Genomic DNA, 72,089 nt, shown 5'->3' on the forward strand with positions numbered 1-72,089 from the left:
TGTCTTATTTCTTGTGTAGTATACATTGGAATATGACACAGGAGATCAGGATCTGTACAGAGGGATATTTATAGACTGACATTCGATATCGATGAATTGTAGGTGTTATGCTTCTGAATTTCTTTCATGCAGTCCGCGTGTAGTTTACATGGTCGTGAATTTTTTCTTGCAAGATAGTGTAACATTACAGATTAAGGATCGACCTGCGACAGCAATCGCACAACTTGCGTACGGGCCGCTAGACGCCGTCGCGAGCGCTAAGAGTGCATTGCGATAGCAGGCGCGCGTGTTGCGTACGGGCCGCGAGGTGCCGCCACGAGCGCAACCGTATATAAGTGCCGACGGAGTTCGGCCAGCTCTCATTTTGTTGGCATCTCATTTTTGCCTAGTCTGTTATTTGCTTAGTTGCTTAGCTCTTATTCGTTTATGGCTCATGTTATTGTGCTCTCGTTCAGCCATTCTGATTGTTTTGATTTACTTCCAATTGAGAAGTGCTCATTTTGGCATTTCACTTTTGCATATTTCTGATTTTGTTAAAAATATGCTCCTTAGCATTTTCCAGTTAAATTTATTAACATAGTCTCATGTACTGTTCGTTCATTTCAGCCTGTTCATATTTTGATGTTCTTTAAATACTGTAATAATTATCGGAAGCATTTCTTACCTTGAACATGTGTAAAGCATTCTCGATGTAGAATTTGTCCTGTGACACAGGTGTAAGGTTTTGAATATAAACTATATACGAAACTGTGCTTTAAAAGGAGTTTATTTTTTCAGTTTGTACTACATCAGACGACAAGTTTGTGATATGAGGAAGAAATTTGAGGGGCGAACCCACGGAAATAGTATTCAGTGATCCCCTTTAAAAATAAAAATTTCTGTGACACTGAAAGACGTGACACTGCAGGCACCGAAAATTTTTATACGTCACACCGAAGGCACTGGAGGGATTTCGCTTAAGCCTATTTCTAAAGTAAGTTCACAATTTATTCATCAAAATAGAAGTTATATGTATATCTCTATTTTTCTGGTAAAAACTGGCATTCTGCTAATCTGTCTGTTTTCTTTTTCATGTAAACGAGTGTATGAACAATTATAATTTTAAATGGATTCTTCAAAATCGACGGTTGAGCTGGTTAAACGAGGTATTTGGTGAGCAACATACTTTATTTTGTCTTAGTGGTTTATCTACCTGTAGAACACCCAAGTGTAGTGAATAGTTTCCAACCGATACTTAGTGAACAATTTTCCTTTCCTACAGTACGTAGTGTAGCGGGTAGTGCTGTAGATAAGTGGAACCACGGCCAAGTGTAATCAAAATAGGCCGCCGCGTAAGCGTGAGGGGCATGTGACCCTGGATATTTATCCGTATTTCGTGTGACGACTAGCCTAAGATTTGAAATTCACGTGTGTAATCATGGATTTAAAGGAAGTAGGCGAAGCACAATTGGAGACTAGTGAGACTGAGGAATTAGAAGTTGCTGAAATTCTTCCCAGTATACAAAAGCAGTTACAAATCATGACGAGTACCATCTCCACTATATTCTTTCAAGTAGGTGAGATGAATAAAAAACAGGAAGCCGTGTTGATACGAGTAGATGACATACATACACGAGTAGATGACATACATACGCGGGTAGATGACATACATAAAAATCAGGAAGCTGTGTTGATACGAGTAGCTGACATACATAAAAATCAGGAATCAGTGTCGGCACAAGTAGGCGAAATGTCTCGTAAGATAGGGCAAATTTCTCAAAATCAAACACAAATGGCTCAAGAAATAATAAATCTCAGACGCAAACACGAGGATGCGGTCAGAGACTTAAATTCGGATGTAAAACAGTTAAAAGGAAATCAAGGCGCTCTCGAGGTCATAGTAAATCAATTGTCTAAGACACTCGATGAATTGTCATTAAAGCATACGGAAATATCTGTAGAAATAGATTCTCGGGTAAAGTAAGCCATAAATCCCATTTCAAAAGAAGAAGAAAGACAATCGATAGATCCAACTGCTCAGATTTCTGAAGTGAAAATGAAAATTACTCAGGAATTATCTCAATGGCGAACGGGAGTAAATGAGCAATTAAACAAATTTAGTAATGAGCTTACTGATATTAAAGAGGTAGTAAAGAGTGATGTTTCCACGCCGACACGTGGAGAGAACGTAGTAGATGCTAGTACACAAAAGCGGGGCAAGCCACTGAAGTAAATTCTGAGGTAACTCGGGATCAGGAACGATATTCATTACTGGGGGCTACGACACCTTATGTAAATGTCATTATGGAGGAAAACATTATCAAACACAGGAGGGGTCAGTCATTCTCACCAGAAGTGAGTGGGGTGCATCCAGTACTATTTATTCGTTCTTTTCGTGGCGTTACCCACAAAATGGACAGAATTACAAAAGATGCGTTACGTAAGTGGATTCATATTAAATGATGCGGCCTTGTGGGCCACTGAAGTCATTGAAAAATGTTCCACATATGACGAGTTTGAAAAAAGGTTTCTCGCGAAATATTGGTCTTTAGGGGTACAGCAACGACTTCGAGAGGCTGTATTGAACCCCAAGCAGTTTAGTTATAGCAAAAGAACGCTCCGAAAGTATTTCGAGAAGTATCTGAATAAAACGAAATGCTGGGACGAGCCAATTTCGCATAAAGATTTGTTGTGCATTCTTAAGGGTAAGATGCCTATTGATATACGCGAAAAATTAATTCACGGCCCAGATGCAAACATTGATGAGTTTATGCCCATCCTAGATGCAATTGATTTGATGCAGGAGGATGTGCTGGCAAGATCTCTAAATCAGTCAGTCGTGGAGGAATGGAAATATTCACCGTCGCGAGCGGGCTGGCAGAGAACCCAGCTCGGCGTACCAAAGCCAAGACAATAACAACGCGTACGGCTATGGTAGAACAGGCTGGTGGGAACGAGGTACTGCGGATAGGAGGCAGGAACGTAGGTTCACTCCAGGATACTACAATAATAATGAAACGACACAAAACAGAAATCAAGGGAGACAGAATACCCAGACATAAAACCCGATAAATCAAAACTGGCGACAGCATCCACCACCAATAGTAATCGATGAAGTAAATGATACCGAAATGCGGTCGATTTCTCAGCCAGCGGAAAACAAATTACCGCCGCATTAAGTCCCGAAGTGCAGGTGGGTGGGCGAGATAGGGACGATTCTAAGATTAAAAATGTTAAGGTTGCGAGGTGCCGGGGCTAAGTAGTGTATTTAACACTAAATTCATCTAGAATCTTCATATATAAATGATGCTCTAAACCCCCCCCCCCCCCTATTCTAACTCCGACTTTTGCTGTTACACATGGATTAAAAAGAAACGCGAACTGATTGTAATCGACCCTGCAAGTGGAGTAGAAGAGTTTGGCACCTGCAATAATTTAATTTGATAAATAAGTAAAATAAAGGAAAGTTTCATAACATAGCGAGAAATGAAAGGGTTGCTCTACCGTTTAACAGAATGAAACTTCTGTCCAAAATAACAAAACGATTTATTATGTCTAAACTCAAAATAATAAACAAAACACATGAAACATTTACAATACATCAAATTGACTCAAATTGGTTACTCAAATAAATGCTGTGAAGGTGACGTTATCCCTAAACTAGATTGTGACATTTATGACGAAGTGGTATGTGGAGCCAATTCCTTGCAACTCAAATCTTAAGAGAAACACACAGCCAACCCAACATTAATTGCTGCTACAGTAGTAAGAACTCAGACAATGAATACCCAAGACAGAACAAAGTTAGAAAAGACGAACAGGTGCGCTCTGCTGAGCTCTGATTATCACCTATCAAAATTACCTGCCTTGCCGGTGCTGCGGACGTACGTTACCAAGCTGTCTTCTTAACTGCAAGGACACGATCTGGCGTACCGGAGCCGATGGCTGGTTGCTTCGACGTCCCGTCGTGGTGATAACATCGCGAGTATTGCCCGAAACAAATTATCCTGGTCTGGTTGTTCCAGACTAAAGACTTCCTAGCAATACAAATGCGCCTCTGAGGGAGAAGAAGAAGGCCCACCACACAATCACTGACGGTACAGTGATTGATTTCAACAAGCGAAATCACACAGTAACTCTGATACAGTCAACTTTAGCCAAAACTGCTCAAGACAGACAACATAGGCCGCTTGTACGCAGAACGCTCAATTGCCAACTGTACTCGGAAAGTTACGTTGAAGTCAAAACTTCAGCAACTTCGTCAAACAGTTACAATTAAATTAAAGTATATTAGACAGCCAACGGAAGGCAGACTGTCCAGAGCAGCGAGAGCTCAGTCTTGTAACCTACCCCGACCAAAAGGCGAGAGCCGACTCCCACCAGAGCACTCGTACAAACCGAACACAGAACATTCCCACCCCCACGACAGTGGCCGTGGTTAAATGTTCCAATCAGCAACTCGAAAACCAGCGGAAAATTCCACTCTATTGCTGAAGCACTACCATTCCACCAATGGAGATTCTTGGCGCCAATTTTTGCGCCGATTTTGCTACGTCACGATGCTATGCCCTGAGCAAGCCAATCAGTTACGATTTTGCAGAAAACGCGGGAATTTGCCCGCCCAGACTGCCTGGAAACACAAGCCATTCCCACGCCTCACTGGTACCCCGCCAGAAAGTGTTTTTGCTAAGTTTCTGTGAAGTAACGGAATCTCTAGCCCAGCCGCTCCTTCAGGCCCCTGCCGGCGTGTCTCCGCCACTTATGACAATGTCGGTGTCTGGAAAGCATTCACTCGACTCCCTGACTCCCATCAGCTTAACCCTTTCAAGATCAGCAGATCCCGCCTGTCACCGGACCACCCGGGTGACGAGAGATGCTGCGTGGGAAGTCCGCGTGTGAAGGAGTAGCAACTTTTCACTGCATGCAATTAGAGAGGAAAATCGAATTACTCAGTGTAAGACAGAAATATGAGAGGGGACTTCTGCCACCTCTTAAGGTACAATGATGGCACTGGCATGAGAAATGAATTGCATAACTAGGACACTAAATACAGCACCAATCATCCGGCAGTTATAAAACCTGCCGTTAAAATATTAATCGAACGTATTTCAGTGAACGGAATATTTGATACTGGGTCTGATATTAATGTGATTTCTATGGACTTATTTAGACAGATCACCAAAGCAAAACGGGTGCCAATACTGCCGGTTAGCAATTGTAATGTTTTGGGAGCGATTGGAGGGAGAAGTAGAAGCGCGAAAATACAAGCCCAGTTAGATAGAATTTGGAAATGTAGCGATTGAATGCACGTTCCTCATAATTGATGCGCTGATAGTGAACTGTATTTTAGGGTTTTATTTTTTGCAAGAAAAGGACACAAAGATAGACTTTTCTAACGGGGTATGTGAGTTGAAGGTTAAACAGAAAATCCTCTCTTTAAAATTACTGAGGATAACCGACACACATGGAAGGTTTTGCCCAGGTATGCAAGTAAAGTTCATTTCAAGAAATAAAACTACAGGCTCAGGGAATCAGGTTCAAGAAATAAAATCTGACTGACATGAACAAATGTTACAAATAGTCTTGGAATCTGCTCAGCTGTCCTCAGAGCAGCGTTCTGAATTGTTTAAGGTTCTCGTGAAATGTGGATGAGTATACGAAGAAAAACCTGGTGCGATAAGGGGATATGAATCTATATTCATGCCATGCCACATAAATCCTTCTGTCATAGTTTGTACCAAGTACCATGGACAAAAAGAAACGCAGTTAGTAATGAAATTCAAAAGATGCTTACATGGAACATCATAGAACCATCTGACAGTCCCTATTCGAGCCCCTTACTTGCTGTAGACAAACCAAATGGACAAGTAGTATTTCTCGACGCAAGAGAAATCAATAAAATTATAATACCGGTGAGAACAAGGCCCGAGACTATAGACGCATTGATACAGAGATAAAATGACGTAAACTATTTTTCTAGCCTCGATCTCTGAGCTTCCTAGTGGCAAATTCCTACTGCGGCAGAATCTAGGAAATATACAGCCTTCATACACACAGGTAGAAGTTACCAATTCAAAGTTTTACCATTAGGTTTAAGTATAAGCTCAGATGTCTTTATTGCAGCACTAGCTGAAGTGTTGGGTCCTGAATTTGTGAGTAAGATATCACTGTTCGTAGACATTTTAATCGCCACAAATAGTTGGAACATATGGAAATACTGGAGAAAGTATTAAATAAGTTTTTGCATGCTGATATTACAGCTAATTTGTGTAAATCGACGTTTGCACTAGAGAAAATTAAATTTTTGGGCCATATGATTGATTCGTATGGTATCCTCCCAGATAATGAAAAATTGAATGCCATAGCGAAATTGCCAGTGCCCAGAACAAAATGGCAATTAAAAACTTTTCTGGGACTGGCGTCATTCTATCGCCGATATGTTCCAAATCAAATACTAAATGTGGAGCCGTTGTTACGTCTTCTCAAAAAGAATATGTACTGGAATTGGTCTCCAGAATGCCAGTCGGATTTTGAATTTTGTTTATATGCAGACACCTCCAATGTGGGATTAGGATTATGTCTGTTCCAAGTTCAAAATACTGATGGATAACCCACCTTTTGCATAATTGCATTCGTGAGTAGGACTTTAACCTCATGTGAACGATCTTACTATACTACAGAATTGGAACTACTTGCCATTCTGTGGTCGTTCCGAAAATTCCATTATTATTTAGCTGGTGCACATACCAAAGTCTATTGCGATCATAAGTCGCTATGCTTTTGCATAGTTGCAAACTCCTGCATGCACGACTTGCTAGGTGGTCTCTTGCTTTGCAAGAATACAGTTACGAGATAGTGTATATCAGTGGTAAGGACAACATTGTTGCTGACACCATATCTCGGATGCCCCAAGGACTGAATGAATATTCACCATCCTCAGATCTAACATTGGAATTTAACGTGTTTCTAATGAAAGATGAGGCAAATAGACAGTATTTTGTTGACTTAGATAAAAATATAGCAGCATTGCAAGATGCCGACCCTTGGTGGAACTCGGTTAAACAGGAGCTATTGAGAGGTCGTAATCCAAAAATCAGCAATCATTAGACTTGAAAAACAGGTGCTTTTTTATAGGAAGAATCCTGCATCTGAAAAGTGGTGCGTATGTATTCCGGTTGATTGTCTAGACTGATTAATGTGGTATACCCATAACACCTGGGGGCACTTTGGGGTTACTAAGTGTGCTAATAAAATTGGGACATGTTGTTATTTCCCCAATCTTAGAAAGAAAGTCCAGAACTTGATTCGCACTTGTGTAATTTGTCAAAAGGCGGAAGCCATAAATATATGTAGGAAAAAACACCAAATTTTACCAGACTCTCCATTGCAGATTTTAGCGGTCGATGTTTGCGGGCCATTCCCAGTAGCCAGGGGTGGTGCAAAATTTTTAGTGGCATTTTTTTATGGTTTTACGAAGTACCTCGAATTTATGTTCTTAAGTCGGCAAAATCTCTTCCATACTTCGAAAATGAATTGCTGATTTTATACCACACGTGGGAAAACCGCAAGCGATATTGTCAGACAATGCGATCACATTTACCTCATCCACCTGAAAAAGAAGTTTGGCCACTCTAAAAATTAAGCAAATACATGTGTCCAAATATCATCCGGAAGCGAACCCGGTAGGAAGGGTATTTCGTGAGTTTAATAGATTTGTACGGATGTATTGCCATAACAACCATACTGCTTGGGTCAGTTATGTAAAACCCTTTCAGGAAATTGTAAATAATCTTATGCATTCGGCGACAAACCACACTCCAGTAGAGCTCATGTTTAAAATGCCTGACCAAAATGAGTGGACAGAAAGTTGGCCGAAATTTGCAAATCAAAGCATCTCCTTCGACGAGAAGATCACGCAGGCGACCATTTTTCTGCACCACCAAGCACAATTAAGGAAGGAATGTTTTGATAAAAGACTAACTGGGAAAAGAACATTCTTAGTCGGTGATAAAGTCCTGATTAGAAGTCATGTGAAATCGTCAGTATTGTCAAAAAGGAATAAAAAGTGGCAGCTATTATATACTGGACCTTTTTTAATAGAGAATATACCCTATCCCGGCGTGAATCTATTAGCGTATCCCGGTACCCTTAAACAAAAGGGACTATATCCTCATCAAGACATTAAAAAGTATATAGATTTTAAAAAAAAACGAAATGACTGTACAGATAACCGTCTTGGACTGAACATCGTATGTTGGTACTAACAAATTTGTTTTTTCACTGTTTTATTCAAAATTTTCAGCTAAACACGTTAACTGTCTAAATATGTTTCCTACACTCGTAAGAAAACAAAATTGTTTGGAGTACACCTAAAAATTGATTATATTATGTGATATGTGAAAGTACAGGAAGTTATAACGAAATAATGTAGTATCGAAGTGGCACATTTTCTATATAAAATTTAAGTGTGTTAAGTACAATTTTGTAAAGATGCTTCCGGTAAAGTGTTGATAAAACAAATATTTCTAATGCAAAGGAATCTACATCTACATCTACATCCATACTCTGCAAGCCACCTGACGGTGTGTGGCGGAGGGTGCTTCGAGTACCTCTATCAGTTCTCCCTTCTGTTCCAGTCTCGTATTGTTCGTGGGAAGAAGGATTGTCGGTATGCCTCTGTGTGGGCTCTAATCTCTCTGATTTTATCCTCGTGGTCTCTTCGCGAGATATACGTAGGAGGGAGCAATATACTGCTTGACTCCTCGATGATGGTATGTTCTCGAAACTTCAACAAAAGCCCGTACCGAGCTACTGAGCGTCTCTCCTGCAGTGACTTCCACTGGAGTTTATCTATCAACTCCGTAACGCTTTCGCGTTTACTAAATGATCCTGTGACGAAGCGCGCTGCTCTCCGTTGGATCTTCTCTATCTCTTCTATCAACCCTATCTGGTACGGATTCCACACTGCTGAGCAGTATTGAAGCAGTGGGCGAACAAGCGTACTGTATCCTACTTCCTTTGTTTTCGGATTGCATTTCCTTAGGATTATTCCAATGAACCTCAGGCTGGCATCTGCTTTACCAACGATCAGCTTTATACGATCATTCCATTTTAAATCACTCCTAATACGTACTCCCAGATAATTTATGGACTTAATTGCCTCCTGCTATATTGTAGCTAAATGATAAGGGAGCTATCTTTCTATATATTCGCAGCACATTACACTTGTCTACATTGAGATTCAATTGCCATTCCCTGCACCATGCGTCAATTCGCTGCAGATCCTCCTGCATTTCAGTACAATTTTCCATTGTTACAACCTCTCGGTAAACCACAGCATCATCCGCAAAAAGCCTCAGTGAACTTGCGATGTCATCGACAAGGTCATTTGTGTATATCGTGAATAGCAACGGTCCTACGACATTCCCCTGTGGCACACCTGAAATCACTCTTACTTCGGAAGACTTCTCTCCATTGAGAATGGCATGCTGCGTTCTGTTATCTAGGAACTCTTCAACCCAATCACACAATTCGTCTGATAGTCCATACCCTCTTACTTTGTTCATTAAACGACTGTGGGGAACTGTATCGAACGCCTTGCGGAAGTCAAGAAACACGGCATCTACCTGTGAACCCGTGTCTGTGGCCCTCTGAGTCTCGTGGACGAATAGCGAGAGCTGGGTTTCACACGATCGTCTTTTTTCGAAACCCATGCTGATTCTACAGAGTAGATTTCTAGTCTCCAGAAAAGTCATTATACTCTAACGTAATACGTGTTCCAAAATTCTATAACTGATGGACGTTTGAGATATAGGTCTATAGTTCTGCACATCTGTTCGACGTCCCTTCTTGAAAACGGGGATGACCCGTGCCCCTTTCCAATCCTTTGGAACGCTACGCTCTTCTAGAGACCTACGGTACACCGCTGCAAGAAGGGGGCTAAGTTCCTTCGCGTACTGTGTGTAAAATGGAACTGGTATCCCATCAGGTCCATCGGCCTTTCCTCTTTTGAGCGATTTTAATTGTTTCTCTATCCCTCTGTCGTCTATTTCGTACCTACCATTTTGTCATCTGTGCAACAATCTAGAGAAGGAACTACAGTGCAGTCTTCCTCTGTGAAACAGCTTTGGAAAAAGATATTTAGTATTTCGGCCTTTAGTCTGTCATCCTCTGTTCGAGTACCATTTTGGTCACAGAGTGTCTGGACATTTTGTTTTGATCCACCTACCGCTTTGACATAAGACCAAAATTTCTTAGGATTTTCTGCCCAGTCAGTACATAGAACTTTACTTTAGAATTCATTGAACGCCTCTCGCATAGCCCTCCTCACACTACATTTCGCTTCGCGTAATTTTTGTTTGTCTGCAGGGCTTTGGCTGTGTTTATGTCTGCTGTGAAGTTCCCCTTGCTTCCGCAGCAGTTTTCTAACTCGGTTGTTGTACCACGGTGGCTCTTTTCCATCTCTGCGATCTTGCTTGGCACATACTCATCTAACACATATTGTACGATGGTTTTGAACTTCGTCCACTGATCCTCAACGCTCACTGCACTTGAGACAAAACTTTTGTGTTGAGCCATCAGGTACTCTGAAATCTGCTTTTTGTCACTTTTGCTAAACAGAAAAATCTTCCTACCTTTTTTAATATTTCTATTTATGGCTGAAATCATCGATGCAATAACCGCTTGATGATCGCTGATTCCCTGTTCTGCGTTAACTGTTTCAAGTAGTTCGGGTCTGTTTGTCACCAGAAGGTCTAATATGTTATCGCCACTAGTCGGTTCTCTGTTTAACTGTTCAAGGTAGTTTTCAGATAAAGCACTTAAAAAAATTTCGCTGGATTCTCTGTCCCTGCCACCCGTTATGAACGTTTGAATCTCCCAGTCAGTTTCTGGCAAATTAAAATCTCCACCCAGAACTATAACATGGTGGGGAAACCTACTCGAAATTTTTTCCAAATTATCCTTCAGGTGCTCAGCCACAAGAGGTGCCGAGCCAGGGGGCCTATAGAGACATCCAGTTACCATGTCTGAGCCTGCTTTATCCATGACTTTCACCCAAATTATTTCACATTCCGGATCTCCGTCAATTTCCTTCGATACTGTTGCACTTCTTATCGCTATAAACACGCCTCCCCCTTCACTGTCCAGCCTGTCTCTGCGGTATACATTCCAATCTGAGTTTAGAATTTCATTACTGTTTACATCTGGTTTCAGCCAACTTTCTGTCCGTAGTATTATGTGGGCATTGTGACCGTTTATTAATGAGAGCAGTTCTGGGACCTTTCTATAGACGCCCCTGCAGTTTACTATTAGCAGATTAATATTATTTCCTGTTGGATATTGCTTACTCCTACCTTGCCGCGTCTCAGGAGGCGTCTTGTCGGGCCTAGGGAGGGAATTTTCTAACCTAAAAAACCCACATGTGCATTCCACATGTACTCCGCTACCCTTGTAGCCGCTTCCTGCGTGTAGTGCACGCCTGACCTATTCAGGGGGCCCTACATTTCTCCACCCGATAGCGGAAGTTGAGAAAGTTGCATCCCAGATCAACGCAGAATCGTCTGAGCCTCTGGTTTAAGCCTTCCACTCGGCTCCAAACCAGAGGACCGCGATCGGTTCTGGGAACGATACTACAAATAGTTAGCTCAGATTCCACCCCGCGAGCGAGGCTTTCCGCCTTAACCAACTCCGCCAACCGCCTGTATGAACTGAGGATGACCTCTGAAACCAAACGGCAGGACTCATTGGTGCCGACATGAGCAACAATTTGGTCGGGTGCACCCAGTGCTCTCTATCGCCGCCGGCAGGGCCTCCTCCACATCTCGGATGAGACCCCCCGGCAAGCAGACAGAGTGAACACTGGCCTTCTTCCCCGACCTTTCCGCTATTTCCCTAAGGGGCTCCATCACCCGCCTAACCTTCGAGCTCCCACTAATAAACCCCTCCCCCGTGTTCCTGCTCGGACCTTGCTGAGGGAGCGGCCACATGTCCACTCACAGGCAGAGCGGGCGATGCCACACGGCCAGCCTCCACATTGACCCTCCGCATCGTGCCCCGCGAACGCCGCTGAACCCGCACCTGGGGTGTATCATGCGACGCACCAGACTCCCCACTGCCGCTACACTCCGAGGCAGCAGCCTGAAGACGGCTGACCGCGGCCATCAACACGTTCAGCTGTTCGCGAACAGTGGCCAGCTCCTCCTGCGTCCGTACACAGCCGTCACACATCCTATCCATCCTAAGAAATCAATTTACTGTAGAGAGTTAATCAACTTTTAACTAGACTGCTAATTCACTAAAGGCGGCTGATAGTTGACTGAACTGTGGTCACTAGACACTTCTTGTAGAAAACAATGAAAATAGCACTACCTGTCTCTGGACAGCATTATTGGCACTGTGGCTGCTAAAGGGACTCTCTCTGGCTGTAATCAAAACAAACACGAAATCTATGGAACACTATTACTAGCACTCGACAATTAAAGCTTCCTAAAATCAAAAACACACGGAAGAAGTGACAAGTATGAAAAATACAGTTAATACTTAAATTAACGATGCTCGCTGCACAGCAGACGTGACACAAACGGCAGTTACGACGACACTACGATAATGTAGTGTAAGGAACAACATAAAATGTTTTTTTTCCTTTAAAATAAGTGCTAAATAAATTTAAGACCAACTGTAAAATTGTTCCTAATATAACAGGACAATTAGGTCACAAATAGTGGAAAGATAGCATGAGACAAAGTCTTCTATATGGACATCAGTACAAGAAAAGACTCGGAAGAGTCAAGTCCTTTCAACTTGTAATTCACGAAAGATAGGTTACTTGCACTCATTCAGGGATACTTGAGACTAGATATGAGATGAGAAAAAAAAACAGAGTAGTGTGAATATAAACTTGGCTACAAGAACGATGTTGACTATAGCTAATAGTCGCATAGCTAATAGTCGTACGAAATTCGTAGCGCCTATAATTGGCAGTACTTACAAAGAAACAAGGAAATATGTATAATGTACATAAAATGCAAAAAATTGTTTTTTGTCTAAACAAAAGAAAATACCTTGGTCATAGGACAGGTAAACGATGTACCCTATCAACAATGAGTGATACACCATTGCTTGACCTGAACACCTTAACAAAAGGAGCAATACTCAAAATTTCTAGGTGGTGTTGGACTACTATGTACTCAAACTATGTCAATAGCCAGTAAATTGGAAAGGATAAGGATATACAAATGTTACCTTATGTTTGAAATGTATGTCTGTTGAACATCATTACTCGAAGGACTGGGATAATTTGGGGTCTTTCGAGCCAACCTGACATATATTAAATAACTTCTCGATGCAAAAGGTTATATATATGTGTGTGTGTGTGTGTGTGTGTGCGCTATATATTTCTAGACACATTTTTAAATTGTACCTACGAAGTACACTACAGGAAAATTTCATCTAAATAAACGATTTCCAGACGTTTCCATGTACCGTAGATGTAACAATGTATATACAATGAATTTTCAAACAGTGTAAATGCCTGTTAATCATTACAGCTTTTGTAGTTAAATAAAACCCGTAAAATAAATAAATATTTAGACCAAAGCATCAACTGAAATATTGTACAATACCTTCTATTCAATAGAGGTAGAAGAATATATAACAAAATATTTTGTACTACTATCGTCATACTTTTGAAATATGACTAAAATGTTTGTATATATATCAGTATATGTGATAATCAATGATTATTTTGTGAACCACTGAATGTAAAGGTGGTAGAAACAAGGATAGTAATTTGAAAATTTAAAGTAAAATTTTGCGATCGGAGTAAACTGACAAAATGTGTCAGGCGTTAAATAAATTAACCGCCTTCCACATTGGGGGGCATGTAACATCGTAGATTAAGGATCGACCTGCGACAGCAATCGCACAACTTGCGTACGGGCCGCCAGACGCCGTCGCGAGCGGTAAGAGTGCATTGCGGCCACAGGCGCGCGTGTTGCGTACGGGCCGCGAGGTGCCGCCACTAGCGCAACCGTATATAAGTGCCGACGGAGTTCGGCCAGCTCTCATTTTGTTGGCATCTCATTTTTGCCTAGTCAGTTATTTGCTTAGTTGCTTAGCTCTTATTCGTTTATGGCTTCATGGTATTGTGCTCTCGTTCAGTCATTCTCATTGTTTTGATTTACTCCCAGTTGAGACCTGCTCATTTTGGCATTTCAGTTTTGCATATTTCTGAATTTGTTAAAAATATGCTCCTTAGCTTTTTACAGCTAAATTTATTAACATAGTCCCATGTACTGTTCGTTCATTTCATCCTGTTCATATTTTGATGTTCTTTAAATACTGTAATAATTATCGGAAGCATTTCTTCCCTTAAACTTCTGTAAAGCTTTCTCGATGTAGAATTTGTTCTGTGACACAGGTGTAAGGTTTCGAATATAAATTATTTACGAAACTGTGCTTTAAAAGGAGTTTATTTTTTCAGTTTGTACTACATCAGACAAGTTTGTGATATGAGGAAGAAATTTGAGGGGCGAACCCACGGAAATAGTATTCAGTGATCCCCTTTAAAAATAAAAATTTCTGTGACACTGAAAGTCGTGACACTGCAGGCACCGAAAATTTTTATACGTCACGCCATAATCTCTCCACCTAGCAAGTGACTGGTGGACGACTAGGCAGCCTTCTAACAATGGAACAGTGCTGTCGAAACATGAAGAGATTTAGAGAGAATTAGCAGGGAACTGTGAGTTGTCTGGGTGTATCAGTTCTTCATGCTCTGGCACACGCTACTATCGTGGAAGAACGCATGTAACATAAGTAAGAGATACTTAATATAAATTAAAAACGTGAGGGCTTTTTAATTCTAATTACGCCAAATCTTCCTCGACATGTGATAACGACGATGTGGCGGAAGGGTTTTGCTGCAGGGAAGCTATCGTACACCGACACCCCCTTGGTGTGAGTGTTTTTAGAACGCTATACACCTACAAATGTTATTAGGAAATGATACGCTGTTAGAGCGTAGAACTATTGTTGTCAGTGTTCCGAAAGAAAAATGACGTGGTGGGGCTGTGCCTGGCCGCAAAGGAGGTATGGATTTGACGTGGAAAATCGCAATTTCGACGCATTGACAGCCGTGAGGAGTATGAGAGATTTTACGCCGAAAATTATGTCCAGTCGTAAGGAAGTTAGAAATTTACTTAGGAAATTTGTTTCCAGAGCCACAGTCGTCATGAGGAGACATTTCTGGCACTTTGCTCGTTCTCTGAGTTTCACAATCGTAACATTTTGTTGCAATTACACTGATAAATGGGACTTGTTTCCCAGGATGACTTGTCTTGGTGTCTGGGCGCATGATAGACGTAGCATATGGCTGATGCTTTGTTCTGACGTTAGAGAGACTTTCGGTTTGTGTTCGGCGCCGCCCTGTGGCTGTAGGGTGACTTGGCGGGCGTACGACCACCAAAATGTAGCTTGCGTCCGCGCTCGCAGTGCCCTTTGCGTGGATAATTGGCAAACTAATACTCAGCACGTGTTGGGGAGCCTTCGCGATTGCGTGTGTTGCGAGTATTCTGCGATTTTTGCTTGGAAATTAAAGAAGATTCAATATGGTGAATGTTTGTGACGAACAATTATTCCACCCCCCCCAAGAAAACTGACTGGTTCGCTGCTTGGCAGGCAGTCGCGGAAATAGCCTCTCCGGCATCTGAGCGTCTGGGAAAGCTGGCGTGCGAACAGACTAGAGTATATTTCAGTAACCAATGAGATTCAAACTTTGAATGGAAATCCTAGAAACCCTCGTTCGACTGTGAGATGTGGTGTTATCCGTGACGTCAAACTTCTTTGTCGGGGTGGAGACTGTAGTGAGACAAGCCCCGAGAATTCCAGAAGCCTCTTATTCGACGGAGGTGGTGTGATCAGTGACGTCACACTCCTTTGGCGAGTTGGGAGACTGAGACAAGTTGTTTCAAATCTCTCTCTCTGTGTGGTCAGTCTGGCAGGTCCGAGAGTTCCGGAAGCCTCTTGTTCGACTGCAAGGTGTATTATCATTTTACACATCTCCTTTATTTGGTTGAGAAAACATCGACTGTGATGTGTTGATTGCAGCCAGAAGGCGAAAAACCGGTGAAAGAGACGCATGTTATTTCTCTACATATGAGAAACGCATACAATTATGAGTATTAAAGCCTTAGTTGGCTTTGTATAATACAAGGATGATCTGAAATCTGTTATATTATCGACATCGGCATTCGTTAAGAAATATGAGCGGAACTACCAGTTCCTCTATTTTCGAGCTTTGACAAAGTAAATTTCTAGTTACTAACCAGTTTGCAGCACATTCTACGTAATGAATGGTTCAAATGGCTCTGATCACTATGCGACTTAACTTCTGAGGTCATCAGTCGCCTAGAACTAATTAAACCTAACTAACCAAAGGACATTACACACATCCATGCCCGAGGCAGTATTCGAACCTGCGACCGTAGCGGTTGCTCGGCTTCAGACTGTAGCGCCTAAAACCGCACGGCCACTCCGGCCGGCTCCACGTAATGACCTCACTAAAGTTTCCACTCCTTAACTTCAGAGTTATACTGTGCAAGCGATCGTTAGTATATTGCTGTGTGACTGATATCGAGAAAAGTCACGTAAATGGAATGATATTCTGGCAAATCATGTGAAAATACATCAAATTCTGAGAATTGTTCTATGCTACTTGATAACAGTGTCACAAATATCGTCGTTTTTTGGCATGTAACATCGGATATTGCAGCTGGTACCAGTAAATTAATTCGCGATTGGCAACCCATTCCCCATCGACAGAGCTCAGAAACTAAATATTCCGGTAACCCATAGTCGGGAGAGGTTCCCAACTCTTTGCATAAACCACAGCAGCAACAGCAGATCAGACCGGAAATAGTAACGTTGGCGGACGCCTTTGTGTCGGGGAAACGAGCTCAATCTTTGTACACCAGTCTGGAGAGTGGCCGCTGTCTGCAGGGGGCGCTCTAGTCTTGCATCACGCCAGCGTATACAGGGGTAGTTGCCTAGTAATCATTGACAGTGGTGTATGACCGGTGGACCTTGCGGGAATATCTATCACTGCTTCTATATACGGCGCATGCACTTCCTCTTTTGGCATCTGTGTGTCTTTGCAGTATATGTATGAGCGTCTGGTGGTAGACAGCTGCATACAGGATGCAGAAGTGATGATTTTTTATGGTGCAGGATACGAATTGTGTGTGTTACAGAGATATGGTGTGGCACCACAATCGTTTGTGGTGATGTACCCTGGTTTCACGCCGAAAAATTCAAGCTTTTCTCGACAGTAGCAGACTTTGACAATAGCTTCCGCATTTCATCGTCTATAGACAACTTTTGGAGGGATTAATTGTCAGTGGTATTCGAGTGACCTCCGTTTTTCGTTCTTAACAAAACAGTTTTCCGCTGAAATTCTCGTTATTTGTCCATCTGTAGAAAGCGGCGGACAGTGCTTCCACACCAGCAGCAGCATTTTGGCAGATAAATTCAGTGAGAACCAGTCAGGACGCTCCATTCACAGGAAGGTCTATGACGTCAGAGAGTCACAAGACGTCCTTTGTGGGAGGCGTAGGAGTCTCTACAGAATGGTTCGAACAAGACAGGATCAGAACGAGGCATCTACGAAAGGTTTGGTATGTCAAAAAGTCGAGTGATGTCTTCTTTGTCCAAGTGTTCAGAAACAAGTCTGGGCAGTCCAGCCTCCTCCTGGTTCAGGCAGGTGGGATGCTGTGCCCTACTAGCCATTGTTTGTTGGTTTAGAGCACATCCAAAGCAGCAGTTGTAGGACATCGAAAATTCACTGAAAATTCCAGCCATTTTTCTCGTCTATAGGACAGTGCTTCGAATTCTAGAAGAATTTTTTGCATATTCTCTCTTCTGTGTGTCTGTGGTTTCTTTTTACGATCTGTTATGGGTATCGAAACATGTCATAACGTTTTAGATGTTTGATTGTTCTGATTCTCTCGTTTGTGCTTCGACACCAGTGTAGGTTTCCCATTGTAGAACTATGCTTCGAAAAGTGAGGAAAATAAAAAATCATTGAAAAAACATCCCTGACTCCAGTAGCAAATATAAACTAAGCAGACTCAGTGTTTCATTTATTTATATTTGTAAGTGAAGGAAGCTTCCTATGGAGAGTTACTATTTATTTTGAATCCACCTGCTACTGGTTTCGAGAGGTAATGTGAACTTTTTTTCCAACAGGATAACACCAGTAGTACGACATTGTAAATTTTTTACAGTATTGCGATTTTAGGTGCTTGCTGTTTAGCACTGTGCACATATATGTGTAATTAGGAGCCATCTTTACTTGAGTTTCCCACCAAAAATAATGTGCACTAACCTAACCATCCTCTCCGGCAGGTGGACAGAAACTAACTGTTTCCCGTGGGGTTAGATGACGTTATAGGAATTTGGGGAGGTGTGGGGTAGGCCAGCAGCACCCTCTGGTGGATGTAGTGCATGCTTGCTTAGTCGGTCGTTGCTCATCAAGGCGAACACATATGTCTGAGTTAGGGTACAGGAAGTAACCCAGTCGAGTTATAAATAAATAAGTTAAATGCCATGCCTTCCTCTCCAGTACAGAATTACCATTTCCCACCTAAAATAAATGACGTACACTAACAGAACCTTGCTCTCGTGCAGCTGGATATTCAGATGCTGGTGGGTGACCTCATAGCTGGAGGAGTTGGATTAGTGACAGTAGTCAAATTTCCCTATTTTCCGGACAAAGTCTGAATTTCCCGCCATGTCGTCAGTGCAACATTGCCACATGTACGATCACTAACTTGGATCCGCCATCTTGGATAAATCTGGCAACACTGTACAGTGAGTGAGGAGACTGTATGTTGAGCTACTGCTAGGTTCGCGGGATTGAGCTGTAATCTATATCCGTATATTCCATTCTGATGAGACAGCTGGAAAGATTTTTTTTTAGATTTAGGTAACAGGTGTCCCACAGAGTATCGTACACTTTTGTACAGAAGGGATTTCTCTTAATAATATGGATCGTAATTTGCATATATACATATTCATAATGGTGCTTGTTTCTGTGTATTACTATTTCTATTTAAGTATTTTGTCAAAGCATCTGAAGAAACTCACTGATTCACTTTCACGTCTTTTCGTTTACTATTTTATCTTAATATTTTTTTAGTGTGAGTGTATCTTCAGGTCTTCTAACAGATCCATTTCACGCCCTTTATTTAGTCAGTCCAGTATTATGGCATTTTGCTCCATTTATGCACATGTGTGTCCCGTATTGTGTATGTGTGTGGCCATTGCTAATGTTTAGTGTCTGTTTGTGTAGGCCTGGTGTAGAGTTCAAATGGCTCCAAGCACTATGGGGCTTAACATCTGAGGTCATCAGTTCCCTAGACATAGAACTACTTAAACCTAACTAACCTAAGAATTTCACACACATCCATGCCCGCGGCAGGATTCGAACCTGCGACCGTAACAGCAGCGTCGTTCCAGATTGAAGCGCCTAGAACCGCTCGGCCTCAGCGGCCCTGCCTGATGTACAGATCTCGGCCTATTTGTCCTAGGTAGAACGTGGAGCGTTCCGGGGATGTTACTTTATATGTTTCTGAGTCTGAGTATGGGCCATGATCACGCTTTGTATCACGTATTGTTTTTTGTTGTAGCTTATTAGACTAATGACCCCATTTAGACATTATAAGTTGCTTCAATAGTTTACACGAGAAAAGTACATTTGTAGTGGAACATGAACAAGATCACAGCATCAACTATCTGTGAGCTGTGCGGCTTGCCTCCATCTCTCGACTGCCAGTTGTGCTGCTGTGTGGCTATCTGTACCCGAGCGCAACTCTGTCGCGTGACAGCGGAGCTTCACTAGTTGCAAGATGGGCTCCAACCAGAAAGGGGTCGGTGGAGGGACCACAAAGTGAACGAAGTGGCCACGAAGAGCTGTGCTGTTAGTAGGAGAAGCCGTGAGCCTGTTGCGGCAGGAGGGTGTTTTGGACGGCCAGTGGTGTTGCGTGCAAGGAACGCCGCGGTGACTGAGCCACTTGCACTGTTTGTCTCTGCCGGGCTGTGTCTCGATAACGAAGCTTATGAGGGACAACCGGAAACGTGGATTTGTGGCCATCCTCTGCCACATACGAGCGGCCGGTCCCTGTTTATATAAATCTGGTGAGCAATTGGAGACTCGGTTTTACCTAGTGGAGTCTTGGTGCATTGTGGAGGTGCTGTCTGAACATAACCCCAGTGGATTAAGACCTTGACCTTTTATATAATTCTTGCGGTCGTTAAATTGTGTGTACTTATTGTGTGTTGTGCAGCAAGGCGTTCTACGAGAACAGGTTAAAGTGTAGCTACTCTAAGTTGTACTGTTCCCGAGTTGATTCGTGATTTTCAAATACTGTTCTGTTTGATTAATTAGTTACAGGACGTAACGGCCGTGTTATTGTGGGTTATTTTTAAGTATCTTGAAATTTAGGAATTTTCTTGTTAATTGTATAAGCAACTTTCGGTCGGCATCCTGATTGAGCTTTCTGGTACTTTTTTTAAATCGTGGGTTCATGGTTGTCGGTAAATTACAACCTGAGTATGAGCAATGTGTTATGATGGACTTTTAGGGGTCTACTGTTTTCCCTTACCTAGTGGCCATTAGTTAAAGGCCGAATATTGCTAACATCTTTTTAGTAATGACAGTTCCCAGAAAATTTTTCCAAGCTGTAATTATAAGTTTGGCACTAGGTGGAAAAATACACATCACCTCGGTTCCGAGAGTTCCGAAACCTGTACATAAAATTGGATTAGAGATCAACATAAACAGCATTTCCGCCCTTTTTGTTGCTCATGAAAACCACACATTGCGTGTTGTATCACCATACAGCGAGACCTTCAGAGGTGGTGGTCCAGATAGCTGTGCATACCGGTACCTCTAATACCCAGCAGCACGTTGCATTGATGCATGCCTGTATTCGTCTTGGCATACTATCCACAAGTTCATTAAGGCACTGTTGGTCCAGGCTGTCTCACTCCTCAACGGCAATTCGGCGTAGATCCCTCAGACGCTGGTGGGTCACGTCGTCCATGAACAGCCCTTTTCAATCTACCCCAGGCATGTTCGGTAGGATTCATGTCTGGAGAACTTGCTGGCCACTTTAGTCGAGCGAATGCCTTTTTCCTGAAGGAAGCCATTCACAAGATATGCTCGATGGGTGCGCGAGTTGTCGTCCATGAAGACTAATGCCTCGCCAATATGCTGCCGATATGGTTGCACTATCGGCCGGAGGTTGGCATTCACGTATTGTACAGCCGTTACGGCTCCTTCCATAACCACCAGTGGCGTACTTCGGCCCACATAATGCCACCCCAAAACGGCAGGGAACCTCCAACTTGACGTTGAGTCTAGCCGGGTTGCCTCCAAACATGTCTTCGACGATTGTCTGGTTGAAGGCATATGCGACATTCATCGCTGAAGAGAACGTGATGCCAATTCTGAGCGGTCCATTCGACATGTTGTTGGGCCCATATGTACCGCGCTGCATGGTGTCGTAGTTGCAAAGATGGACCTCGCCATGGGCTTCGGGAGCGAAGTTGTGCATCATGCAGCCTATTGCGCACAGTTACAGTTGTAACACGACGTTCTGTGGCTGCACGAAAAGCACTATTCAACATGGTGGTTTTGCTGACAGGGTTCCTCCGAGCCATAATCCGTAGATATTGGTCGTCCATTGCAGTAGTAGCCCTTGGGCGGCCTGAGCGAGGCATGTCATCGATAGTCCCTGTCTCTCTGTAAGGTTTCCATGTCCGAACGATGTCGCTTTGGTTCACTTCGAGACGCCTGGACACTTCCCTTGTTGAGAGCCCTTCCTTGCACAAAGTAGCAATGTGGACGCGATCGAACCGCGGTATGACCGTCTAGGCGTGGTTGAACTACAGACAATACCAGTCGTGTACCTCCTTCCTGGTGGAATGACTGGAACTGATCGGCTGTCGGACCCCCTCCGTCTAATAGGCGTTGCTGATGCTTAGGTGTTTATATCTTTGGCTGGGTTTAGTGACGTCTCTGAACAGTCAAATGGACTGTGTCTGTGATATAATATCCACAGTCAACGCCTATCTTTAGGAGTTGTGGGAACCTGGGTGGGCAAAACTTTTGTGTGTATTTGGGTCTCTTGTTTAAGCCCATCACTGCTGGCATGTTATGAAACGATCTATTGATTGTTTTTGGTGTACTTATGTCAATTTTATTGTGCATAGTGACAAATGTTAAAAGGCCTTTTGTATGATTACGCCTTTTCAGTCGAACCTGTCAATTTTACTGTCACTTCCATTTCTGGGCCTACTTCTAAGGATGTATTGCTTTGGATGTAAACGACCTACAGTTGTGTAATCTACCCCCAGTTTTAGTTCTCAGTTTTTTTTATAGATTTCGGTAGCGCTCTGTCTGGTCTGGCCGGTTATTAAGTGGCCTTGTCGCTGGACCCGGCCGTTGTTTTCCGGACAGTGGCGTCGGCATCCTACGTGACTGCAACGTCACTGCTGCTTCATACGGAGCCTTGAACAACTAAAATATTTGTTTGAAGATAATTTTAATACTGGGGCAGCAACAGCTAAAATGACTGACTTAAAATTCATACAGTAGAATGTTTGCCAGACAGTAAGACAATGGAGAACCAATTGCTGGTCACTCTTTTTGAATGAAAAAAAAGAATAACCAGACTTGAAGTAATTATAAATAAGAACAGTTCCTAAAAACTTCAGTATTTCGTTAATTTCGTCAAATGGACGATTGCTGTGGTTGTGTGTATTTTCAGAAATAATTCTCTGGCGTTGATCCGTGTGCTGATTGATATACATATTTTTTAATGTCTAAAGATACCATGTTGGCATCAGTGGGAATGTTCAAGTCGTTTATATTGGAAATTAGATGCATTCGGTTGCGTAACGAAAAATTGATGGGTCTACATAATGCTTGTTAACCTAATTTTCTAACAACTTTTCTGCTTGGTAGCCAACTCCATTTTTGATGTTGACGACCGGACTCGGCAGAAGACTGTCTCATGTAACTTGATAATCGCTCTTAACCTGGGTGCTTGTGGATTCATAGGTATGAGCGGTCTATTTTGTAAACTGGTGGGAAAGGATGAAATGGGTTTTATGTTTTTCTTGAGTTGGACCAAAAACTTTGCAGTTGGATCGAATATATAGCATGAAATATTGTTTTCTTCGAAGAAATCCTATGCTTTGGCTACGGATTAGTCCTCCTTCATAAAAATACTCGTTTTGGCTTTATTGTCCTTATTGTGATCGCTCTGTGATAATCTAGTTTTTTTTTATCAGTGGTGCGTAGAGCTATGTTTCCGGAAATTGACTCCGAATACCCATGTGGACCAACCTCTTGCTGTTGAAGATGTCCCCATATTATCTTATCAATGTTAATGGCAGTTATATTTCTTTGGGCAGTTGAAAGAAGAACGCCATCCATGGTGGCTAAGGAGCCTGCTACGGAATATTCAGTTTGTTGTAGGGATAACGGCTTAGTGGTATTATGTGACAATCCTTTCTCAAGTAGCCGAATATCACTGGTGTTCAACCTAATGTCAGACTGCAAACCCGAGGGGCAAATGGTATTCATAACTGATTATTGTTTTCATTAGCTGAGGAAGGCTGAGAACTTTGTCTATGCATGCCAACTGTTACTCTAGGGCATTCTGAAACCGTTCCCCATACAATATGACATAGCATTTTGGATTACAAGTCGTGTTTATTAAATATATTCCCCATTGTTTGTGAGGCGTATGTCATCCACACCTAGTTTCGTAACTGGAAGGGTAATATTTTCTTCCATTTTTAAGTCTGTTCATTCAGTACTTTAAGGTATCTCTGATAACTTAAATTCCGCATTATGGAAGCATTATTTTAAAAACTTTTCTGTACAGACATACACCAGAAGATCCAACTGAAAAGTTGGGAAACCGGTTGTGGGGGTCTTTAATCGACTTAAATAAGTCCAGCTACAGTCGACTATCGGACTCTCCATTCAGTCTTATATTTTAACAGTTTTAAGGGGAGCCGGAGGTGGTCAAACCCAAAAAAATTGCGATTTTTTTTTGCTACCGAAAATTAATTGGAACATTCTTCTTTAATGTAAACTTTGAATTATTGTTCTACTCGCCCTAGAAGTGCAGTTATTACCATTTTCCCCCACGCCTGCAGAGGAAATGGGCGGCCGCTGAATGCATCTAACACCCTCTCGTGACTTCCTGGCGAACTGATTGGGATTTTCTCAGCCTGTTACGCATACAGCGCCTTATGTTACGCATACAGCGAGTGTGCAAGGGTTGGCTACATTGTTTTCTGTGACAAATGAAGCGCTAAGAACGCGGAACATCGTCTCTTTGCTGTTTACCGTTTCGAATTAGTTCAGTGTTGCGCCTGTTGTTGGTAGTATTATACTTCTTGCGTAAAGCATTGTTCTGGTTACGATGCCACGTTTTAGTAACCGTGTATATAAGAAGAGGAAGAACGTAGGGAAAAGAAAATTAACACTAATACCAAGTTGCGATACTATAATTACTGAAACAGTGCGTTCTTCTGCTAAGCAACACATGGCCGGCCATAGCCCTGTGACATCTTCTAGCAAGAAGCTGACTGGTGGAAGTGACAGATTTCGTGAATATGTTAGTGACAGTGATGATATTAACGAAGTACTGAATATTGTATTATTATCTTCTGTGCTGAAAGAAAGTGCTCTGTGCAAAATGTGTTAAAGTGTAGGAATGGGACTACAGATAACAAAGCACTTTGGTTTAGCTTGTGAGATGAAGATAATTTGTGCATGTTGCAAGTATCAAGTGACTTTCTACAATTCACATGCCAGTCTCTTTGGTGAAAATGGACGATCTAGTGTTTGATGTGAATGTTCGACTTGTATATGGTCTTCGATCCATTGGAAAAGGGTCTGCTGCTGGTAAACTGTTTTGTGGTATTATGAACTTGCCATCGCCTCCAAGCAAATTTGGGTACTACTGTGAACTGGTAGGATCCTCTGTTGAAGATGTGGCTTTGAAAACCATGAAGGAAGCAGTGGAGGAATCTGTAGGAATGAACGGTGGTTCTAAGGATTTGGTAGTGGCATTAGATGGTTCCTGGCAAAAGAGGGGTCATAAATCCCTGAATGGGGTTGTAACTGCTACTTGTGGTGATAGTGCAAAAGTGATAGATGTTGCAATATTATCAAAAAATTGTAGGTACAAAAATAAAATCAAAGGAGAGCACAGTGGAACCTGTGAGGCAAATTTTAGTGGATCAAGTGGAGCAATGGAAGTGGATGGAGTGAAACAAATTTTTGAATATTCACTTCCCAGATACAACATTAGGTACAAATACTACCTTGGGGATGGTGACTCCAAAGGTTTCAAGACTATAGAGGAACTGAAACCATATGGAAATGAATTTGTAGTTGAAAAGTTGAAACGCATTGGGCATGTGCAAAAGCATATGGGTGCACGGCTTCGAAGGCTTAAACAAACTTTGGGTTCAAGTAAGCTCAGTGATGGAAAGACAACAGGAGGGAGAGGCAGGCTTACTGATGAGGTGATTGAACGCCTACAGAGATACTATGGGTATGCTATAAGGCAAAATATTAGTAATGTTAGTGACATGCGAAAAGCAGTGTGGGCATTGTTCCTTCATACTGCCTCTTCCAATGAATACCCTCAACACTGCCTGTGCCCAAAAGATTCCTGGTGCAAATATAATGGAAAAAAGGACTATGATCACAAACATGGTTTGCCAGCAGCTGTGATAAATGCAATAAAACCAATTTTTCATGACTTAGCACAGCCAGAGTTGTTACACAAATGTCTACACGGAAAGACGCAGAATCCTAATGAGAGTGTAAACAATTTGATTTGGAAAGTGATTCCTAAAAGGGTGTTTGTAAGCATAAAAACACTGCACTTTGGCATTTATGATGCAATAGCAACCCACAACCAAGGGAACAGTGTGAAGTGTGAAGTTCTGAAGGCATTAGGATTTACAGCTGGGGCGAACTCTGTACGAGCACTAAGAAATATTGACAGAGAAAGGCATATGAAGTATGATGGAACAACAGGCCAGAAAGGAAGACAGAAGAGGAAGCTTTTGGAGGATGAAGAAGAACACCCTGATAATCTATCCTATAGTGCAGGAATGTATTGAGAAACTTTGATAGCCATTTCCCGTAAATTAGAATTTTTCGAATATAAGGAACATTTTCTCAAAATTCACTCAAGCTAGAGGGATGAAATTTTTATACAGCACTCCTAGCGGTCAAACGTACATTGTAACACAGCCATTTGGCAATATGTTCAGTAGTTTCATTTCAGTTTAATTATAAAGCAATTATTTGTAAAAAAATTTGGGCCATTAATAAAAAAAATAATTGGAAGGAAACTAGAAAAGATACTCCAAAATCCCTCTAACTGCAATACTAAACCACTCTATATGTAAAAAAAATTTCAAATTTTTCTATTTGGTAGTTTATTCATAAATGTTCCTCAAACTTAGTGATTCTAACATGTGCAGCATAGGCACCTCCGGCTCCCCTTAACACCTGTTGTATTCTATCAGTTGTCTGTCTTTCATGTCTAATATGTGTAAACGTTGTATTATTTTTGTATCTTCTTAACTTTAATCATGGATACTTTTACAAGGCCAGTTCATTCAGTTATTTAAGAGTTAAATTTTGCATGTGTTGATGCAGCTAGCTACTTATTTAAACCAAAGTTTAAAGATTCTGAATGTTGTTTGCTTTAACATTCGTTGAGTTCTGTAACTTAATAGCTGTAAATAATTTTCAATTTCAAGCAAAAGCTTCTACCATTCATGGAAGTACAGGAAACAGTTGTAATAGTATTCTAGTATAATAATTCGTCACTGTCGCCTTACTGACTCACTAACCTGCAGTGGTTTAATGTCTTGTCACATTTTACTGCAATAAAATGTTTTCTTAGCTTAAACTGTAATTGATACTGTTGTTGTTACCCCCGTGGGTCCGCCATTCGACCACACAGCCGAGTGTTCTGAATACTAATTCGGTTTGTTAAAGGAAGTCAATGCGTTCTAAACCTGGACCTAAATATCACAAGACAGAACATCAAATACACAATGAAAAATTGTGGGAAAAATACAGTGACCTGCCTGCCTGCCATCATAGCAAAATTCCAAATCCTCACCGAAAATATATATATCAAGTTGGTGGAGCACTGCAGATTCCTTAAACAGTGATGACACAGTGAACAAACAAATTATAACGTTTCGTCCCACTCCCCTTTCCCGACACACGCACATACTGTAACATATCCCCAAAACTAAGAAAGAGAATTATCTTCGAAAACTACAATAACCTGGTAAACTAACATACAGATACAACGACGTGAAAATTTAAGGTCAGAAGTAACTTTCTCGTGATCTTTCACTGCCACCTAACATAGCTCGATGATACGTGGATCATACGTAGAAAGAACTGCTACAGTATAGTCCAGAAGATAACCTAATGGAATAGGCAATGACACGAACAGAAATGACCTTTATATTCAAAGATAATTATTACAATGAGATCACGGCGATTTCTGACGGTCCCTTGTCATTACAAAAGGCGGGACAAGTTTCTAAACTGGTCTCGTGGCCACAGTGCATACTCTGCACAAGGCTGGTAAGCAGTTCTCTCGGAAGTGCGGTCCATCCTCCAGCAGCGTAGTCGACAAATTCTGGATGATCGTTGGTGCATATGGACGTGCTGCAATACGTCTTCGAAACGCTCTCCAAACGTGCTCTATGGGATTTAAGTCGAAAAAACAGGCAGGCCAGTCCATTCGTGGAATGTCCTCTCGTTCCAACTCCTCCACTTACACTGTTCAATGTGGTCTCACGCCGTCACTCATAAAAATGAAGTCATGGCGGAGTGAATCCCTGAAAAGACGCACATGGGGAAGGAGTACAGCGTTCTAAAACGTTGACCACTGAGTGAACCGTGTTGAAAGATGTGGCTGTCAGCACACCGATGCAACATTACGCCTCTTCAACCCATACCCATCAAAACGATCATGTTCCACGATGTTCCTGGGTGAATTACATAATTTCACCTCTCGCTATACGAGGGTTCGTCCAGAATCACTAATCAGATTGAATCTGCTCTCATCCGAGACGAGCAGGCGAGCCCACTCCTCGCTGGTCCAGTCACTATCTTCTTGGCACCATCGAAAATTGTGCCGCCGATGTACAGGACACGACGAGCTGATCGTCGGGCAAAGAGACCATCTCAATGCAGTCGCCGTGCCTCTGTGGAGTGTGATACTCAGTCTCTTGCAGTCCTGTTAATTGTGACTTCAACTGCACCCGCTTTTTGATTTTGATCCTTTCTGGGCAGCTGCACATGTAACAGTCACCTGCTGGTGTAATTGACCGTGGTCGGTCACTTCCTCACTCATATTCGGGCAGCATTTCCCCGGGTGGTTCGGAACGCTCCCCATGCGCGTGAAACAATGCTGTGAGCAATACCAAATACCTGGACAAGGCTTCGTACTTCTTCCAGCTTCCTGTTGATACTTCCCAGTGCGACACCAACCAAATGTTGTTCAAAAGTGGTTCAAATGGCTCTGAGCACTATGGGACTTAACATCTGAGGTCATTAGAACTACTTAAACCTAACTAACCTAAGGAAATCACACACATCCATGCCCGAGGCAGGATTAGAACCTGCAACCGTAGCGGTCGCGCGGTTCCAGGCTGAAGCGCCTAGAACCGCTCGGCCACACCGGCAGGCCCAAATGTTTTTCCCAGGCCTTGTTGTAATGAAGGAAACCTTCACACTTTATCTGTACCCTCTGACTCAGAGTTGAAATATTAAAAGTTTTGGCTGGTTTCGTTGTCTAGGGGCTGGGACACGTAGTTGCCGCATTACAAGCCAAATACAGCTGAGTCTACAGTATACAATATGAATATACACATGAATCGAATGGTCGAAGGTTCCTATCACTTGACAATTGCGGATTTTGAACGTAACATAGACATTTATAAATGAAGGACTGCATTTAAATAAATTCTGCAGGTACTACTTTAACGACTTTAAATGATAAGTACGACAGCAGAAGTACCTCTAAGAGTGCACTTTATTACTGTAAAAGACTTATTGGTGTCTATGGTCCAGCAATAAAATAAAATATAAGTTGAATAACAGGGAAACAATAGATTCCTGCATCACGTAATTAGTTATGAACAACAACATAGCTCGCAAGATATTCACTTCTCAACGCGTACTACGTCTTCACTGCAAAGGTCACGGAAAACTCACAAGTGCACAAGTCAGCACTACGAAGTATTTCTATCTACCGCGACCAGGGGCAAACTGCCCCACTCTCCCAATTTTACCCGCGACCGTGTTTCCATCACGCTGCAGTGTCCAGGACTCTCTCGTGTCCTCTCCCGTACTGTCCAGAACTCCCCTGTCCTCTCTCGAAACGATGCTCCTCCCCCACTTCCAAACAATCTCTTCACGTGTCCTTTTTGGAACGATCATTGTGATTGGCTAGAGTGCTCCCACCCTGTGTCCAAGCCAACGCACACTCACAAACATAATGAAACACATTCGAAATACTGGATTTACATTTAAATAACTTGAAATTAAATAAATATTCCTACGGCTGGACCATAAGCACGCTCTAACACACATTATTAAATACATAAACAAATTAAATAAACATATATCAAAGGAATAGAACAGAAGTAAGTCTAATGTCTCTGTGCTTTCTAAAACACAGCAAATAGTTGACCAATTTCTTCATGAATAGTATATATCGGATATAAACAAAGACATAGATAAATAAATATATCTGTAAGGAGGCTGCTACCGTTTTTTCGTGTGACTGTGGAGTACTTATGGCCTGATGCGATCGATAGTCATCATACACTTTGACGTCCAATAACTCACGTACTAATCAAGTTATATGCCTGTAATTCATACCAATGTAGGTTTACACCAATAGCCTTCTAAAGACACGTAGATCGACAAAATGGGATGAACCGTTTACATTTTGGATATTCGTTGCTGGGTACTACTTGTATAATTTATCGTCAACTACTAAATTTTAAACTAATAAAGATATTGAAAATCTGATTACACCATAAGAATCGTCATGCAAATAACGTTAATGTACACGTTTCTTTTTGAGGTATCATCATTCATCCGGCTACTATTAATTTCTATACGAACTCTGAAATGTCTGCCATTAAGATTTCACAAAGTACGCCATCTTTGGCACTCCCGGCATATCTCCTTCATCAACACAGCCTTACCATGAAATTCCCAGCCACGCTGTCGGCTGGACCATGTGGTTCGGCTGTTGTGCGGCATCATGCTGTTGCTAACGAGCCGTGGCTTGCCGTGCGGCTCGAGCGGTGGCCGCCAACTCTGAAGTTAAAATACACTCCTAGAAATGGAAAAAAGAACACATTGACACCGGTGTGTCAGACCCACCATACTTGCTCCGGACACTGCGAGAGGGCTGTACAAGCAATGATCACACGCACGGCACAGCGGACACACCAGGAACCGCGGTGTTGGCCGTCGAATGGCGCTAGCTGCGCAGCATTTGTGCCCCCCCTGCGGGTCCGGGGATTAGAATAGGCCCGCGGTATTCCTGCCTGTCGTAAGAGGCGACTAAAAGGAGTCCATCCCCCTCACGGGGGTAGTTCGCGCCTGCGTCCGGAGACGGACGGTTCCACGACCTATCATCGTGGTCCTTTTGGTTTTTTCACTTCTCGTTTCTTCCTTCCTTTTGTTGGTTCCTTTCTTTGCTCTTCTCCACCTCACTGTCTTCCTTACTCTTTCCCTTGCCTTCTCCTTGCCTTCTCATTGCCTTTTTCTCCTTGCCTTCTCATTGCCTTTTTCTCCTTGCCTTCTCATTGCCTTCTTCTCCTTGCCTTCTTATTGCCTTCTTCCCCTTGCTTTCTCATTGCCTTCTTCTCCTTGCCTTCTCTGGTCTCCGCCTCGGCGTTTGAGACAGTCTGTCCTCTTTCTCCCTCTCTCTCTTCTTTTTCCTCTTCTTCCTTCCTCCCTGTGCGTGTCTGAAGGCCGACCCACGCGTTCGCACGCGTAGCCGGTGACGGGGTAACGCGTAAGTCCCCGCCCTGGGTAGACATGTAAGGCACGCGCGTACCCCCTGGTAAAGGCCAGGCCCGGGGAGGGGTGATTGCCTGAGCTGATACCTTCTGACCATGCCGATTGGTCCCTCCGTCTGTTTCTCGGGAGGTGTGACCTGAGGTGTAAACATTCACCTAAGGCGGGAGTGCCCTCTGAGAGGGTCCCCACAAGGAAGGAGCGCGCCATCGGAGACGCTGGCAATCATGGGGGATTCCTCCGCAATGGATTCTACTCCATCTCTTTCGACTTCGACCCAAAAACGGAAACGTGACCAGCCAACAGTGACAAAAGTACTACCGCCTGCCCCACAGTTCCTCGTAGTTTCTCGAACTGAGGACGGACAGGATTTTTCCTCTGTCAACCCTTTCGTTATTCAGAAGGGCGTAGATGCCATAGCCGGATCTGTCAAATCCTGTACCAGGTTGCGTAACGGCACCTTATTACTGGAAACTGAGAATGCCTTTCAGGCACAAAAACTGCTTCGGGCCACCCTCCTGTACACGTTCCCTGTCCGGGTGGAGGCCCACCGAACTTTGAATTCGTCTCGTGGTGTGGTCTATACTGACTCCCTCGACGGATTGACTGACGAGGAGCTTCAATCATTCCTCGCTGAGCAGGGCGTGACGGCTGTCCATAGGGTCATGAAAAAGGTCAACAATGACCTTGTACCGACCCGGACAATTTTCTTGACCTTCGATAGTGTTAAGCTGCCATCGCGCATCAAGGCGGGCTACGAGGTTATTTCTGTTCGCCCCTATATCCCGACACCTACGCGCTGCTACCAGTGTCAGCGTTTCAATCACACTCGACAGTCTTGTTCCAATGCGGCTAAATGTGTCACCTGTGGCAGGGATGCCCATGAGGGTGACTGTCCACCTCCGTCTCCTCGTTGTGTGAACTGTCAGGGTGACCATGCAGCATCCTCCCGCGACTGTCCTGTCTATAAGGAAGAACGCTGTATCCAGGAAATTCGGGTCAAAGAGAAAGTGTCCACCTCGGCTGCTCGCAAGCTATTGGCTAGTAGGAAGCCCACGCTGCTCCCAGCGGGGAAATACAGTACTGTCCTCGCCTCTCCTCGGACTACCCGGGAGGTAGCAACCCAGACATGCGATCTGACCTTCAGCACCACGGTCGTCCGTTCGGCCAGTGCTAAGATCGCGCGGTCGACGTCTCCTCTTCCTCCCATCACCCCACAGACACGAGCACCTTCTTCAGCTTCTGCTAAAACGAAGACACCGAAGTCAGATGCACGGGCCTTCAAGAAGGAACCATCCCGTGCAGACTTCCTCCGTACCTCGACCTCACAGCCTTCGACCGGTACTTCCACTACACGTCCTTCCAAAAAGGCGCATAGGAAGCACAGTTCTCCTTCCCCGCCACGGCGCATTTCTTCTCTTACGCCACCCAGCGGCTGCCGCCCCAGGCCGTCATCCGTTTCGCCTGGCCGCACCGCTGGTCGCCGTACATCTGGCCGTTCATTGGCGGAGGAAGCTCCCCCTCCCGGCCATCCTCCCGAGATGGCCGATGACCCTATAGACCCAATGGACGATGACTGTCCGCCTACTGATAGCGGCGGCAGTGCTCGCTCGAAGCCAGGCCCTAAGCGGCCTTCGAGGTGACCACTTCTCTCATCTTTCTTTTCTTACGATGGCACTTATTCACTGGAATATTCGCAGCATTCGCTCCAACCGAGAGGACTTGAAGTTGCTGCTCCGCTTGCACCGTCCGCTTGTCGTAGCCCTCCAGGAAACGAAGCTACGCCCATGCGATCAAATTGCCTTGGCACACTACACCTCTGTGCGTTTTGACCTACCCCCTGTGGTAGGTATCCCAGCTCATGGAGGGGTTATGTTGCTGGTCCGGGATGATATTTACTACGATCCCATCACGTTGCACACCGGCCTGCAGGCAGTTGCCATCCGCATTACTCTCCCCACTTTTACGTTTTCCTTTTGTACCGTTTACACTCCATCGTCATCTGCCGTTACCAGGGCAGACGTGATGCAACTTATTGCTCAGCTACCTGCACCATTTTTGTTAACTGGAGACTTCAATGCCCACCATCCCCTTTGGGGCTCTCCAGCATCCTGCCCGAGGGGCTCCTTGTTAGCAGACCTTTTCAACCAGCTCGATCTTGTCTGCCTCAATACTGGCGCCCCTACTTTTCTTTCGGACACATCTCACACCTATTCCCATTTAGACCTCTCTATATGTACTCCCCAACTTGCACGCCGGTTTGAGTGGTATGCACTTTCTGATACATATTCGAGCGACCATTTCCCGTGTGTTATCCATCTCCTGCAGCATACTCCCTCTCCGTGCTCCTCTCGTTGGACCATCTCCAAGGCAGACTGGGAGCTCTTCTCTTCCAGGGCTACCTTTCAGGATCAAACCTTCACAAGCTGCGATCGTCAGGTCGCACACCTCACGGAAGTCATTCTCGCTGCTGCTGAATATTCCATCCCTCACCCTACTTCTTCTCCACGTCGCGTACCGGTCCCCTGGTGGACCGCAGCATGTAGAGATGCTTTACGTGCTCGTCGACGTGCTTTACGCACCTTTAAGCGCCACCCTACAGTGGCGAATTGTATTAATTATAAACGATTACGTGCTCAGTGTCGTCGTATTATTAAAGAAAGCAAGAAAGCCAGCTGGGCTGCTTTCACAAGCACCTTCAACAGTTCTACCCCTTCTTCTGTTGTCTGGGGTAGCCTGCGCCGGCTATCTGGCACTAAGGTCCACTCCCCAGTTTCTGGCTTGAAGGTCGCGAATGAAGTCCTTGTGGCCCCTGAGGCTGTCTCCAATGCCTTCGGCCGCTTTTTCGCCGAGGTTTCGAGCTCCGCTCATTACCACCCTGCCTTCCTCCCCCGCAAACAGGCAGAGGAGGCTAGGCCACCTGACTTCCGCTCCTCGAATTGTGAAAGTTATAATGCCCCATTCACCATGCGGGAACTCGAAACCGCACTTGGCCGATCACGGTCCTCCGCTCCAGGGCCTGATTCTATTCATATTCAGATGCTGAAGAACCTTTCTCCTGCGGGTAAAGGTTTTCTTCTTCGTACATACAATCGCATCTGGATTGAGGGACATGTTCCCGCATGCTGGCGCGAGTCTATTGTTGTCCCGATTCCTAAGCCGGGGAAGGACAAGCACTTGCCTTCCAGTTATCGACCTATCTCGCTTACCAGCTGTGTCTGTAAAGTGATGGAGCGAATGGTTAACTCTCGATTGGTTTGGCTGCTCGAGTCTCGACGCCTACTTACCAATGTACAATGTGGATTTCGAAGGCGCCGCTCTGCTGTTGACCATCTGGTTACCTTGTCGACCTTCATTATGAATAACTTCTTGCGGAAGCGCCCGACCGCGGCTGTGTTCTTTGATTTGGAGAAGGCTTACGACACCTGTTGGAGGGCGGGCATTCTCCGCACCATGCATACATGGGGCTTTCGCGGTCGCCTCCCTCTTTTTATTCATTCCTTTTTAATGGATCGACAGTTTCGGGTACGTGTGGGTTCTGTCCTGTCCGACACCTTTCGCCAGGAGAATGGGGTGCCACAGGGCTCAGTTTTGAGCGTCGCTCTCTTCGCCATCGCGATCAATCCAATAATGGATTGCCTCCCAGCTGATGTATCAGGCTCCCTTTTCGTGGACGATTTTACCATCTATTGCAGCGCGCAGTGTGCACGTGTCCTGGAGCGCTGTCTTCAGCGTTCTCTTGACCGTCTTTACTCCTGGAGTGTCGCCAATGGCTTCCGTTTTTCTGCCGAGAAGACGGTCTGTATTAACTTCTGGCGCTACAAAGAGTTTCTCCCACCGTCCTTACGACTCGGTCCCGTTGCTCTCCCACTCGTGGAGACAATCAAATTTTTAGGCCTTACCTTTGACAGGAAACTTAGCTGGTCTCCACATGTGTCATATTTGGCCGCCCGTTGTACCCGTTCTTTAAATGTCCTCCGTGTTCTCAGTGGTATGTCGTGGGGAGCGGATCGAACCGTCCTACTTCGTCTATATCGGTCGATCGTCCGCTCCAAGCTGGATTATGGGAGCTTCGTATACTCCTCTGCACGGCCATCGATCTTACGCCGCCTCAACTCCATACAACATCGGGGTTTACGACTTGCGATCGGAGCATTTTATACCAGTCCCGTAGAGAGTCTTCATGCTGACGCTGGCGAATTGCCACTCACCTACCGGCGCGATATACTGCTTTGTCGGTATGCCTGTCGACTACTGTCAATGCCCGACCATCCGTCTTATCGTTCCTTTTTTGACGACTCTCTTGACCTTCAATACGGGTTGTATGTCTCTGCCTTGCTACCCCCTGGAGTTCGCTTTCGTCGCCTCCTTCAACACCTTCATTTTTCACTCCCTGCAACCTTTCGAGTGGGCGAGAGCCGCACGCCACCTTGGCTCCAGGCTCAGGTCCGCGTTCACCTCGACCTCAGCTCGCTCCCAAAAGAGGTCACCCCCGGTTCGGTCTACCACTCCCGTTTTTTGGAACTTCGTTCGAAGTTCAACAACATGACTTTTATTTATACAGATGGCTCTAAGACCAATGACGGGGTCGGGTGTTCCTTTATTGTCGGGGCACAAAGTTTCCAATACCGGCTCCATGGCCATTGTTCGGTCTTCACAGCTGAGCTCTTTGCCCTCTACCAGGCTGTTCTTTACATCTGCCGCCACCGACATCCTGCTTATGTCATCTGCTCAGATTCCCTGAGCGCCATCCAGAGCCTCAGTGATCCGTACCCGGTTCACCCTTTCGTACACCGGATCCAACGCTCTCTTCAGCAGCTGGAGGACGTCGGTACGCCGGTTAGCTTTATGTGGGTTCCTGGCCATGTCGGTATCCCTGGGAACGAAGCTGCAGATGCCGCGGCCAAGGCTGCGATCCTCCAGCCTCGGACAGTTTCTTGTTGTGTCCCTTCGTCCGATTTTAGCAGGGTCATTTGTCGGCGCGTTGTGTCGCTGTGGCATGCCGATTGGGCTGCACTTACCGACAACAAGCTTCGGCCCTTAAAACCTCTTCCCGTGGCTTGGACGTCCTCCTCACGCCCTTCTCGGCGGGAGGAGGTCGTTTTAGCAAGGTTAAGAATTGGACACTGCCGGTTCAGCCATCGCCATCTGCTGACGGCTGCGCCGGCGCCGTTCTGCCCATGTGGGCACTTGCTGACGGTTAGACACATTTTAATGTCCTGTCCTGATCTTAACACACTGCGCCTCGATCTTAACCTGCCTAATACTTTCGATGCCATTTTAGCGGATGACCCACGAGCAGCTGCTCGTGTTCTTTGTTTTATCAATTTGACACACCTCGCTAAGGACATTTGATGATGTTTTTTAATCCTATGCCTGTCAGTCTGTCTTTTATTGTGTTTTCCCTTTTAGTTGTTGTTGTCAACTTGTGCCTCGCGGTGCATTCTTAGAGTAGTCAGGGCGCTAATGACCATTGAAGTTGTGCGCCCGAAAACCACAAAAAAAAAAAAAAAAAAAAAAAAAAAAAAAAGCATTTGTGCAACGCCGCCGTCAGTGTCAGCCAGTTTGCCGTGGCATACGGAGCTCCATCGCAGTCTTTAACACTGGTAGCATGCCGCGACAGCGTGGACGTGAACCGTATGTGCAGTTGACGGACTTTGAGCGAGGGCGTATAGTGGGCATGCGGGAGGCCGGGTGGACGTACCGCCGAATTGCTCAACACGTGGGGCGTGAGGTCTCCACAGTACATCGATGTTGTCGCCAGTGGTCGGCGGAAGGTGCACGTGCCCGTCGACCTGGGACCGGACCGCAGCGACGCACGGATGCACGCCAAGACCGTAGGATCCTACGCAGTGCCGTAGGGGACCGCACCGCCACTTCCCAGCAAATTAGGGACACTGTTGCTCCTGGGGTATCGGCGAGGACCATTCGCAACCGTCTCCATGAAGCTGGGCTACGGTCCCGCACACCGTTAGGCCGTCTTCCGCTCACGCCCCAACATCGTGCAGCCCGCCTCCAGTGGTGTCGCGACAGGCGTGAATGGAGGGACGAATGGAGACGTGTCGTCATCAGCGATGAGAGTCGCTTCTGCCTTGGTGCCAAAGATGGTCGTATGCGTGTTTGGCGCCGTGCAGGTGAGCGTCACAATCAGGACTACATACGACCGAGGCACACAGGGCCAACACCCGGCATCATGGTGTGGGGAGCGATCTCCTACACTGGCCGTACACCACTGGTGATCGTCGAGGGGACACTGAATAGTGCACGGTACATCCAAACCGTCATCGAACCCATCGTTCTACCATTCCTAGACCGGCAAGGGAACTTGCTGTTCCAACAGGACAATGCACGTCCGCATGTATCCCGTGCCACTCAACGTGCTCTAGAAGGTGTAAGTCAACTACCCTGGCCAGCAAGATCTCCGGATCTGTCCCCCATTGAGCATGTTTGGGACTGGATGAAGCGTCGTCTCACGCGGTCTGCACGTCCAGCACGAACGCTGGTCCAACTGAGGCGCCAGGTGGAAATGGCATGGCAAGCCGTTCCACAGGACTACATCCAGCATCTCTACGATCGTCTCCATGGGAGAATAGCAGCCTGCATTGCTGCGAAAGGTGGATATACACTGTACTAGTGCCGACATTGTGCATGCTCTGTTGCCTGTGTCTATGTGCCTGTGGTTCTGTCAGTGTGATCATGTGATGTATCTGACCCCAGGAATGTGTCAATAAAGTTCCCCCTTCCTGGGACAATGAATTCACCGTGTTCTTATTTCAATTTCCAGGAGTGTATTTCCAGGGCGCCGCAACTGGCCCCTTACCTCACAGCAGTCAGCTTCAAATGCCGGTTTTCTAAATTTTTTCAGTAGTTTCTCTAAAAGAACGTCCCCTTCCCCCCAGGCATTTCCATTTCAGTTACAGAAGCGTCTCTGTAACACGTGTTGCTCGAAACTATGGGTAACATATCTAGCAGCTCGTCTCTGAATTGTGTCGAAGACTTCTTTCAGTCCGATCTAGTATGGATCCAAAATAACTCAGCAGTACTCACGAATAGGCAGAATCAGTGTCCTGTATGCGGTGTCCTTTACAGGTTAACCACTGCTTCCTAAAACTATCCCAATAAACCGAAGTCGACCGTTCGCACTCCCTACCCAGTTCTCGCATGCTCGTTCCACTCCATATCGCTTAGCAAAGCTACACCCAGATATTTAAACGACCTGGCTGTGCCAGGTAGAACACTAATTATACTGTATCCGAACATTACAGGTTTGTTCTTCCTACTCATCCTCATTACATTTTTTTCACATTTAGAGAGAGCTGCCATTCATTACACCAACTAAAATTTTTTTTCTAAATCGTATTATACCTTCCACATAGTCACTCAACTTCGACACCTTACGGTACACCACAGCAGCATCAGCAAACAACCGCAGATTGCAGAGCAGTGTGGTTGTGTTAAAATAAAGTAACATTTACCAAGCACAAAGTAACGCAAATGTCAATAGTTTTGGTGTAGGCCTGACGTTTTCATACAATATACACTGAGATGACGGAAGTCATAGGATACCTCCTAATATTGTATTAGACCTCCTTTTGCCCAGTGTAGTGCAGCAATTCGATGTGAATTGGACTCAACAAGTCGTTTGAAGTCCCCTGCATAAATATTGAGCCGTGCTGCCACTACAATGGTCAGTAATTGCGGAAGTGCTGCGTGTGCAGGATTTTGTGTACGAGCGGACCTCTCGATTATGTCCCATAAATGTTCGATCGGTGCCCACATCATTCACTCGAATTGTCCAGACTCTTCTACAAATCTATCGCGAAAAATTGTGGCCTAGTGGCATGGCGCATTGCCATCCATAAAAATTTCAAGAATTCCACGTGTGGCTGAAAACGGTCTCCAAGCAGTCGAAGATAACCATTTCCAGTCAATGATCGGTTCACTTGGGCAGGAAGTCCATTCCATGCAAGCACAGCCCGCATAATTACGGAACCTCCACCAGATTACACAGTGGCTTGAGCCCATGGCTTCTCGGGGTCTTCGCCACATTTGGACGCTACCAGCAGCTCCTACCAACTGAAATCGGTACTCATCTGACCAGGGCACGGTTTTCCACTCATCTATAGTCCAACCGATATAGTAACGAACTCAAGAGAGACGGTGCAGGCGATGTCGTGCTGTTAGCGAAGGACACGCCTCGGTCGTCTGCTGCCATAGCCTGTTAACGCCAGATTTCGCTGCACTATCCTAACGCATACACCAGCCGTACGTCCCAGAAGGATATCTGCAGTTATTTTACGCAGTGTTGCTTATCTGTTAGCACTGACTACTTTACGCAAACACCACTGCTGTCGATCGTTAAGTGAAGGCGGACGGCAAACCCCGTTGTCCGTGGTGAGAGGTAATGCTTGAAAGTTGCTGGTTTCACCACACTCTTGATATTGTGGATGTTGAATACTGAATTTCCTAATGATTTCTGAACTGGAATGTCCCATGCATCTGGCTCCAACTAGCACTCCGCATTCAGAGTCTTTTAATTACCGTGCCATAATAAAGTCGGAAATCTTTTCACATGAATCACATGAGTACAAATGACAGCCCCGCCAGTGCACTGCCCTTTCATGCCTTGTGTATGCGATACCGCCGCCATCTGTACATCTGCATGTCGCGATACCATGAGCTCTGTCATCTCAGTGTATATTTTGTTAAAAGTTACGAATGTAATGAGCACTGTCTCAGAACTGAATGTATTATCATGCGAATTTTTACGTTATGTTAAACATAAATTAAAATCATGGTGTTATTTTACCGAAACACGTAAGCCAAAAAAGAAGAAAATTGTTTGCTCAAAGTGGAATCCCTTTCCGAAACATATTTATGCAGGAGGAAACATGGACACGAAGTGTGACCCATCCAGCTCACCCCCCCCCCCCCGCCCCCCCTCTCTGATACCTTGGCCTCATCCTCGACTGTCACCTCACCTGGACCCCTGACCATCTAGCAGAAAGCCTATTCCCCCTGAAACTCCTGTCTGGCCGGACATGTGGATTACACCCTTCCACCATCCTTCACACCTAAAAATCCCTCATCCATCCTATGATCTGTTATGCCAGCGTTGCCTGGATCTCCCACCCACTTTTAGAAGGCCTTCCAAATCCTCTAACGCCATGCGCTTCATCTTGCCTTCTGTATCTGCCTTCCTTTCCTCAGACAGGTCCTGTACGACCTCATCCCCTTCCCCCACCTCCTCCTTTTCCTCCAACATCTCCGCATTCTTTACACTGTGTGCAGGCTAGATCCTCCCCACCCCGTGGTTTCCTCCTTCCCCCACTGATTGCTGCACTTCTATCGCTGTATCCCTCCCTCTCTCCACCTCCACACCCTCCATCTCCTTCATCAGGGCAATTTCCAGCACCTCCCCCTCCTAGATGTTGAACTTCACTGTGACATCTGCCCTTCCTTCCAACTGCAACCTGGCCTTGTTCCCCCCCCCCCCCCCCCTCCTCCCCAGGGCCCATTTTTCCTATCCTCTCCTTCTCCCAGAGCAGATTTTCCTCTTTCCCTCCCTGAGCCTCTGCACCCCCTCCTTCGGCTGATTTCCTCACCTGTCCCTTCCCTCCCCGGCCCTCCTTCAGTGCACCCCCACCTTATCCCCCTTTCTCACCCTTCCTCCTCACCTCCTTTTCCCGTATCCCCTTTTCCCTGTCCACCCCCTGGTAGATCCACCAAGGTTTTTATGCGTTATCAGTGTGATGCGTTAGTGTTGTGTTTTGGTACCGTTATACAGTGTCCTCCAGTGCTGTGGTTTTAATTGTGTGCTCGACCTGTTTTTCGTCCATGACTGTTCCATGTTCCGCAGTCCATCACGTGGCTGTTTTCATCGTTATACGACTTTTTTGCTCCTGCAGTATTTTGCCTGGTACAATTTAATCTAGTGTGTGTTTTGTTTAACTTACTTTTAGATTTTTATCTCCGATTTACAGTCACCGCTTTGTATGTTTTCTTTTCTTCTGTTCCGCCTTTTTTGTTTCTATAGTCCGCCATGTTTTCTTCTTTATATTGTTTTACATGTCTTCCTGTCTATTTATGTCTCTCGGCTGAAGAGCAGCGCTTATGCTACTGTCAGCCTGCTCCTGACGGGGAATGGAAATTAGAATAAAGGAAAAAAAACGAAGTGTGAAGTTCAATTTCAAGATGAATACGTAATACTTGTATTACTTAAAAATCTGGGTACATTCCTGTGAATGAGAGGAATGTTTTGTGGTTCCGTCAATGGGAATTAATGACTGTTGCGTAACGACTTTGTTAGAAGAAGAATTTTGTGCCGTTTCCTGCCGTATGCTTTTGGCATGTGTTGTGAAGTGAGCTGCAGGCATCGGCTCGGAGACGCCCGCTAAGTTGGGCGCGATAGCCGGCAGGCACCCCGGCCGCAGTGGCAACGCTTTGTGCGTCGCCAAGTTCGGCGCGCTTGGCGGCGCGGCGGCGGCGGAGTTCGTGAGACGCCTCCGTCAGGTGAGCACCTGCCAGAGATAGGGGCTCCAGTGGGGGGAGACTCGTCTTTCATCAGTGGTTGAATATGGTACGTGGGAACTTTAACAGGGAAGGCCGATAAAAGAGATAGAGAAGATCCAACGAAGAGCGGCGCGTTTCGTCGCGGAATATTTGAGTGACGTGAAGGTGGCAGACACTTCAAGATAGGCACTGTGCCTCACGGCGAGGTCTACCATTGTAATTTCGAGAAAGCACTTTCCGGGAAGAGGACAACTTATTACTTCCCCCCACATACATCTCGCGAAACGACCATGACCATGGGCGTCGCCAGCACTGAATTATTGGGAGTGGGGGGGGGGGGGGGTGGAGGACTCAAGTGGTAGGGTATATATCACAAATAGGCTCTAAACGTGAGATCCTCTTGAAAAAAGTTGAAAAAATTAGGACTTAAAACCACTCTCACTAGCATTCTGGATGCCTCAGACAATACACTTTATTTCAGTAGCACTTGTGCCAATTTAAGCCCGGGTTTTGTGATTAACGGGTATTAAACAGTAACTCAAAATTAATATCTAATTTATCGACAATATTTGTATGATTATTATGTATTATGTCCTGAACAACCATCGAAACTATTTCAAATTTAATCTTTTTCTAATTAAGTAAAAGCTTCGTACATGCAAAATATTGGCTCACTCGGTAACAGGCGAAGATCTCTACATTTTTAAATGCTGTTTTAGTCTGATTACTAAAACCAGATTACGAAAGTGAAAAATAATCCGCCAGAAAACACAGTATTCTGTATTTCAAAGTTTTAAAACATAGAGAACGCTGGAAACCTATTACTATACAAGACTACGCTCCAAAAATTCAAATATATTGTTTTCTTGGGTTTGATAGAGCAGCAATCAGTCGTAGAATTAAGTTACTTTCATATGACATTTATAGTCACAACGCAGATCAGATTTCGACCTGTGTCAGGTCATTATCAATGCTAAAACAAATACAAGAGTGTATATTACAATGTGATTTACAAAAGTTGTAAGTCCATCACATCGTTGTCTTTTAATGTTAACATTACATACCAGTGCGAAATTGTAGCAGTTGTTCGTGCTCAAGTGAATGCTTACACAGTTCAACCATTACTGTCGTAAAATTATATGTTGTTTTCACAGTACACATCTGTATTGCGTATGGCGCCCTCTATGAGCTGCGCCTGAAGTTTACAGTTTTGACGACATTTCCGCACTGCTATGTAATGTTAACATTAAAAGACAACGATGTGATGGACTTACAACTTTTGTAAATCACATTGTAATATATACTCTTGTATTTGTTTTAGCATTGATAATGACCTGACACAGGTCGAAATCTGATCTGCGTTGTGACTATAAATGTCATATTAAAGCAACTTAATACTACGACTGATTGCTGCTCTATCTAACCCAATATAACCACAATCGTTGCGTGCACCCACCCCATGGAGGGCAACCTGATATACTTTTCTGTTACATAGACGTAGACATAGGGAAGAATGAAGGAAAAATAATATGTGAAGAGCTTAATAGGCTTATGCTATGTTTAGATCAGTTTAAAAAACAGTTGATAAATTCCTATAAACTAGTTGCGTACTATAAATGGTACTATAACTACTATAACTAGTTGTATACTATGAACTTGTAGCGACAAAATTAAGTAAACTGCAATACATTTATAATAAATATTTGCATACCGTCAGTCTTTTGACTTTTTAAAAAAAGACAGTACTCACGAACTGCCTTGAACTCTCTTTATAGCAATTCCTCTTGACACAGGCACTGACTACAACTTTATTCTTGTACCAACGCTGGACTGAAAGTGATGTCGCTTTGTGTTCGATTGTTAGCCGTCTGCCTCCTGACCAACCTTCCTTAAAACTTTCAACGAAACCAATCAGATTCGTGTTTATCTACCCCGTACCTTCACCTCGTAGTCATACCAACAAAACCCATTAACACTGAGAATATTGTCTTCTTAGGGAATCATATTAGTGGATTTCATTTGCTGGCTCGTTAGTAAATGCTGCAAACCATTCTAACAGCACTGTGCAGTGAGTTGAGCAGGGATATATTCGGTCAGCGGTGTCTTTTTTTCAACTAAGACCCAAAAAATTGAAACTGCTTTCAAAAAAATCTTGAGGGGGGGGGGGTCACATCCCTCCTTCCTCCCACCAATCCCCCACCCCTCCTCCCACTCGGCTGTGACACCCAGACCACGACGAGAAAATGCGAGAAATTAGAGCTAATGCAGAGGCTTAACGACAATCATTCTTCCCTCGCGCCATTTGCAAGTGGATCAGAGGAAAAGGCATCATTTAGTGGTACCAGAAGTACCCTGCGCCACACGCAGTCAGGTGGCTTGCGGAGTAGTGTTGATGCAGATGAAAATGTGGATCGCAGGCGCATCATTTTCCTTAGGCGGAGGTTCATTTCCTTGATCTCTTTGTAAGTTAACCCGTGGGGCTGTTATATAAAATGATTGAGAATGTATGCAAAATTTAGTTTACTAACAACATTTATTTTCCCAAAACAAAGACAGACATAAATTATCCTAAACAAGTTATGATCGAATACCGTAAACAACTAACAGGTGGTTGAAGACCACAATGCGCAAGGATCCTGCGTGGCAGAGGTGAGTCAAGTATCCTGGCCGTAAAAATGTGGATAATGTAATCTGAATTGATCTTACGCTGAGAAGACTTTGATTGTTCAAATTTACACAATTTTCTCTACATAGGTGCAGCTGAGAGCAAGTGGAGATTGTGATAAGTGCGCTCTGACAACGCTGGAGATGCAGTACGTGACTCTGTTTGCTTCGTACAGCGGAGTTGAAACATGAGGTGGCACCTGTGCATCGATAGCGGCCACGAAAGAAATCCAAAAAATCTCACGGTCTAGCGATCAGGCATACAGATCGAGTTTACTCTCTACCAGAGCCCTGAAATAACGGTAGAGTACAGTGTGTGGCACACCTGTTTGCTAGTCATACCAAGGACCAATTTGGCTCACTTATACGACAGAGCACACAAGGATACCAAACGTCAAGACTGGTAAACCAAAACCGAATAAGTGTGCCCTCGGCAAACGAGTAGTCCGAGACGTTTGAAGTCACACTGTCGGTTCAGTAAGAACTTCACTACATTCTCCCCAGTCTACGCTACTCGCAAGTGCAGTCATTGCCAGGAAAGATTCCAAGCACTAACGACACATGCCAGAGCATCGACCAGAAGTCTTCTTATCAGACCGAAGTCCAGCACCCGGGTGCCTCGCACCTTTTCAGAAAAAAAAGTCCGTTTTCCCGCAAAGTGCACGAACGACACCGCCTCCACATCGTTTTGAGCCTATCATAGGGCTCTAGAGCTGCTAACTCTCCCCTCTCACACGCCAACACAAACTCCTGTCGAACCAGGGCACGAGCTAAGAAATGTGCCTCTCTGGAAAACGAAGAAACCGCCAATTATGGGCTTTTTAAGTTTTCACGGAGGGGAAAGACGTTTTTCTCCAAAGTCGCGTCACTTCCTGTAGCAACAAACGAACAGATCAATCTTAAAGATCTTTATCTAAATCGCCTGTGCCTTGGAGCTTGTTAGTGTTTGTTAAGAGGTGTAATAAAGATTCTATCTCCAAACGTTTCTCAGACTCCGGAGCTTCTTATACAACCCAGGCGGCCAATGGAAGTGGATCACAAGCCTATTTTCAGTATTGGAAAACATGAAAACTTGTGAATTTTTATTATGCGTGGCTCTGCACACAATACCCGGTTTACACTCCACGATGTAGATGCATCCTTTCAGTCTGTCGCCTCCAGCCCAGCCTTCGGCTGGCACTAATGCAGGTGTAGTGGCATTGTTCTGCTGGAGACCTGTCTCACCAAGGAGCTGCTCTGTCGGACTTGTACAGCTGTGGGCCTCTCCGGCAAGATTTACTGAGAGATGGGCTCGCTGCCAATTGCTTTCAACTTCCAACATGCCGTTTCTACGAGCTAAGAACCATAAAAATACCTCATGGTTTTAGCACCCTACCAGGCTCCATCAACACCTGCTCAGGTCGTTAACTGCCTAGAGTCTCGCTTAAGGTGTGTAAGGTTGTAACAGAATCTTTAACAGTTTTCCATTCATGAAAAGTGGGGAGAGTGTAACTTGTCCTCTCTCATCTTCTTTAGAAATTTTGTGATGAGAGTGAATTTCAGTAGTATTGATAACTAAAATTCTGTTATAGTGACTTAAGCAGTATCGAGTCCCTAGAACGAGAGCATTCTCTTCAGGTTATACGTACACTGTCGATTTGTATAAATCACAAAGTATGTCATACAATGTGAACTGCCGAAGTTTGTACACTGCTTGACAAAGAAGGTGAAGCAGACAGTTGAGGAAACGAAATGAAACTTTACGGCTAGATTTGTGCTGTGACGGTCATGGCACCATTCCACTGCTGCCAGATGCGCGGTCCTGAATATCGCAGTGGTCGCGGCCAGCACTTCCTCGGCCCTAGAGCGCGTGCGAAGGCCACGCACCAGTGAGGCGGTCTAGACAAAACACTGCTTGGCGTAGCGTGAAATGATCAACGTGGTGTAGGCGGCCCACCGTGACCATGGCTGGCAGACAGCAATGAATTCCCCTCTGCTAAGACTTGGAAGCAGCACCCTACGGCCCAGTGTGTCTACAGGGCTACTGAGGCCACCATCAAAACCCCAGAAAGAAACTGAAGAAGACCACATTTTTCCTTTCAAACAGGTGCTGAAGGAACCCTCCGTGTTGTAGCTGTATAAAATAAAATTCAGCCTGTAAAAATTCATATTATCAGAGCTAGATGTTGTACCTATTATCCTTTTGTGACTGGTGTGCCTGCTTAGTTAAATTCAATTTTAATATTATTTTGCCGGCCGAAGTGGCCGTGCGGTTAAAGGCGCTGCAGTCTGGAACCGCAAGACCGCTGCGGTCGCAGGTTCGAATCCTGCCTCGGGCATGGATGTTTGTGATGTCCTTAGGTTAGTTAGGTTTAACTAGTTCTACGTTCTAGGGGACTAATGACCTCAGCAGTTGCGTCCCATAGTGCTCAGAGCCATTTGAACCAATATTATTTTGATAAATATGACGTTGCGCCAGAACATTGAATTCAAGCTGTTTTCCTTGTTATAATGATTGCTGTGTCTCAGTCAAATTCACATTTTAAAATGTGTAGAAAAGCGGCTATTGGGCCCAATCAATTAAATTCAGTTTCTAAGATTTCTTGGTAAGTTGGCCGCTGGGCCTGTCTATTGAAATCAAACTGCTTCTTGTTAAATGCAGTTTTAAACGTTTTTGGTAAGTGACCGCTGTACATAATTGCGTTAAATCTTTTCCTTTAATTGTGCCTACTAGGGTTCGATTATAGTTGTTCTAATTTATTTGGTTCAATAAAAACTGTTAAGAATAACCCGTTTTATTAACCAGCTCTTTCACTCTCCTGTCACTCTGTTTTCAAGTTATTTCAGTGATTATAAAAGCACTCCGTCTTCAGGCCACAAGTGGCCCATCGGGAGCATCTGACCGCCGTGTCATCCTCAGTTGAGGATGCGGATAGGAGTGGCGTGTGGTCAGCACACCGCTCTCCCGGTCGTTTTGATGGTTTTCTGTGAACGGAGCCGCTACTATTCGGTCGAGTAGCTCCTCAATTGGCATCACGAGGCTGAGTGCACCTCAGTGATCATAAAATCAAGTCTAATTTACATAGGCCTCGTTAGTACGAGCCGACACATTAGTATGTCCCCTTCCGGGTGTCTCTAAAGCCTTTGTACCATCTCGTGAGGCCAGCTGGCCCGCAACTGGTCCTGGGTATCCTGGATAGTGGCAGTGGGACAGAGCTAGCGTCCGAGCTGGTCCCTCACGTGTTCTTTCAGGGACAGATATTGGTATGAAAATCAATGACAGATTAACATTGTGTGCCAGAACGAAGACTTTAACTCGGGACCATATTTCATAAAACACGCAGTATGTTAAAAACCCAAGGAGTCCACATTTAATGTAGTGCATAGACGCTGCAAGCGAGAAGTCAAAACGCCATTCTCTGTGACACTTTCATTTTTATTGAAACATATCTGTAAAGAGGACTTCTCTTTTGGTATGCAGGAATGATAGCAGGAATGTTTCCTGGGTTCTCTGTATACTGTACAGTTTACTATATAATAAGCTTAATTGTTTTCAAATGATGTCTGTAAGACATTTGTAGAATCCTATAGTTGGCGACACTAATTTGTTGTGTGAGTTTTCTATGTTTCAGATAATATTTTGGAGCTGAACGACCGATATATAAATCGTGTCGTATCGTTTAAATATTACTTTCATACCAAGTCTAAACCTTCATATTTTTCTTGAAGGCCGATCTAATACCTGTTTCCGCATTTTTTATGTGGAAGTCAATACGGTGTTCTCGCCGTCAGGAACGCTTTCAAACAGTGAATATGTACAGTAGCCGCCAGAGCGTGATACATCAAGAGCAGAAGGTAAACGCGATGGCTTTTGTATGGTAAAGAAAAAGTTGACGAGATTATTCTCGATACTTCATTTTTACTAGATACATCCGAGCGAGGTGGCGTAGTGGTCAGCACACTGGACTCGCATTCGGGATGACGACGGTTCAATCGCGCGTCCGGCCATCCTGATTTAGGTTTTCCGTGATTCCCTAAATCGCTCCAGGCAAATTCCGGGATGGTTCCTTTGAAAGGGGACGGCTGACTTCCTTCCCCGTCTTTCCCTAATCCGATGAGACCGATGACTTCGCAGTTTGGTATCTTCCTCCAAAGAATCCAACCCAACCGCTTCCTTACCCATCCTTCTCTAATCCAATGCTACCGCTGACCTCGCTGTTTGGTTCAAAAATGTTCAAATGTGTGTGAAATCTTATGGGACTTAACTGCGAAGGTCATCAGTCCCTAAGCTTACACACTACTTAACCTAAATTATCCTAAGGACAAACACACTCACCCATGCCCCAGGGAGGACTCGAACCTCCGCTGGGACGGGCGGCACAGTCCATGACTGCAGCGCCTTAGACCGCTCGGCTGCTGTTTGGTCCCCTCCCCCAAACTAGATACAAACTAGATACTGATAACTGCATCGCTCCATTGCACTTGCGACCCACTTGTCCCTAGGTAAACCGCTCTTAAATGCATTGTGTACGTTTTTGTCACATCTAAATAGTTTTCCTTTCAAATTTTATTCTGCCATTAAAGTCAGGTGCGCTCAACGCGCTGATCGTACCTACCGGTAATACATCCAGCAGCACGCCTCTGAATTGCTTCGATGTATTGTGTTTCTTTAATCCGACACCGTGGGGTTCACATACACTCGAGTGGTACTCAAGAGTAGATCGCCCTAGTGTTCTACACTTGATTTCCTTTGTAGGCGAGCTACATTTCCCTATAATTTTCCCAATAAAGAGAAGTCGACAATTCGCCGTCCCTGTTACCGACCTTAGGCGCTCATTCCATTTAATGTCGCTTTGCAACGTTGCGCCTGGATATGAAATGGACGAGACAGTGTCAGGCAGCACAGCACTGGTGCTGTATTCGAACATTACAGGATTATTTTTCCTACTCTTCCGCGTTAGCGTACACTTTTCTACATTCTGGGCAAGCTGCCATTCGTTTCACGAAATCAAACTTCTGTCCATGTTGTCCTGTGTCCTACAGCTACTCAACGGCGACACTTTGCCGTACACTACAACGTCATCAGTAAAGAGTCGCAGACTGTTGCCCACCCTGCCCGTCACATCGTTTATGTGTATAGAGAACAAGAGCTCTCCTGTCAAACTTACCTGGGGCACTCCCGACAAAAGAGTTTTCTCTGACGAACATTCAGGTGAACGTACTGAGTTCTGTCACTTAAGAAGTCTTCGAGCCACTCACATAACTGAGAACGCGTTCTGTAAGCTCAGGCATTCGTTAACAGTCTGCGATGGTGCACTGTATCAATCAATTTTCGGAACTCTAGGAATATATAATCTGCCTGCTACTCACAATCCAAATTTTGCAGGACATTGAGCGAGAAAGGGGCAAGCTGAGTTTCCCACGAACGATCTTTCTAAATCCGTGATGATGCAGAGAAACAAGTTTTTCTGGCTCAAGGAGACACATTGTACTGGAACTTTTGTTGTGTACAAGAAATCTGTAGCAAAGTGATCTTAAAGGTATTGGCCAGTAATTATGCTGGTCCATTCCTTTACCCTTGTTGTATAGATGAGTCACCAGTCGTTTGGAACTTTGCGCTTGGCGAGAAGTTCGCGATAAATACAAGGTAACTATGGGGCCATTGCAAAAGAGCACTCTCTCTAAAACGGAGTTGGAATTCCATCTGTTCCTGGCGACTTATTTGTTTTCTGGTCTTTCGCATAATTCGGCTGTATGATGGTCAGATGATCCTCTAATGTGAATGACTTTTTAAATGCCAAATTTAAAACTTCAACTTTCCTTTTGCAGTCTTCTAATGCGACACCAGACTTGTCGACGAGTAACTGAACAAAAGCCTACAATCCGTTTACTGATTGTACGTAGTGAAAAGTGTCAAAGCGGTACGACTTCTCTCTTTTCATTGTGCGATACGTTAATATGCAAACGGGCTACAATTTTGACACGCAAATCAGAGACAGTTTGATATGGAAATTAATTACATATAAATTTAATCCAGTCGAAATTGGGAGAATGCAGAAACGTATGTTTATTTCCACTACAATACAACAAAATGTGATTTCTTCCTTTTCTTTCACCTCTGCACTTGTAGATATTTTTTACATCTGTACTAGGTAGCTTAAGACGATTTTGGTGGGCTGTGCCAGCCACGGAGCAGACAGGACATTCCAACAGAGAACCTTTCCAACCCCTGTTGGCTTAGGATGTACGGAAAGCGCTGGGCCTCAGATGCCGGGCATCAAGCATGGAAGAATGCTACTGGGCCACCAATGGACTATTGTCCACCAGGCTCCCCAATTAAACGTTTTACCGCTGTGGACAACTGCAAAATGTTTCTCTAGTGGGCAGTTTTTTAGGCCATTCTTAAGAGGAACTTTCTAGGGAAGATACAGAACTTTCCTCAAGACACGGGCGGTCTCTGGAAATAAAAGTTACACGATTCAGCCGCCAGTTCAGTGTCAGTTCAACATTTTTATTTCTTTCTGTATTCCATTGCTAGAAAGGAGCGCTCCAAAGGTGCCACAAATAAGACATTCGGGTTGTCTGGAGCATTACCACGTAAAGATTTAAAGTGCAAGTACTTGTAGTGGGCTGTCACAACAGTGGACTAAGATGGACGCATTTTCCCTACTGTAATGGAAACACAGAACACAAAATGTAATTTTCCTGCCCAGCAATTGCTACCCTGAGGCTTTAAAAATTACCGCAGAATAGGGGCGGTCTGCGATTTTTACACAATCTTCAGGTCGGGCCCTGTTTCCATGTCAAAGACTTCGAGTTCAGCTGTCATAAGAGACACTTCGGATTCCGCTCTCAGTCGGGACACAATTCGGTGAGGATGCTTCAGGAGGAGAATTCGCACAGCAGACGTGGTTCAGACCCCGTATGAGGACGATGCAACAGCTGTGTGCAAACAGGTACACTTAGCAAGGCATCTAAACCACCTGAGGTCAGCACATCTAGACATCAATGATGATGAGAGTTACAGGCAGTGGCGTCAGTATAGGTCGCGATGAATTTAGTAACCCTCCATGATTTCATGGTCAGGTTCAACTTGGTCACTGCGGCACGCACAGTTCCACAACTTCATATCTCTTCCTTGCATGATAAGCAATCACCATTGTCGCGTCACAGATTTAATACATTACAGAGCTTAATATACCATAATGTGCTTCCCTTTTCGAAACTTTGGCAGCCACAGGCCATTCCTGCTTTGTTTTTGTTCGTTGTATTATTAGTGTTTGTCACATGTGGAATAAGCGGTTTACTGAATTATTTGACCATGTTTCGAGAAAATCAATTCTTCTTGATAAACAGTGGCATTTGTTTTACGTTTTAATTTCATTTCATAGTTTTCCCTTTGCATAATCAAAGTTTGTGATGTCGACATGCATGTCTCCCACATAGGGTTCCTGCACTGCGTAATCGCCTCCGTCTGCCGCCTTTGAGATATGGTGCGATCATGATCTGCAACAGATTGAAATAAGTAAATTAGTAAATGCGATCAATGATGCCTTTTACTTTTATTATACGATGACTAATTTTTGTCTGTAAATCGACATTGTCGGTATGTTCAGGCCTATTTGTAGCCACATAGTCTACAATATTTCCACTGCGTCTGGGTTTTCTAACTAGCTGCTCAAGTCATTTTCGGAAAATGTGTTCAGAATTACTTGAACAGGCTGTCTGTAAGAACCAGACGCAGTGAATCCGTAGATGCTCCAATCTATACACGGCAGATTAAAGTCGGTTCCAACTATTATTGCATGATCAAGTTATTTCCATGCTATTGACCGTAAACCTTACTTGAATGATTCTACAACTATTACGGCGGAGTTGAGTGGCCGACGAAAGCATCAGATGATTAACTTCAGTTCACCTAGTCCGGTTACTTGCACCCAGATAACTTCGCAGTCGACTTCGCTAGACACAATACTGTCGTCGATTACGATGAACACTCCACCTTCTATAGTGTCTAACCTGTCCTCTGAAGTTCCGTGCCGCGTTAAACATTTCGGAGCTTTCTACTATGTGTTACTATCTACTCTCAACAGTCCTAGAGAACGTCTTCAGGTCCCTAAACTAGGAAAACAGTTTAATGGAATACACCTGGACTATCTTAGTTTTGCTGCTGTCTTCTGACACAGAGAAACTTTAACGAACTTCATGTGGAAAATGAATGAATCGAAATCAGAATCAAATTACCCGTTACATCACATGGAGAATGCAATAAAAAAAGTGAATCAAAATAACTATCGAATTACATCACATGGATATCGTAACAGAAAAAAGAACTAAATCTTCTACTTGATTTAAAGGAATGAATCAATGATTGAAGCATCTACTTAACTAAATTTTTTTTGTTTTTAAAATTCAGTCTTGATCACACCACGTATGTTACAAGAGCACAGGTGACTGGGTTCGGTCATTTCACATGAACATCATCAGACCCATGGCATCCTTCGAAGATGGTAGGTGGAGCACTCTTCTCAGCTGCTGCGATGACATCACAACATTAAAAAAAATTTAATCACTGTTCCAAAAATGTTTATTAAAATCTACTTAACTGTTTGAAGTTTGTAAGATGTAGCCTAGTCTTTAGCGTCCACGATCAATATCAGAAATAGTATAAAACATCAAATACTCTAGCAGATTTGCGAGAATTTCGCTCTGGAAGCAGGTTAAGTACGACCAATACGGAAAAACCATTTCAAACTAAGGAAGGTCATAAACGGAAAAGTAAATTGTAGTTCCGTTACCAGCAATAAAGCAGTAACGTGCGATGGCCAGAAGCGGCTGCTGTATTTCGCAGCTTGGGCCACGATACCCACGGCTGTGCCGTTATTCTCCATTAGAGAGACGGTCGCGGGGCTGAAGGTCGACGAGTCTCTGTTCAGGGCGTTAGCGTGAAGACAGCAGGCTAAGCGCGAGAGTCGTGACAGAGACCTTACACTCGGGTGTTGTAAAGGAAGCCAGTAACTTACCTGTCGTGTTTTCACGTTCCATCATCCATAAAATAATTCAAGGAGATGTGGACCAAAAATGAAACCATTTCATGATGATTACCTGACATTTTTAGCTGTATTGGAGGCTTTCTAAGAATTTAAACACGGTTGTTTTTCTTATTATAGAAGTTTATTCGCTCAAATCGCATAAAAGTACACAATGATTAACAGATTCACCGAAACTAATCTCCGACTTCAGGTCATTTGTACAGATATTTTTTTTTTTTTTTTTTTTTTTTTTTTTTTTTTTTTTTTTTTTTTTTTTTTTTACAGGGCCAATCCATTTCGTCGACTATTCTCCACAACACTTGGACACAACCTGTAAAGACGACATTCCATAGTACCGTCTCTTATCTTTTCTCTTCTTGTATGACGAGGAACAGTACTATGAAATATCGTCTCTATAATTTGTGTGCAAGTAATGTGAACAGGCGACGAAATGGAATGGCCCTGTAAAAAGAAAAATTTCTGTGCGAGTGGTTTGAAAGTGGCGTATTCATTTCGCTGAAACTTGTATTAATTGCGTATTTTGATGCGATCTGGGCGAATGAACTTCTGTAATAAGAAGAAGAACAACCATGTTTACAAACTATTTTAGTTAGGATTAATAAATACCACGGAAAACACAAACCTTTATGATAGAGGCTACAACCCCAATTCGCCTGATTTCGTTGTCTTATCAATGCGCTACTTCACCCTGTCTCTACTTCGTGGCTGATCATTTCGAGACTTGTAAAAACTATAATAACTTGATGTTTAATTACATAAATGAATATATTATTGTTTGACATTGATCATTTTCTTCATCGAACATGCTCAAAAACATTAGCCATTTGTACTGTCCGTGTTACTAGCGAAACGTAACTTTAAGAATAATATTAACGATATTTATCTAGCTCACTGCACGTTCTCCTGGTCTTCTCGGAATACATTTTATGATAAGTAATCTCCTAATACTCCTTCAACTACGAATTTGTCCCCACTGTGATAAGAGTAGTGGATCAACTGCACATATGTATGTATTTTTTAGATTCTGTGATTAGCTGAATAAATACCTACAGTACAGATTTAACTGCAGCGCAGACAAAGTACTTTTCTAAATCTATAAAACCTAGCCAAGTAGTAATTCATAGTCATTGTTTCTTCTATTGTTTCACGCACTTGTAGTGCAACTTTTTTCTGATTAGAACCCAGTTTTTTTCTATGCTTTTGATAATAATTTTAGTGAGGTCCTGTGGATTACATTGAGGAGACTCTTGGGTCTGAAGTGTAGAAAAGTGTTAAAACAGTCTCCTTCTTTGTGAAATAGTGTAACTGTAGTATTGTCGCTGTTTCGGGAAATTGTTTCCCTTTGCAGACATTCTGTAGATCAAAATATTTTTTATTTCTCTTAGCTGAACTTAAATGACTGAAACATTACCTTCCCTGTCATCGTACCTCAAATGTATTAATACATCCGATCTTACATATGTGGAATGTCTTTATTTCTGTTTTTAACTGAACATATTTCTGATTATACGCAATGGTGTGGTTGTTGGCATTCTGGAACAATTCGACCGATGTTTAAATAATGGTAAAGAAATGCGTACTCATTGAAACTGAATATATGGTGTCATCAGTGACGTAGACCTTGACAGTGAATATCACGTCCCAATGCAAAATGGCATGATGGTGATGGCAGGACTCTAAAAAAAAATCCAAGATGATGAAACTAGCTCAGATCAGTTCAGTTTAAAAAGTTAAGGAACTTAAAAATCGAAGATGGCGAAAATAGCCCAGTGTTGCTAAGTCTAAAATGGTGGAGAAGTTTAAAAAATCTAAGATGGAGAAACTAGCCCATCTATCCTGTGCTACCTCTCTTTACATTATAACCTAAAATGGTGCCATGTTCACAAGTATCAGAATGGTCTGAATTGTGTATAAATTGCCATAATGCTCCACAGCAACTGGAAAGTCTGACGTATGTATAAATTGACCCAACGTTGAAAAGTATTTGAACCATCTTTCGGAACATGTGTGAAAGTAGGCAAATTATCTGAACTGCATAATAAAAACAGCCACCCCAGAGATGGCAACTTGTCACACTCAGAAGTATCAATATAAACCGAACTGGACCAGTGAAACAGCCAATCAGTAGCGTCTGCAAGTGTTTGGTGAAAGCTAGCCGTGGCAGGTGAAGGCGAGGAGAGGAGCTGCATGCTTTGTCAGCAGCTTTCCAAAGTCTGGACGTTAAAACATTTCTCATTCATTCTTCATTTTCAGTTGCACATTTTTAAATATATGACGTATTTCGATCTCTCTGGATCGACTCCAGATATATGTAGTTGCGCAATTACAATTTTCTGAAGAATATCTTGAGAGATCGTAACATATCACATATTTAAAATATGCAACTGAGACTGTAGAGTAAATGAGAAATATTTCAAATATCAATACAATTGCTATAGTAAACTCGAAGTTGTCTGACTTTCCAGAAACCTGACACTCTCTGCATAACGACTGCAACCAAGCTCTTGCTCTGAAAGGTATTACATGATATAATCTAGATAATGTGTGAAGGAGACGGTATATTCTGTTTTTCTGTTTTGGAAGTTTAATAGAGGCTGGTATAGATCACAAAACGAACGCTGACATGTGTATCTCAATATATTACGGAACATTATGTTATCGTAATTCATGTACAACCAGTAGGTTATAATCACATTATCATAACACATATTCAACATACAGATCACAATTTCAGTCTTCCCTCTTTTATTACTCAGTTTCATACAAATGTAATTATTAAAATTAATACGATAATGGTTTTTATTTACACCAACATCTTTGCTTTTAACTAAAAAATTATATACATTATCATTCCACGCTTGTTTACAGAATTCGAGGAATGCATTAAGAGTTTTATCAAATTGTGTTCATCTTGTTTGAAAGTAAGCAAATTATCTGAACTGCATAATAAAAACAGCCACCCCTGAGATGGCAACTTGTCACACTCAGAAGTATCAATATAAACCGAACTGAACCAGTGAAACAGCCAATCAGTAATGGTTTTTCAATTTTGCTATATGTTTAACAAAAATAAAAGCTGTCTACACCATGATGACAACCAGTAGGAAAATATGTCTTCATATGGTCTTGTATGTCGCAAGGAAGGTCATCAGGAATGAAAATTGAGGACACTAGCACTTCATTTGGCTCATCTCATCTCATCTCTTCAGAAAGGTAATATCAATTACAGTATAATTCATGTTTTCAAATAGCTTTCCTAGAAATTTTTGCATATGATGCTGAAGAGATTTTTGCACTGGCGTGCAAAACTTAAGAAGAGGAGTAACTTTCACAAGATGTGCCACTACCTAGTGTAATAGCTCGATGAAACTTGGACGGCACATAGAAAGAATTTCCACAACATAGTAAAGAAATACACAACGAGACGAACAGAAATGACGTATTCAAAGACAATGATTACATTGAGGTCAACGGTGAGACATGGTTCATAGCAGAGTGTGTGTGAACGCCACGGACGGCAAAGCATGCTCCGCTACATGCTGCCGTGCTGGTCACAAGGCTGGCAAAGCGATCTTGGGGTAAGGCATTCCATTCACCCACCGGCACTGTTGGGACAGGTTGGATGGTCGTTGGCGAACATGGACGTACTGAAATTCGTATCCCCAATCCGTCTCGTACATGTTCACTGGGATTTAAGTCGGGAGGGGGGGGGGGGGTGAGGACAGGCATCACATGGTCCCCCACCTCTTGCATTATTAACATAAGTCCAGCATTGACGAACATGGTCCAGCTGTTATGGTGTGGGGAGGCATAACATTCATGTGTGTACTGATCTCCAATTCTTTGAAAATGGTACACTCACCAGTCAACGCTATTGTGAAACTGTTCTCCTCCACCCTGTGTGTCTTTTAAGGGGTGCATTCGGCAGCCAGTAACCAAGTCTGATGCCTCGACTCAGACTCGCAGTGTAGATGCTAGCATATCCACCTGAGGTTGTAGCTCCATCTGTCAAGGCACTTTTGCAATTAGTAGCTTGGTGGGCACACCGGCATTGAGATCAAAGGAAAACCGGGCAAAACGACACCCGGTCACACAATATCCACGTCTTCATCAACCTGCCAAAGAAACGGAGACCACTGAGCAGGAAGACCAAACCTAAAAAGCATGACGTCAGACCCTCTATCCGTAGGGAAGATCGAGAAGAATGCCTCATGAACCACGAAATATATTTGGACAATCCACCATGTACCCCTGCTCCCAACATATTGAACTCCACACGTAGACTACAGGACTTAGCGAATGTCAGAATCAATGGTTAAAATGGCTCCCATCGTATAGGAGAATGTCAACGCTTATAGGACACATTTACAGCAATTAAAACTGCTACTGGAAGAAAAGTCTGTGTACATAAGCTGTCAGGAGAGGCACATAAAGCCAACAGATAATGCTGTTGTGCCTAGGATTTAATGTTTTCTGGAAGAGTGACCTGAGATGTGAACAGGGAAAGGCCCGTCATGCTCATCACTGAATTAGAAGCGGTTGCAGTGGCAGTATATGCTCCATGTCTCCTTATAGCCTACTCTGCGTACATCCTACCGTAGGAATTCCTTGGCGGCTAAGCACTTGCTTATCTTAAGCGACTACTCCCATGCCTATTCTTGTTATTCGGTGACATCACTGCACACCTCGTGGTCTGAGGCTCGTTACCGTCTGCCCCAGGGGTCGTATAATTGAGAATAGGCTAGAGCCAGAGGACATTTGTGCATACTGAATACTGCGGAAATGCACTTCCGAACGAACACTGGGTCGTTTTCCACTATGGATCTCTACGCTCTCATACCTTTGCAGATACCGTTACATGGGAAGTGGCCAACCATTTACATGCAAGTGGTCACTTTCTCATTTGGCTTCAACTAGCTGCAACTACAACACCTGAACGGAGGTCACCAAAGTGGATGTTCAGCTGAACGAACTGGCCACTATGCAGCCGACAGGCAATATTCCAACACTGTGACAGCACCCACGGGAGAGTGGAGCAGATCACGAATGTGATGCACCATGATGCTGATTCCTTCATTCCTACAGTTTTTGCAATGTGTGGCGCTATTACCTGGTTGGCACTATCAGACCTGGTGCCTGGTGGTCTTTTCTCTCCGGTTGCGTAAGTGTTTATCTGGCGGCAGTTGAGGCATGGAGGTTGTCAGTCTGTGCACGGAGCCACGAGGAAAGGCGGTTGCTTGCTCTCTCGAGACGGGTCTTGCCGCAAGCGGCGAATGGAGTTTGTTTATGGACTGGCCGCACACACTGAGCGATCGCGTGTTTGCAGCAATGTCGATTCCGTAGGAGGTGCAGCCTGTACTGACGACAGTCAGTCTACCAAGCGGAGTGAACTGTAGTCACGATCTATGTACGCTTCTCAATGAAACATGTACTGTACTTTGATGTGGGCATGTCGCCGTTTTCTCGCCATTTCCCAGTTACCACTCACATTGTGTTCCGATAGAGTGTATTTGAACTGAGTCGATGGCTTTGCCCATACATCGTGTTCGCATGTTTCTACGTAGCGACTGACTTCTATTGAGTGTATGTTGTCAATGGACAGATGTTTGACTACCTTATAATGTTTCTACGAATCGGACTGCTCACTGTATTTTTAATGTTTTCTATAACGACAGGTTTTGTTTTGAGTGCATGTTGTTCATGTACAGTCGGCTTGTTAAACTCGTAGAAAGTACTGTTATACTGTCTGGCCGCGCCAAAAAGCCGTATTTGCTAATACTCGGTTGTTTCAGGGTAGCCTGCGACATTTTTTTATGTGTGCATGTGTTGCGATGGACTGATGTTCATATGCCTACGAGTAAAAATTGGAAATACTTATCAATTGGTCTTTCATGCTTAGGTTTGATTTCGTGTGGGTTTAAACGTTGAGGGCTTAGACCGAGTCAGGGTGTTAAAACATTACGCTGTCCTCCAATTGTTAGGACACGTTTATTGTTCAAGTAATATTGCCGTATCTATCTGATAAACTGCTAATACATTAATAATTGTTGAAATGTTTGCCTGAACTCAACCAGTCTTAAATTCACCTTTCTATCCTGTTTACCTACAACAGTACGCAACAATCTTCGAGCCAGCGTAGAAGAATGCTGTCCCTTGGTGGAACGAGGAATGTAGCTTGTCAATCAGGGACAGGCTGCGTTACGTAGATTTAGGATTGACCAAATAGAGACAAACTCACATCCTATGGGGCTAGAAATTGATGAATGATCAAGAAGAGAAAATCGAGTGCGTGGAGAGAATTTTTAAAGTGCGTTAGCGGTTCTACAATAGGGACGAGTGTATGGAAGTCAGTTCGGAATACATCAAGGAAAAAAGTCCAGGCCCCATATCTGCCATGTTAAACATCCGGATCCGTGGGGAGGCGATTCTGACACAATTTCGCAACTCAGAGAGGGACAGGTTGTCTCCAGATAGCTACGGTCGAGTGATGCTCAGTAACTGTGTAGGAAAGACACTTCAGAGGATGAAAAACTGACGCCTATAGTGGACTCTCGAAACCAAGGAACTACTCAGCCGATTCTAACCTGGGTTTGGAAAACACCGGTCCACAGTCACCTCCTATTAGAGGAAGCAATACAAGCAATTTCTACGAAAACGGCTGTTTATTGCTATCTTCTTAGATCTGGAGAGTATGTGATACCACACGGAGACTCGATGTCTTTCATAAATGCATTAATGACGATATCTTGAGCGTCTCCCCATCTTGCTACGGTCCTTCCTTCCTGATGGATATTTCCGGTATCCAGTTGACGCTACATACTCCGATCAATCCCTCATCAAATGGTGCAGAGTTCTGAGCGTCCCCTCCCCCAAATCAACCAACCAACCAACGCCAACTTGTTTCATAGGCTCCTCGTTTCTGCTATATAATACGCTATCATCAGACCGTGGCTGAATGTTTCAATGACACAATGTATGCAAGTCTCATGTGAAAAATAACCCGTTCTCGCACCAGCTTAAGTATTTTTAGTACTCACGACTTTAGCACACACTCACAGCTAGAATGGATTCTAGCTGTTGACGTGACAGAAAACTCAATGACGGCGTATTATATTGCCAAAACCGATGGCCAATAAAATAAATTGGAGATGAACTTACAGCTGGTGGCTTTTATGATATATATTACACGGCTTAAAATTGGTTGAAAACAACAGACGAACATATTTCGAGAACAAACAACGACTATCACTAAAGACCTTTAACCTCAGATTCGATATTTGTCGCTCGTCAGCTAACTGCAACGAAAGAAGTATTTTACCAAAAATCGCACTTATATTCTATAGACTTTGACAAAGCGTTTGACATCATTATCAGAGAAAAGCTGTGGAATGTGATAAGTGCTGTGGCTGTGCCCTCCTGTATTATTTTGTGATTCCTGGCTGGATGAGGAGAGGGTGGTATGATAGGTCGGTGGCCGGTTTCCTCTCACTACAACACAAAATGCACGCATTGTCAAAATACACTTTATTACAGCAACCAATTGAGTACTTAAGTTCGAGGCGATGACTGTCAATGTGGAAGCCTAGAGCTCAGTGCGACGTATTGAGGTGCAATGCGAACTGAGTCCCGATGTGACGTACTGAGGTACTAGGATGAGAGATCGAGCGATTGAGACAACTCGGTCGTCGATGCCGGAGGCCTATATGCACGCTGTCCGGTGGGAGGGGGGGGGGGGGGGGGGGGGGATGTTACCGGCGCGTAGCTGGGGGCGTGTCTTGATTTTCTCTTGTCATAGGCGCGCTTAGTTCAGCGCTGCTACACAATGTTTCCTAGTGCCGCCCTGCTTACTGGCGAATGCTGACAAAGGCGTACGCCAGCACACTAAGAAACAGAAAATATTTGCTTGCCTATGTGGATGAGCAACCTTTAATACGATTGACAGCAGTCCGAAATGAATTCGATATAAAGTCGCTTAATGTGTGTAGCTTAGCATCAGCCATGTTACCGTGCCGATATACCAGCTATTATTGACGCATGGAAATTTATGCCGGACCGGGACTCCAACACGGATTTTCCACTTATCGCGAGAAAATACTCGTTGCGTATTATATTAATAGTTGAAAAGGTTTACGAAACTACGGATTGGGGGGAGCGAAACAGATTCGATACCAATAAACAAAAATGTGAAACACAAATGCAGGTATACAGTACATGCGCACTGGCATTGGTAAACACAGTCAGGCTTTTGTAAATAACATAATGGTTTCAATGAATGACGAACCAGTGCTACTGAAGGATCTTTCATATCCTATATACAGTATTTTCAGTCGATTTCATCATGTAATCGAACGTTGTACGAAGGAGTAAACAAGCACAAACATCCTTAAGGCTACTTTTTTATATTCTCGGATTTTCGACAGGTTTTGGTTGTTTAATAAGCATAACTTCTTATAAGCCAATCAAGGTTTTCAGTAACTACTGGGAAGGAAATTACACCCAGTTTTTGATAACCATTGATGTAACGCTTAAAGATTAGTTTGATCACTTACATTGAAACTAATGGGAGTTACAGAGTGGTTACAAGTAAACTCCAGCGACTTGAGAGGACCCCCGTGAAAGAAGATGATCGTACGACAATGAAGCTACGTGTAGAGAGAAATAAAGAATAACCATTGAAAGAAAAACGTTTTAATATCTACTCGAGAGGGTAACATTTGTTAATTGTATATTGTTTTTACGTTCCAGATTGCAAACGTCGCTAATGGGACCACTATCCGCATCCACGACGGCCTGGAACGGCACTAGAACTTGTTCGCAGCACTTTCAGACCGGTGGACCATGGAGTATTCAGCTGTCGTGACGTAACTCGTGCATCGCTTGAAGGTAGCATATTATGTCCAGGTCGCATATCACGTCTCAGTCATGCCAACAACATCTTATTCAACAATTTTGACGCGTGATGGAATAAAATAAATTCTGACATCGGCCGCAATTGGCCATCGGCCTGCCAGTTGCTCGAACTTCCAAATTGTGTTTTTCAATCTCACTGCGAAAAAAGGACCTCTCCGCATTCCTTTAATGCGTCGATACTCACGAGGAGCAGCAGTACTGATGTTGTTTTGATCAAACAGCTTTACGAGTAAGGCCCTGCTCGCCTTGGCTGGGCCCATGTCGACGTTCGGCAAGTATAATGCTATAATGCAAACTGATGCCGGTGTTTCAACCATACGTAGCCGTAACAGTACCAGCACCTAACGGTGAGTCTCGACAGTAGCACTACCAACAATACAAATCCTGCAGCACACATTCTGAATATCATTTCTACGAAGTTGGATTTCCATAGGGTAAACAGTTTACCGTTTACCGTATGCACTGGCTCAAGTAACGAAACTGTAATTATAGCCATCATGTACTTATCACTGGGCGGTGGTAATGGAGTGCTTTACTCCTCTTTCAGCCGCTAATGTCAGCTTCAAAAACTGGAATCACTACTTTCTCGTAAAGTACTTCATCCTGTAGCGGAAACAATCTCCTCTAGAGGCACCCTAATAAATGCACAATATGTAGCTCAAACAGTAGTATTAGTAGTTTATTGAAGGGTCTACACAGGGTGACACTGAACTATATGCAATAAAATCGTCATAACTACTAACGTTGAAACTGCACGGTTGGCCGCGGAGCATGATGGGAATTAGTATGCGTGGTATGATTTAGTTTAGGGACGAAGCCGACTATTTTTTGGATGGGTTCGTCAATAAGCAAAATTGGCGCATTTGGGAGACTGACAATCCGCATTTCGCGATCGAGAAGTCTTTTCGCCCTCAATGAGTGACTCAGTGCTGTGCAATGTCCAGTCACATGATATCTTGCGAACCATGGATGAAGGGTATGAGACGCATGCCATATTCCTTGACTTCTGGAAAGCGTTTGACTCGATGCCCCACTGCAGACTCCTAACTAAGGTACCAGCATATGGGATTGGTTCCCAAGTGTGTGAGTCGCTCGAAGACTTCTTAAGTAATAGAACCCAGTACGTCGTCCTCGATGGTGAGTGTTCATCGGAGGTGAGGGTGTCATCTGGAGTACCCCAGGGAAGTGTGGTAGGTTCGCTGTTGTTTTTTATCTACATAAATGATCTTTTGGATAGGGTGGATAGCAATGTGCGGCTGTTTGCTGATGATGTTGTGGTGTACGGGAAGGTGTCGTCGTTGACTGACTGTAGGAGGATACAAGATGACTTGGACAGGATTTGTGATTGGTGTAAAGAATGGCAGCTAATGCTAAATATAGATAAATGTAAATTAATGCAGATGAACAGGAAAAAGAATCCTGTAATGTTTGAATACTCCATTAGTAGTGTAGTGCTTGACACAGTCACGTCGATTAAATATTTGGGCGTAACATTACAGAGCGATATGAAGTGGGACAAGCATGTAATGGCAGTTGTGGGGAAGGCGGATAGTCGTCTTCGGTTCATTGGTAGAATGTAGGGAAGATCTGGTTCATCTGTAAAGGAGACCGCTTATAAAACACTAATACGGCCTATTATTGAGTAATGCTCGAGCGTTTGGGATCCCTATCAGATCGGATTGAGGGAGGACATAGAATTCAGAGGCGGGCTGCTAGATTTGTTACTGGTTGGTTTGATCATCACTCGAGTGTTACGGAAATGCTTCAGGAACTCGGGTGGGAGTCTCTAGAGGAAAGGAGGTGTTCTTTTTGTGGATCGCTACTGAGGAAATTTAGAGAACCAGCATTTGAGGCAGACTGCAGTACAATTTTACTGCTCCCGACTTACATTTCGCGGAAAGACCACAAAGATAAGACAAGAGAGATTAGGGCTCGTACAGAGGCATATAGGCAGTCATTTTTCTGTTTGGGAGTGGAACAGGGAGAGAAGATGCTAGTTGTGGTGCGAGGTACCCTCCGCCACGCACCGTATGGTGGATTGCGGCGTATGTATGTAGATGTAGTAGAGCTGGTGCGATGTTCCTTGGTGGCACGATGACCACCGAAGTGTAGGTGAAGGTTTTGTAGGATGATTTCATCCCCATTATCCAAAGCGACCCTGATTTCGACAAGATGTGGTTCACGCAAGACGGAGCTCGACGGCGTCGAAGCAGGGGAGTGATGTCCTGGAGGAACACTTTGGGGTCCGCATTCTGGCTCTGGGATACCCAGAGGCCAGTGGCATGGGCCTCGATTGGCAGCCATATTCTTCGGATCTGAACACATGCGACTCCATTTTGTGGGGCTATATTAAAGACAATCTGTACAGCAATGACCCCGAAACCACTGCTGACCTGAAAACAGTCATTCAGGGTGTCATCGACAGCATCGATGTTTCTACACTTCAATAGGTCATGCAGAATTTCGCCATTCGTCTGCGCCACATCATCGCAAATGATGGCAGGCATATCGAAGACGTCATAACCAAAATCCGAATATCTGTAGTGACGTTTACGTATTGAATAAAGTGTGTGTACGCGGTAGTTTGTAACTAATTTACATTTTTTCCCATATAGTTCAATACTTGTCTCCCTATAAAAGTTTCGTAGTGGTAGAAAGTATCTGTACTCTTAGTATTTTTTTAGCATTTCGTTTTGTTTATAAGTACCAGAAATATATAATTACTACACAGAATTTTTATTATCTAGTTGTATGGCCCATGTTAATGATGATGTTTGGTTTGTGGGGCGCTTAACTGTGCGGTTACCAGAGCCCGTACAAATTCCGAATCTTTGCTCAGCCCAATCTCGCTATTTTCATGATGATGATGAAATGATGAGGACTACAGAAACACCAAGTCATCTCGGGGGAGGTGAAACTCCCTGACCTCACTGGGAATCGAACCCGGGACCTCGTGCTTGGGAAGCGAGAACACGACCGCGAGACCACGAGCTGCGGACTGTATGGCCAATGTTAGCCTCCCAGATAGTAGACTGCAATTGTGAAGAAAAAATGAATAAATTCAGAGCTCTGAGGAAAATTCCTTGGCAATCTTTATGATGGAATAATGTCAGAAACACCGTCTACATCACTCTCTCTGTTTAATGTTCTCTTTATCGGTTTCGATCTGATGAACAAATCAGCTTGAGGTGAACAGGCTACCTTTCGATCTCTTGATTTGATCGAAATCGCTAACGATAAAAAATATGTAGTGAGAGACCATGGCAGTGGATTACGTCATAAGGCAAGGGACATGGATTTCTTAAGGTGTTGAGTCATTGCAGCTCTCTGGTTATCGATTCCTCATCTCACCTAAGTGTATGGTTTGACCACGAGGGCGCTGTAGACAGGTGTTGGCGCACTCTGACTGTGATTAGGGGAATCTAAATGTTTGGCCCTGTCGCGGTGAAGAGGAGAGTGGGCTATCGACACAGCGGAGCCGTCTTACGTCACTGAGGGGCTGTTGATGATTTCTGTGAGATTGCCACGTGTGGAGTCAAAGTCACACGTTTAGGTGATAGCGGCTGCTTCTGTTTCTAGTGACACGTGTCCTCGCCTCCATATTTACAACCGCAGTGGACTTGCCTTTAACATAATCGCAACATTTTAAATGGATGTATGTTGCGATGGGTAAAGGAAGTGACTGGTCCGTTAGCCTATTCCAGGGCACTGGTGTCAAGAGTCTTCTTATACGGTGCTATTTATATGTTACATTTTATGAATTTGATGGTTGAAATGTTTTTCGCTAAAGCCTTGATTTAGTCTGTTACAGGCTCTTTTGTGTATTGGAAAGCAGGTGAAATATTTGTTAATCTGTTTCTCCTGCCCCCGAAGCTTGAAATATTTGATTAAGGTCTCACTCCTTGTGGACACTTACCGTATGTAACATTTAACATAACAGATTAAGTGCTGTACGCATTCATAAATCTTGGCATTCGTGTGGCTCTGCAATATGGTAGGATAATAATTAAATCGGGTCATTTAAGGGTCTTTAAAGTTTCGTTTTAAATTTAAATTTGTATTTTCTTACGACTGCTGATTTGTTCTATACTGTCAAATAGTATCGCCTGCGGTTATATGTAATGTCTTAGTCTGTTCGGCTTTGCGCGGAAGTACCCGTGTTATTAATTATAATAGAGTTCTTGTGTGCCCATATGAAAGCACATGTTGCCGGCCGCGGTGGCCGAGTGGTTCTAGGCTCTTCAGTACGGAACCGCGCGACTGCTACGGTCGGAGGTTCGAATCCTGCCTCGGGCATGGATGTGTGTGATGTCCTTAGGTTAGTCAGGTTTAAGTAGTTCTAAGTTCTAGGGGACTGATGACCTCAGATGTTAAGTCCCATAGTGCTCAGAGCCATTTGAATCATTTTGAAAGCACATATTACATCTCAGGTTTCAGTTCGAATTTGCGTTCGGATATAAGTCAGTGTGTCAGGGTGGCCCAGAATGCTTAATCCTATGATAAATTGTCTAATAGGTTCTTCTTTGTTAGATATGGCCTTTGATTGCTGTCTTTAACCTTGTTATTTCTGTGGTTTGTTTGCCAGGTAGCTGCGTCACGATTACAGTAGTCCTAGCCCGGATTGGTGGTTGCCCACCGCGTGAACATCTTCATCTATGCATTTCCTTTCCCGTTTGGTCTCTCGCGGCCGGCAGAGCGGAATTTGACTACGATGCGGTGCCCGCCCTAGAGTTTCCTTGGTCCTGTGTTCGGTCTCGGTTTCTTGGCACCAAGCCACGCCATATCGTTCGGAAGTTCCGGGATAGAAGTTATGTTACTTACCGGATCTTTTTCATATATTTTGGCATCAGCCACAAGAATTCAAGCACCCCAAGCAGTCCGCTAATCCTAATGTATACCTTTACTGAGGCCACTCTTTACCTTTCCCTTCCCGTAGGTTAAAATTCCATTTGTGAGAGCTGTATTGTCGATCTTATTATCCTGTTCATGGGCAATGTAATATTCATTTACTGCTGAGTGTTTGTGTACCAGAAATTGTTCCACCTTGCTGCTTATCATAAGTTTAAATCTTGCTTTGTTCTGTAATGGGGTTGAAGTCTTATGGATTGTTTTTTGTGATATAATTCTGTTCCTGGTTCTTACTATACATTAAATTAATGTTATAATTAGAGTTAAGTAATTGGGACCGTTATTATTGGGGTTCAAGTGCCATCCATGTTAATTGATTGTTTCTCGACGTCGGAAGGCAACATCTCTGTTTATATTTATTAGTATTGTAAAATTGCTTGGTGACCATTTTGGCAGAGATATCTAATCAATGAATAAATTGTCGAATTTAGTAGTCAATAAAACTGTGTAATAAAAGGGGAATGAAATGGAGGTTTGTGAACATATGGCCCAGTCCTTCCCGAAATTCCAGGTAGTCACAGTTCAGAGGTCATGTCCTCCGTTATACGGATGACTGCATCAGGATCTTGTGTGTGGCAGTCATAAATGGTCCACCACACTTCCAATGAGACAAACCCACTACTAAATCGTCAAATAAATGAAGTAACCAGATGTGCCTTATTTCCATTTTCAAGTAGTTCTAGGGAAAGTGTTTTTGTTACTTTCATTCTTTTCCCACATTCTCGACCTTCTGTCCCCATTTGCTGTTTATGCAATCCAGTATATCTTATATTCCTTTTAGTCTGTCAAAATTTTTGACACTTCCAGTCGTTCGTTGAGATACGCACAGAAAGCTTCTCGTGAAATACGAGCCACAGCTTAGCAAACGGTTTTAGCTTGTATTTCCAACGACGTTAAGGGAAAATAAATTTCATCACGGAAGTATTTTGCACGAATATCAGTGCTTCGTCCAACGAAAATTTAAGGCGACTGATCGTCTCCGCAGTATGGTTTTGCCAGTGGCTGCTGTTACTTCTATGCATAGTTTAGTGTCAGAAGAAGATTTAAATCTCTTTGGAGTAATTACTGTACTTAGCGTATGAAATCACAGAGCTCTCTAAAATTCAGAGAACACATGGTCAAATGCAGCAGCCACTTTTCTGTTCCGTAATTGCATCTATTACTGCCTGAAAATTCAGTCACACTGAACACAGATATCTAGTGCCCAATTCCAAAATAACAGTTAATCTCCAAATCTGAAGTACCTTATGTGCATCAGCATCGGAGTGTACCTACGCACAACGTAAATGTACTGTAGATAAACGTGTTACCAAGGTTTGCTACACATTCATAAAGAAATCATGACAAATATACAGAATTATTATTAGAAGTTAGGTCTGGAGCAACAGAGGCCAGGTCTGTGAAACTTCACGTCTTAGAAGACCGTGTGTGAGTGTGCCAGGAGCATTGTCTTCCTTGGTAGATGAAATTGTTGTCAAATGACAACATAACATTGACGAACTCTGAGACTCAGGTTTATTCCTCGCTGTTGAGAATTATAGAAATTACTGGTCTGTTGTTTTTGTTCTTCCTCACATTGCGCGGAACTCACTATGCTGAGGACTTTGACCGAGTCAGAGTGTTAAAACATTACGCTGTCCTCCAAATAATATACCAGCAAAGGCAATAAAAGGAATACACAATTCTTCGTTGGAATCCCTGTTGTGGAAAATGATGACGCATGTTACCTAAATCGAAAATTTTTGCAGATTACAGCAGATTAAATTTGCCTATACTACGAACAGCGCTCACTTTCGGTAAGAAAGGAATAAGTATCGAAATTATCCTCTCAAAGACAATATTTTTCAACGGGAGGCAATCGTGATGACACAGAATGGTTAACATGAGTACTAGCGAAAATACCAGAGGAGAATAAAATGTTGATTGACGTATATAACTGAAAGTCCGTGATGTTAGTGGTCTGCTGCAAATATCCGCCTTCACACGGTGAATCACTACGTATCAGCTGTCTCGGATTTGTCCATCGGTCCCTTTCAGGACACGGATTTAAGCATGTTACAGGCTGCCGAAATGTGTATGTCTAAGCTGAACCCAAACTTTACTGAATAAAATCAGTTTGTATGTAATATTTCACCCAATATTGGTGCAGTATAACATTAAAGTGTTTTACTGTCTAATGCCCTGGCAAGTTGCAACAGCGATAAAATGTAAGTGGCAACGTTTGTGGTCATCTACCTGAGATTTAACCGTATGAGTCAGTTTCATTATCCTTTTTCCTTTTGCTCAACATTTATTGCAATTTTGTTCATTTCTGGTAAAACTGGCTTACCGTTAGAAAATTTTCCTTGTACGATATTTATTGTGACTAAATTTTTAGTGTGTTTTCTGTCTACTGGCGAGGCTGCTGCTCTTCGAAGGCGGAGAGACATGAAGGAAAAACCGTGAGGAGTGAAACCCCAGGGCGGCCGGAAATGGCTTCAGGTGTAATTACGGAAAGAGAGGAGGAACAGGTCGTCCGCAGCGTTTTATGTCGGCTTCCTGCCAGGCGGCGGCTGCTCAATTATGTCGTAGTCCATGATTGCCTTCTCGCTGACGAAGAAAACTCATTAAATTGTATCACGTAAGGTTTCACAATGAAAACTTGGTATAATAATGTAAGCTGGCAACTAGACGAGGTGTTACGCGCGAGACGGCTACAGTATCGATACCACAGTAGTTTACTGTTCAGAGAGGAGTTTGGAGGTTCGACTTTATGCTGTTGACTGCCTTGTATATATAAAAATGTCCATTTGTCTACATGTTAATATGAGGTTCATTGGAGAAAACGCAATATAAATTTTATTCACGTGTTTTACCCTTTTCATACAATCAATAAAACTGGCCAACGTTGCTATACACACTTTACATGACGAGGTAGATCACGTAGTCAATAAATCGACGTAAATAAAAGAGGCTTGTGTACTAACACATAGCATATTCAATTTCCTACACCAAAACTAGCTTGAGAGTAACAAAATACTGTTAACAGATAACGCTACTGCCTCTGAATATTTTACATTAGTATTGAAACTGTATAGAAATAACTGAAGTTCATAAGGCAAAACAGTGTTTATAAATTAGGTGTTAGATTTACTATTAGATATATAATATTTTGTCAGCAGTGGAGGTGCACCATGTGGTAGTCATCAGTCTGAGGAATTGTTTGATACAGCTCTCTAGCTAGTTTGTCTTGTGCAAGCTATCCCACATCTGCACGGCTGCTGAACCTTGCATCCCTTTCAACCCACTTATTGTATTTAACACTTCGTCTTACTCTACAACTTTCAGCCTTTCCCCACCACACACACTTCCAGCCATTACCAAATAAAGTGTTGTTTGATGTTTCACGATGTATTCTATTAATCTTTCCATTAATTGAGTCAAGGTTTCCCATAAAACTCTTTTTTAACTAATTCGACTGAGGATATTTTTATTAGTTACTTGACCTTCAGCTCCATTCTATAATGCCACATTACAGATGCTTCTTCACTTTTTGTCTGATCTACTCGTATTTATCATTCACGCTTCACTTCCACGTAAGGCTACACATCAAACAAATCCTTTCAGAAATGGCTTCCTAACAAAGATTTAAATTCGATGTTAACATATTTCTCTTTATCAGGGAAGCTTTTGTTGCTGTCGCTAATTCCATTTTATATACTCATCACTTTGTTTGTTATCAGTTATTTGGCTGCCCAAATACTTAACTGTTTTCAGTGTCTCGTTTTCTTATCTTATTCCCTCTCCATCACCTGACTTAATTCTGCTACACACAGTTACCCAACTTTTACTTTTATTTGTATTCATTTTATAACTTTTAAAGACACGGTGTATTATTAATCAGATAAATTACATTTCCAGAAACATATTAAGTTTCAACTTCATCTATGATTTGAGTTATGAAAGGATGTGAACTGAAATTTGTACGATGAAGGGAAACGTACTATCGCAACCTGTGCAGTTGCGCTAGCCACAGTGGCAGGGCGCCGCTGTGTTCAGCGTATCTGCCTGGTGAGCAGGTGACCTTGGGTTCGAATCCTACCCTTTATACAAATTCCAATTCACTGCTTCGGCCTGCATTCATTATCGCAATGTGTTATGTTCATGTGTTATTCCTAGTCCTCTACAGTGTCTGACAGAATTCTAATGTAATTAGCAAACCAAACAGTTTTTAATAACATGGGAGATAAGGTACAGTCCTGTCTAAACTCCTTCTTAATTACTGCCTTCCTTTCATACTCTCTACCTCTTAGACCTCCAATCTGGTTGCCACACAATTTGTTTAGTTAACATTCCGCTTACTGTGAATGACCTGGGACACCTTCAGGTTTCTGAAGACTGTGTTCCTGTCAGTATTGCCAACAGTGTTTCTTGTACGTATAACCGATGTACTTTTTACTCTAAGCAAGGTATTTGCTGCGATTATTGTGTTTCACTAATTAATATTTCCAGCTGAGTGAAACAATTAATTTCCAGTAGCACCTCTTGGACTACGTATGAGCTACACTTCCCTCTACAGCGTGTTTCAGGGGACTAATATGATAAAACATTCCGTACGATGCGTGTTGAATATTTATTGGCTGCATAAATAAATTTTCACTTTATGCGGCCATACTCTGTTGCCGTAGATTTATTTATCAACTGTCATTTTTATTTTGAAGTTAGAATTGTAAAGTTGTTCTTGAGTTAACGTAACTGACATTTTCAACCGTGATTGTAATTTCTTGGCCAGTTCTGCTGTTTAGTTTAACAGTGCTGATGTATTTACAAATGCTGAACATACCGATATTTTTTGTTCGAGTTCTGTAATGAACAGGATGCTGCTGCTTGTAGGAAACACCACTGAGCACAAGACTCCACATTGTTTACTC

The sequence above is a fragment of the Schistocerca serialis genome, chromosome 2 (genome assembly GCF_023864345.2).
Source record: "Schistocerca serialis cubense isolate TAMUIC-IGC-003099 chromosome 2, iqSchSeri2.2, whole genome shotgun sequence".
Lineage (NCBI taxonomy): Eukaryota > Metazoa > Arthropoda > Insecta > Orthoptera > Acrididae > Schistocerca > Schistocerca serialis.